This window comes from Anas acuta, chromosome 1, assembly GCF_963932015.1.
Source record: "Anas acuta chromosome 1, bAnaAcu1.1, whole genome shotgun sequence".
Lineage (NCBI taxonomy): Eukaryota > Metazoa > Chordata > Aves > Anseriformes > Anatidae > Anas > Anas acuta.
Window position 1 is genome coordinate 185276431 of NC_088979.1, and position 72089 is coordinate 185348519.

A 72089-nucleotide genomic window follows, 5' to 3' on the forward strand; every position below is an offset into this window, starting at 1 on the left:
CAGTTGGCATCACTTTCACTGACCACAACAACTGCTTCTGAGACTTTTCCAAGTGTGACAGATGAAAATTGTCTGTGTTAGGATCAGTCAAATGAAAGAGATGCTACATTGCTATTTAGAAGATTATACATAAGGACACATACCATCTGTCTAGGCTGAGCTACACGTAAACTGTTTCTATAAAGATGCCAGTTGTGTTAAACACCTTTCATTGTACCAGTACTAATTTTTAGGTGAAAAAAAAAAAAGTCTTTCACAGAGTAACTTGCAGTTTAATTGAAACTTTTAATGAGTTTAGATGTACTGCAGGCTAATGCAACAGTATGAATTTGATTTGGATCAGATCTGGACACTTTTGTCAAAGTGGTGAAAACACTGTAGTTTTTGAAGGATTTAAATTTTATGCTTGTAAAACCTAAGCCAATAATGAGTTGAAACACCATGGACAGATGATACCTGATCCAGCACAAAACTTGTCAATACAACAATAACCTGTCAACTCTTTAAAACAAATTTGAACAGCCAAGGCAAATTTATTCCAGATCAGCATTGTGTATCACTCAGCTAATGTAGTTTCAGTTTGTCCATTCAAGTTCTGAAGCTGTATTTTCAGTTTTCAAATCATGGATTCTCTATTTTACATTGATTTAGCTGTAACATTTATGTTCACATCTTAAGTTACTTTGACACGATTTTTGTGTACAGATAATACTAAAAAAGTGTCTTCTGACAGTATGTGTGTGTCCAAATTTTATAGAAGAACCTGCATCCTTGATGTGATTCAGAGTCCATTCCTGGTTCGGAGCCTTATATTAACCACAAATGTCAGCAGATGTGACACTGGAAAGTTATAAGAACCAGGCAAGAAATACTTCCCCTGAATGATGCCTAAGCATCAGCAATGCATCTCAGTCTCAAGCATCTTAAGCATCAATCTCAAGCACAACATCAATCTCAAAGACAACATGGCTGCATTTGGTTACCTCTCTGCTGGACTTTCATTGCTGCTCAGTTCAGGGATGGCTTTGAGCAAGTCAGGCATGCAGTTCTCTGTGATTACAGTTGATTTATTTCATTGGGCCAATCAGTTCTTCATGCTACAATATTGTAGCTTCTGCACCCAACTCAACAGAGTGGACATCACTGTTTTGTTTTTTTTTTTTTTTCCTCATGACATATTTTACTTCAGAAAAGTAAGTCTTCGATATGAGACCTTGTAATTAGTTACACTAGTGTAAACTTTTGTCTGACCCCATGCTGCTTAGTTTAAAACCATGCTTGGTACTCTCTTTCTACAGTCCAGCTCTCCTTTAACCGCTTGAAGTGTTGTTACCATAATTTCTGGGAAAAATTTTTATTCTAATAAATATTCTGAAAATAAATATCAAGTATTCAATTACTATATGACAAAATAGTATGAAGCAAATCAAAATATACTTAACTAACAGCAAGAAGTTACAAATACCCAGGGAGTAAATCAGGTATGTTCTCTAGGCAAAATAAACACACTCTTAAGAGGTGTGTAAAGAAAAAGTAAACAAACAAGCACAAACCAGTTTTATTTGAAAAGAATTCCCCTGAACTGTAGGAATAAATCTTATCTAAAATGGAATATTTATCAGTGAAAATTCCTCCAGTTTTACATTAGCTGAGTAGAATTTCTGCTTGTGGTGACAACCAGCACAACAGCAGAAGCAACAAAGAGTATTATACAGATGTTAAAATAAATGTTGAGGGCATTTATTTATTTATTTATTTTCCAAGGGGAAAAAATGAGGGGAAGGGTAGTATTTAAAAAATGCATATATTATAGAAAAAAAGGTTTGGATATTCAGTTTGTGTTGTCTCAGTGAAATTTTGGAGGGGCTAATGTGTGTTTTTTTGCCATTCACAAAGAGAAAGCAGTGCATTGAGGTAGAGCTGCACTTCCCACTATAATCCTTCTGCATCTGCCCTTGCTTAACATATATTACACATACCTCGGGCAAATTGTTTGGACTGTGAAAATTTACATGTTCTACCCTAGCTTTAAAGAGCTTCATTTTTACAGAAAGTTTGAACTGAGAGCTTTAATTTTGTGAATATGAAAAACAACCCAAACTTTACTCAGTAAATTTTTATATTCATATATTTTAAATGTAAAATATTCAGAATATGACTATGAAGTTTTATATTCTTTTTTGTATACAGTTAATGCAATCTCTGTCCTCAAGGAATATGTCTACACACCTGTATGGATGTGTGTGAAAGAGTGTTTGTGCTCTGATTCTAGAATGGAGAGACATCCATCTCCTTAAAACTGATTAAATTTAAAAACAAAACAAGGCTAAATTATATCCTGTTGAAAACACGAAGTCCTGAAGATGTGAAAGGCAACCTTTATTTGGTGGCCATTGTTACAGAGCTACAACAGACTGTTACACAGAGTATTTTAAACTCAAAAAACCATTCAATGTTTCAGTCTCTGCAGTATATTCTGCACAGGCATTTTACCTAATCTATTCAACAGACTGTTAAAATTTCCATCACTGGAAGCAATGGTCTCTTTGCTTGCGGTTCTGGAATTGACTGCTAAGGAAGGATTAGCCTCCAGAGCTAAGAGAGATGGCGGCATTGCCACCTCTGCCCTTGGACTTTGCTGGGAAGGAAGGGTGGACTGTGACCTTGAAAAACCCTTCCTTGGCTCCTGATGATCCCAAACACCTTTGCTCCATCCTGCTTCTGCATTGTCCTACCCATTTTGGTCCTACCCATTTTCAAGGTTATGCCAATTCCTTCTAGTTTGTACCCATCTTTTTTCAGTGGTAATATCTACCTTACACTTCAGTTTTCCCCTTCCCTACCCCCTGCCTCCCTTTCTTTGTAAGCAGGCTTTCTGCCACTTGGTGTGCACAGCTTGGGATCCTGCCAACACAACTGAGACAGCAAGTCTGGAAATAGCCTATAGAGCCCTGCTTTGCTAGACTGGAAACTTTTATATAAAATAGGCTGGAAAGATTTATACAATGGATTGGCAGCTGATTAACAGAAAAACACACCCAGGAGCCAAAATGAATTTTGAGTGCTGTGGAAGAATGCCAGCTTGACAGCTCTGCAAACCAAAGCTATCCACAGTACAGGTACAGGATAGGGACCAACTCCACCAGCTCCCTGAGAAAATCTGGCAACTCTGATGAGCAACAGTCAGTTTCTGTGGCCATGAAATTTTGCTTCAAAAAGACCTAGGAATAAAACAATAAGGAAATCATCTCATAAACATTGTAAAAGTCTGATTAGGGTAGACTTCTTTTCCTTCTCTGAAGTTCATGGTAATAGTTTGGATCATATAAACACTTACATGGGTCAGACTCATACCACCACTCAGATGTTTTTAATTGCTCTGCAGAATGTTTTTAAACCAAAGTATTTTCAGGTGGCTAAAACTTACAAATCTATCTGACTTCAGATAAATTATCTGTTAAAGAAGACCTTACCAAGATCAAAAGCACTGATATGAAACCCCAGGACAGTAGATTTATCTAGGAGAAGAAAAAAAAAAAAAAAAAGAAAGAAAAAAAAAAGATTAATGTCATGAAGATATTTTCCACTGAGTTACTTCAATACACAGAAAGAGTTATCTAAGTCCAATGGTATTCATAACATATCACAAACTTTGAGGTGGGGGCGGGGGGAGCAGGGAAATGTGCCTTGTGAATTTTTTCTTTATTTTCAACAAATGAAAACAAAAATTTAGAAACAATGTAATATCACTAGCGGTATTTTACCAACCGATATTGTATTTTGTGTTTCCATTCGCTTTGTATGTTTAACTTTGGTTTCCAATAGAATATTACAATGATGACTGATTAGAGTTCACTGAAGATCTCATACATATATACATACACACATTTACTAAATTACAGTAATTGTAAATCTGGCTTTTAGAATACTGGTACGAATACTATATTGCTTCAGTTCTACCATTTGCTCTTCAAGCCAAAATCTATTCAAAATACTGAATCAATAACTGAATACATTCAGAACAATGTTCTTTATTGAGAAAGATGTTAAAGCATTTTGAAGCTGTTGTTGCAAATACTACCTCCATGTAGGTTACCATGTTCTTGAAGCTTTTGAAGGACTCCAAACCTGATGAGAGTTTTTACAATCATTGCTAAACATTTTCAATCAGGTAGTTTTTCAGTATGAAACTGAAGTTTGAACAAACTCAGTTTCTTGTGAAACACTGACTAGTTTTAGTTAATTTTACTTTTAAGCAATGGACATCTGAAGAATAAAACATTATAGTTTTCAGACACAAGCATAAAAACTTCAACATGAAGTAATCTGGAGTGAGTAAGCCATGACACTACATCAAATAAATATTGCTTCTTATTCGTTGGTCTGATCTGGGATCCTTTTCCAAATGAAAATTAAACCATTTGCATATGAAGGTCATTATTTTCTCTTCTAGAGTCTATTGTGGCAAACATATTACCACCTTTGAAAAACAGTGCCTAAGATTGGTGGGAAAAGATGCCTACGTCTATGGGCCATATTCTGTGATTCCATGATTGTATATTTGTCTACCATAAAGCCAAGTAATCAATCAGACGCATATGAGAACTTCACTGGCACAGATAGTCTACCAAGTTATTGACAATATCTTTCCATGAAAATATAACTAAAACTTACTAGATTTTTTCCCCATTTTTCTCAGATTAAAAAAAATAAATAAATAAATAAAATCTCCAATTTTCTTCCATCTTTTCTTCTCTCCCTTTATCAGCTTTAAACGTTCCAAGATGCATGTTATTGTGCAAAAATATTATCTTAGATAATAGCTGACACTCCCTCTGGCTTTAGAATCAGTATACCAATGTGCTATAATCATGAGAGGCCAGGTTGTACTTCCCACATTTATAACTGAAAGAAAGTATAAACACTTTTAAGATTGATTTTCTTTTCGTATCTTCCTCTCCTCCATGTTAAAATCATAGGATAGGTGACCCTCTTGCTCAAAGCAGGGTCATCTTGAGGTCAAGCCTAGATGGCTCAGGGTGTTATGTTGTTGAGCATTGAAAACATCCAAGGGTGATGGAAAGATACTGCACAGATTCTGGGTAACTTCTTCCAATTCTATACTGTCCTCATGGGAGATGAAAAATGTGTGTCCCATCTGAAAAGTTCTTGCTCCATTATGTCCACTGTTTCTTGTCCTCCTGCTGTATACTGCTATGAAGAATTTAGTTCTGTAATCCTGATGACTTAGAGTTAGGAGGTGGGGGCTGATGTTTGGTCTCCAACAAGCCATCTCTTCTACAGGTTGGGCAAGCCCAACTCTCTCAGTTTCTCTTCACCTGGTATGTGTTCCAGCACCCCAAGATCTTTACAGTCCTCAGACAAACATGCTTTAATTTACTGATATCTGTCTTGTACTAGGGGATCCCCGAGTAGACATAGTACTCCAAATGTGGTCTGGAGAGTGATGAGTAGAACACAGTGACTAGAACAGGTACTAGCAGTCAAGACTTTCTCCCTGTAGAATATTTTTACCCTTCCAAAGTCATGCTCCATCTTGTAGCCTCCAGCAGGAAGGGCACTAATTCTTTTGCTCTCGAAGAATATTGGCACAGCTTCAGCTGGAGGGATAGAGGCAGACTGCAGCTTTCCCATAGCTCAGTTGAGCTATTTTGTATTGACAAAGCATCACCATATAACTTTGTAAACCCTGATAAGATTGAGCCTTGAAATGTGTTCAGTCATGTCAAGAAAGGTGCTTTTCCGTTTGTTTAAGTGGAATCTTCAACAGCTTAGCCTGCCTGCCTTCCTTCCTTCCTTCCTTCCTTCCTTCCTTCCTTCCTTCCTTCCTTCCTTCCTTCCAGACTGAATCTTTGCACAGCCAGAGACCTCAGAGTCACAGCTTTAAAGAGTACCCACTCAGGCTATGCTCAGCTTTCCTTTGGTATAAGGATATTCAGATGAGAGGAAAGCTATAGAAGGTTGTAACCTCTATGTTTATGACTGATCCTGACTTTTTTTTTTAACGCAAAATAAAGTTAATTTGCAGTTGAGATCATCCTGGAGACATGGTTGGGTAGTCCCTAGAAAATGAGAGTCAAGCTTTCTCAAACTGAGACAGAGTGGGAATTCGGGTCTTGCATATCTCAGAGCCTTTTTATTATTACACTATTAAAATAGAGTGGAGACAGAGGAACACTGTGTTCTATTAAAAAAAAAAAAAAAAAAGGCATCTTAACACATCATCACAGAAAATATCTGAATAATAAACATGCATCTTCAAATTTGAAGATACTTTCTCTATCCTTTTATGGTAGAGGGCACATCAATATTTGCTTTAGGAAGATAGATCATTCCATAAGAAATATGAATGCAAGATATATTACATCAAGAAATCTGTGCTTTCCATGGTAGGGGAATACAGAATAGTAGTATCTCAAAAATTAATTAGGAAAATATATATTTATTAAAAGTGTCTTGTATTTTTTCTCATTTTGAGGTTTTAAAGGACAGTGAAAGAAAGTTTTGTTGGTTTCTGGAAATAATAAAGTCTTTGGTTTTATTCCATTGTTTAATTACTTAATTTAACACGCATTAGCCTTACTATGAAGCTTTTTTTTATTTTATTTTTTTCCAAATAGCTTTCCTGTTCAGATATAAGAAAGTGCATCTAAACCAATAAAGCCTGATTCAGGAACTGATGGGCTCATTTGCATCCTGGCCAGAACATCAATCAATAGCTTTCATTTTGTTTAAAGGCCAGGGGCCAAATTAGAGTTTGAAAAGTCCTTGTAAAACCTTTGGGTAATTTTGAGATTGAGTCTAATGAAAGATTAATGAATACAGGCATCCATTTCTAGCCCATCTATTTACATATGACTTCTACCTTCAGTCCTGCTGAGTGGCAATCAAAGTGAATCAGTCTGTTTCTGTAGATAATGCTGACTAGCTAAGAATAGCTTCTGCTACCATAGCAGTCTTTTCATGACTTTTTTTTTTTGTTCCTATGTTTTTTTCATAAGCATAGAAATTCAGATCTGGGAAGAAACAGTGGATACAATCTGGATATTTATCACTCACACCAAAATTTACCATAATTTCCATTCTAAGTTTAGCATTAATAGTAGATACCTGTGGTAAATATCTCGTAAATAATAGCTCAGCCAAACTGAAGACACAGAGAAAAAATTCCACTGGTGAATAAGAGCAGAATGTTCTCTGGATCATAAATCATATTTCCAAAACAAACAGCTGAGTATATTTGGATACATGATCTTTTTACAGTGGTAATCACTTAACTGAGAAACCTGAAGGTTTTGATTACATTTAATAAATGCAGTTAATTAATTTCACTTTTCTAGTATGATCTGATCTATAGAGAAAAATATATATTTCCATTTCTGGTACATTAATTACTTCTGTGAAACACTTGGTTTGTTTTCTTGATTAAGGGAGAAGAAATGCTCCTGGTCCAAATTTTTGTTGCAAGGCTAACAGCTCAGTTTTTGTTTTCATATGAAGTGAGTTATTTTGTAGAATGATATTGTGTGGCCCACACAAAGAAGAAAATATCATTTCTGATGAAAGTTGCTAGACATTTCTCTTACTACTAAGCTAACTTAAGCTTCATGAGACCCTTTCCTAAATTTATTTTGAATGATCTTTTGACTGTAGAAACATTATTTGAGACTCAGAAATATGTGAGAAGTCTTTTTTTTTCTCAAGGCTGTTTCATTTTCTTCAGTAGTGTTGACATTTTTCATAATTTTTAAAAGTTTTTCTAACAGGTGCTTCTTTTACTTTCGTATTTCAAACTTCAGATAAAATATAAATATATAATATATATCATAATATATGTTATAATATATAATATATTACAATATAATATATTTATATATTAAATATAAAATCAACTAATGCCCAGAACACTGAATATTTCCCTCCCATTCTGCAGAAAAGTAGATAATATATATTTGCTTGGTCCTGACCACTGTGAAATTCCTGAGTGTATCTGAAGTGCTCTTCAGTCATTTCTTCTGTTTCAAACTAGCTGCACAACTTTCAGTCACTCTTGTTATCTCTGATCAGTCTCAAATGTTGAGAGATACCTGCTAGCTTTGTATTGGAAAATCCTTTCATTGTTACTAGATACTAATTAGAGAAATCACTGATTTTTCAGAAGCAATTTTACAGAGCTCTACTCCAAACTACTGGAAGCACATTCTATTCATATACTTAATGAATCAATGAAAAAGAGTAAATTATCCCAGATATATTATTGGTGTGATGAGACATTTTTAAGCAAGCAGTATAAATTTTTCCTCATGCCGTGTGTACCAAAAGCTGAAGATATGTTCTTATGCATCTGCGTAGGTATGCAATAATATTGAACTTGTTTTAGGCTTTCTTTTGATTAATAGGATGATGGGTAAAAAAAGTTGTTCTTCCTTTTCTGTGAATACTAGTAGCTTATTTTTCGATATGAGTTCTAAAAAATTCAAGATATTCTACAAGAAAAAAAAACACACAAAAAAAAACACATTAATTTAGGCATAAGATACTTATGGAGGAAAGGTACAACAGTCATGATATGTATGTCATGCATTTAAACTGATTTATTCCTAACCTGAATTACAGAGCTAAGTTGTGCAAACTTCTTATTTTGGTCTGTGTTAATAGAGTGACTGGCACAATAAGGACCCAATCAATGAATGAAGTTTTAAGCCACTGTCTCACTAAAAATGCTAAATAGCAATAATTGCTTTGGCAATTAGAAGAATATACTTTTAGACTCTGTACTGAATCTGACCTACAGTTGTCTATTATTATTCCAAGTTATTAAGAGACATGGTTAAGAGTTTAACTTAATGAATAACTCATCTTTGTTAAAATAGAGAGGGTGTTGATAAAGAATTTTTTTTTTTTTTGTTTTAAAAAAAAGGACCACAAAGCGTAGAATTATAGAATCATTAAGGTTGGAAAAGACCTCCAAGATCACCTGGTCCAGCAACCCCCCTACCACCAATATCACCCACTAAACCATGTCCCTAAGCACTATGTTCAACCTTTCCTTACACACCCCCAGGGACGGTGACTCCACTGCTTCCCTGGCTAACCCATTCCAATGCCTAACTGAAAAATACAATAGTGGATGTATTATAATAATTTATATAGGTGCTCACATTTGAAGCATTTCTGGATGAATTAGTAAGCCTTTGTGATTCCACAGAACTTGATAAATACGTGGATGGAATTCCAGGTGACCTCAGAAAATTAAAAAAAAATAATTTCTCATTGTCATCACAAATGTTACTCAAACCCCAGTGATCTTATTGCTCTGCTATAACAATCTCATCATGGGTTCTGCCAAATTAGTGACATATTTGTATGAAGAAATTATCTAATTTTGTGGCTACAGAGCTACAAATTCTACAGGACTTCTATCTACACATCAAAAATAACAAGAATCACATGGTACCTCATGTGACCAATAATATACTAGTCCTGAAGCTAATGAATATTAATGAAAATGGGAAAATCACTTTCAATATAATATTCAAATTCACTTAGAATTTCAAAATTATGAGCACAAAAGTAATTATTGCCAGAAAGGTGGTCTTCATTTAGAATTACCACTGGCTAAAGGAGCTGTCCTGTGACAGCTTTGGTCTCAATACTGTATGGTACAGTCAGGTCCCTAGGCAATGGAACAGCCAAACTGTCCAGAGAGGAATCTGAACATGGTAGGATATATGTTACATGTCAATACATACATGTATGTGGTGACTGAAGAGCTGAAGCAGTCATCAAGCAGATTTTTACTGAGATAATCAGGAGACCGGAATCCTAACAGGTCACTGGTAGCTGCAAGAGTGAGAGACAACATGTTGATTCCACCCACAAGGTGCCCAAAATCCATATACTGATTCTGGCACTACTAAACTGTGCAGCACAAATTTGTACAGAAAATGTGCAACCAAATCCCATTGGTTTCAGTGGAACACCACCTCCGGCATTTTCTTGTGTAAAGAGACTGAATTAAACATACATGAAAGCATACAAAATAAATCTTATTTAAATTCTTCCTTCTTACAACACATTGTAACTACTTGCTTCTTCTTGTCTGAGGGTAGATGTTACTTTCTCATTGTGGAACTGTAAAATTCCTAGAGCATTTTGTCATGGTGTATACATGTAGACATTTATATCAATAGGATACTTCAACTACCTGAGAAAGACATGTAACATCTTAGCAAGCATATTGTATGAGGATGTTTCTGTAACGTGTGTAAGGAATGTAACGTGTGTAAGGAATAAAAAGGTCTCCTATATCATGCTGGTTGTCCCCAGTTCCTACAAGAGAGCAGAAGTGACATGACATGAATAAAGAAGAAGGCAAGCACATGACAAGATGATGTCCTGGAAACTTGTTTGTTCTTTCCAACTATATTACATGATCTAATAAAAAATATCGCCCTGCAAACATGACTTCTTCTAACACTCATTTTATTTGAAGCTCTGAAGCTGCTCTTGTAGTGTTATCTCCCCCATAAACGAGCCTGTTCATCTTAGTCAAACAGTGACATGTGATGAATAAAGAAATATACCTTTACTGACAGAGAAATTTTGTAATTTATTTTAAATAGGAGTAGAAATGCTTTCAGTGTTTTTAGAAGGTTTTATTGAAAAGCAAAGAATAAACTCAAACAAAAATCTTTCCATGACATTATACCCATTTCATTCAGATAAACAGTTTCACCCAATGGATGATTCCAGTAACTGAAATAAATAAGTTTTATGAAAACTATGTTCTCTAGAACGTAAATGAACTTGCCTAAACTCAGAGCTCCACAAAGTAGACATATGACTGACCATTTTACCCATGGCTTTTTTTATAATCTGTGGAGAAAAACCATGTTCTTCTTGGGTGCTGTTCATCTCAAGTCAAAGTAGGCAACCAAAATAAATCAAATGAATTGAACTCTAAATTGGTGCTTTTTTTTTTTTTTTTAAACAGTGATATAAAGGGACATTAATGTGACTACCTCAGATGTAGATTACTATAAAGCAGATATATAAAGTTTGGTGAGATGAATCTCATCTCATCAGAAGATGAATCCCATGAAAAATGCCTGTTTAATAGCCAGTCTTTATAAGAGGTTGTGACACTCAATATTTTAGTATCTGATTTAATTAGACAAACCAATTATAACTTTACAGACTTCTGCTGTTCCTGTTTCAATTGTCAGTTCTAAAAAGCTTTTGTATTATAATTTATTTCCTAATCCAATAAAAATCATTGCACTTTAAACCCTGTTCACTTCTCACAAAGAATCTTATAACTGAAATGCTTCCTCTATTCATTCTTTGGTCCAACTGAGTCTATTATTCTTTATCTTACAGTAATTGTGCAGTTCTTGCACCAACCTATGTGAAAAATCATAAAAATAAGAGGTGTAAGGAAGGAAAAAAACAAACAAGCATATTTCTTAACAAGTTTTCAAACGTAACAGTCTACAGAATTTTTAGTTTAAAAATGAAAGCTAGTTTTCAGAATGTTTTTTATGTACAGGGACTATACACTCAGTAATTTGAATTTCATCTCACTTTAGCCAACTAAAAGAGGCAACCTATCAAGAAAGATAGTTAAAATTGTTTATCTTCTGCTATGGGTCTGATTTAAGATTATTCTCCTCTTTCTCTCTAGCATGGTCTCTATTTTGCTGGCATATTTGTTATTGGAGCTGTGATATCTCCACAGAAGAAGGTTAGAAATAGAAATGGTCATTCTGCAGGCAAAGGAAGGTCATCCCAGAGTGGTTCTCTTTTATGAGGCCTGGGTGATTTCACATGTACATAAGTGCATGGCTGGAGAGGCTAGTCATGGACAGAGACTTAAGCCAGTTTTCTCTTTGCAGACAACATGTGGTTTGATGGCATTATGCTATTGTTTATGGTCTACCTATAGTCATTAAAGAGGCAATTCAGAGGCATATGGTCTCTGAATATAGTTTCCAGAAGCAACTCATTTCAATTATTTCAGGCACTTAGCATAGGATGTGAGGACCAGGTCATCATCCAAAGTGCCTGTCTACCTGCATTACCAGAGAGATGTAGATGAGCAGGTTACATATCAAAGTTCTGAGAAGATTAATTTAAGTGAGATAATACCATTTTAAATCTTTAAGGATGTAATTTGTGTATGTCTGCTTGGAGATTTAAATACCCTTGTGGACATGCAAAAAGTGTATTTACAATAATGTTCATATGTGTGAAAAAGGACTTTTGCAGTGCCTTGTGAGTCATGCATGTACTGACACAAACAAATATAGTAATTATTTGTATGCTTAAGTGTTTATTTAACTGTACTACAGAAATAGTAGAGTGCTACTGAAGCACTTTGGAAGACAATGGGTATTTTTAGCTTGTAAACTGAGTAAGTTAAACTTGTGGGAACTTAATCTATACCAAGACTGGAGCTACATTTTTTCTGACTCTTCAGAAGAAAATAGAAAACCTTCCTAGTGAGAACAGCTGTAAGACCAAGGAATGCACTCATCTTTGTATGCTCCTGGCACTGGGTACCAGGGCATAGAAAGCCTATACACAGTTCCCAACATGTGTACTGATTGATATTTTGAACTTCACCTAGAGAATCTCCTATTCTCTATTCTCCTATTCAGGTGTAGTGGGTTTAGGTGGCAAGGTTTTGGTAGCAGGGGGCCATAGGGGTGGTTTCTGTGAGAAGGATCTAGAAGCTGCCCCATCTTTGGTAAGGACCCCACTGCTGACCAGCGTCGAGCCAATAAGCGATGTTGTTTTGCACCTCTGTGAGAGCATATTTAGGACAGGGAAAAAAAAAAAAAAAAGCACTGCGCATGCAGCAGCTGGGAGAGTGAGAGGAGTGAGGAACAGCCTTGCAGGCGCCAAGGTCAGTGAAGAAGGAGGGGGAGAGGTGCTCCAGGGGCCGGAGCAGAAGTCCCCTGTGGCCTGTGGTGAGGATCATGGTGAAGCAGGATGTCCCCCTGCAGCCCATGGCGTACCACGGTGGAGCAGGGTTCCACACTGCAGTCCATGGAGGAGACCATGGTGGAGCAGGTGGCCCTGCACCGACAGAGACTGCCACAGACTGCCACAGACTGCCTCCTGTGGAAGATCCCTGCCAGAGCAGATTCTTAGCCAGACCTGTAGCCCATGGAGAGGAGACCACACAGAAGCAGGTAACCTGGCAGGAACTGCTGCCCGTGGGGGACCCAGGTTGGTGTAGTTTGCTCCTGAGGGATGGACCCCGTGGCACGGACCCATATCTAGAGCAGTTCTGGAAGAGCTGCTGCCTGTGGGAAGCCCATGCCAGATCAGTTCATCAAGGACTGCATCCCGTGGGAGGGACCCCACAGCACAGGGGACAAGAGTGACTGAGAAGGAGCAGCAGAGAAGAAGCGCTGTAGACTGACCATAACTCCCATTCCCTCATTCCCCTGCACCACTCGGGGGGAGGAGGTGGAAGAGGGTGGATGGGGGGGGAAGGTGCTTTTGGTTTCTTTCCTTTGTTTCTCACTTCTCTAGCTTGTAAATAATAAGCAATAAATCTTACAGTCTCCATATGCCGAGTCTGTTTTGCCTGCTACAATAACTACTGTGTGATCTTCTTGTCCTTATCTTAACCTTTGAGCCCTTTTCATCATATATTCTCCCCATTCCTCTTTGAGGAGGGGTAGTGAGAGAGTGGTTGTGGTGGAGCTCGGCTGCCCACCACAGCAGGAAGGAACCACCGCAGCAGGAGATCCTAATTGTTGACCTACTATATCTCTACATATCAATGTCTTTTATGAAAATTTTGTCTCTTCTTTGACTGCTCCTCCAAATGTATTACAGTAGATTTCCAAATACTTTGTGGGTGCTTATTAAAACAAGCTAAAATTAACTAGACTGGACTTCACAGACGAGGTCCTAGGTATAATCATGTTGCTTTACCTGGCCATACAACTTTCACTGGGAAGGGTAGACACTGTACATTTCTAAGGGTTCTGGATTTGCTGTTACAGCACAAACTTCCTGGAATCTGCAGTCCTATTCCAGACAGACCAAATTTGTCTGGGAATGCTTTTATAATGTCAAGTCCACTGTTTTAGCTTTCTCAACCCATTACCTCACTGATTTTACAAACTGATAAGTTCCATTCAGAGTTACTTATATTTACTGAGTTCCAACTTTTCTCCCAAGTACTTTATATTCTGCTGGTGTTACTCTTAGAGAGAATATTGTTACTGTACCCTCAAACACAGAAAATTAGGCTGTTTTAGTCTTTTATTAGTGGCACAGCATCACCCCTAATAGAACTTAGAAAATATGCTTGGTCATTTTAGTGCACTCAGTCTCACCCAGCAGGCAGGTGAAACTAGTTTTTCCACCTGATGAAAACAGAAAAACATTTTTTGATTTTGCTGCCACAAAACTGTCAAACTTCATCCATTCACAAACAACATATATCCATAAACAGCATCTGACTACATGTAGAGTCCAGGAACACTAGAGATATCTCTATGTTTGTCACAGAGGTCATGGGATCAAAGCCACTTATTGTCTGCATGGATGCACATCACAATAACTCAAGATGACATCAGGAAGAGCTTGGATGAGAAACTTCAGTTCTGATGGGAGTTCAGAAGCAGCAAAAGCAATCTGGAAACCCCTTGCACATCAGCAAAATCAGACACAGGGACTTTGATTAAAATATATATATATATATAGTTCTAAGTGAAAAAGCTTTAGACAAATTAAATCTATGTCTGAAGGCAGGAAAAAAAAAAAATAACAACAATTTATCTGTAACGTTGGAAAAGCATACCTTTGCAGTTTAGTATAAGATATCCCAGGAAGTTTCCATAGTGAGTGGTGTGCTCTGTCCTAGGACCTGGATGTCAAGCAGCTCACTATTTCACTTATGAATTTCCGCAGTTTTTAGCAGTACACTGAAAATAAGTCATTGTGTATTTCAGAATTTCAGAAGCTTACTGAGCTCCCTTGGCTAAATGACTAAGCCAAGTCCTCATTACACATACAAAATCAGAGCATTATCTTCAGTCAAATTTCATAAATGACAGGGCAGTGACTATTTTGCTATTAGAGAGGATGAGGTTAATATTCTGTAAGTAATTGTTTAAGATTGAATTGTGCAAGCCCATTAGTGCCACATTAACAGAATTCTCCTTATTTTTCCTTTCATTACATTTAGTTGTTCCTCATCTTTAAAACACCCAGAACAACAAACAAACAAAACAAAACAAAACAAATAAACAAACAAACAAACAAACAAAAACCACCCCTCCCCATGAAATAGCTTTATTTTCCAGGGCCTGTGATAGCCATATCAGCATTACATTAAGGTAGGTTTTACATTTAATTGACTATGTTTCAGTCAGCACAGAGATTTATTGTCCCTTGAGGAAAATATTGACCTCAGCTTCTCCTTGGTCAATAGTTTATCTTACAGGTCAAGAGAATTTAAGGACCTCACAAAAGATAGATATCTGGTGATCATTTACATATGTGCAACATATAGAAGTGTATATTGAGAGTGGTAAGTGCTCTCATATATCTGACATAATAAATAATCTTAGTAAGATGCATTTTTATTCAAATATTAACCCATAATAGCTTTGTGAAATATTTCATGCTACACACTCTCATCAATTCTCTTGAATGCTCAAGGCTTGATCTCACAAAAATATATATATATATATATATATTAATAACAAAAAAAAAATATTACAAGAACACCCACAAATGTTCATACCTGTTATATGCAGATATAATTGGGTTCATTTGTTTTCAAACTGCTTATAAGGCCAGATACACTTTATACAGTTTAACTCCAAAAGCTATTCTCAAACCTTGACAATTAAATTTTAATATTATAAGAATTTGTGTTCTAGTATAACAACTGCTAAAGCTGATGGGTAAACAAATAAGATTATTGCCTGCATGTGAAGGGCTGTGCAACCTTCTGTCAGTGGATCTTGAATGAATCAAAACTGTAGATGTATATTTTTTTCTGCTTTATCGTCCCAGGATAAGTTGAATGGGTTCAGGGCAGTGTTTCACAGCAACAAAAAAATGTTAGTTACACATTTCTATGGGTAATCCATTAGCTTATTACCTTAAATTGGAAACTCTTGTATTAGAACTTGAAATGCAATTAAGAAAACAATGTTATTAAAAATATTGAAATTATCTATTTAATACTTTCAGAAGATTTAGGTGTTTGTTTTTGTTTGTTTCCTTTTTTTTTTTCATTGAGAAACATGACAATTTCCCTAGTGTGTCAACTTGACAACTTCCCTAGAGTGTCAACTGACTACAAAGACTGAAAGAAAGTTACAGAATGTAAAATACATGACAATAACTTCTGAGCGGTGATTCTAACTGCTATAAATCTGTATATAGATACTTGTAATTATATTCTACATCAAAGAATTACGTACTACAGCTGTTGTGAAGGCACAAAGCCTGTGCTGTTGTGTGCACAAGATCACAAAAATAATCCACTGGTCTCAGGGAGAATAAAATATAGAAAGATTTGTTGATGTGTAACATAAATGATGTAAAATATAAATAGTAGTGTTGTATTTAATTGTTTTCTGCAACAAGGCAACTTTTCTCATTCTTTCTTGTAAAATTGACTTTTCAGATTGCTGATATGGAAATCTAGTATTTGCACATTCTTCTCATGAAACTGGAAAATCCACCCAAATGATGCACAATTTCTTGTTTTACCTTTAAAATATACTCCAATATTTTGATATCAGACACTACCTGAACAAATGGATAATGTAGATTTATTTCACAGACAACAGTTGACTTTTATTCATGGACTTGATCCTGAATGTTTTTATTTAGACAGTTTGTCCCATTTGTCTCATATTAAGCAGGACTGATTGTTTTAAATACAAGTGATGGAGAATAAATGGATTTAAAAGCTTCTGAGAAAGACATTGCCCTCAGAGAATTATTAGGTTAGTTCTCCTGAGAAACAAGGCTAAAGAAAAAAGTAAATTTGGCAGTTCCTCACAGAAATACTATTAAGATCACAATCATAAACTATTCTTATGCAAGAAATCAGATTGGCTAAATCTTCTTCTCTTCATTAACCTCAAATACAAAAAGGAAGCATGAAGAAAGTGGAAACTAGGTCAGTGTATCAGGGACAAGGATAAAAGAACAGAATAACTATGTATGGACAAAATTAAAAAAGATAAGCCATGAAATATGGTAAAATCAGAAGAGACCACAAAGAGGAAAGAGAAAACATCTGTACATACATTATTAGCATGTGGAAAATCCAGCAGGGAGTTGATTCACTACTAAGCAAACTCTAGTCACAGATGTAGCCACAAGGGTAGAATTTCCTTTTTTTTTTTAAGGCTCCAGCTGCAGTAAGATGGCCAATGCACAGCACTGGTTTCATGACACTTAGGGCTCATGACAATAAACTCAGATGAGCATAGCTGGAATGGCATAAAACACCCCTTTACCTGATCCACTCCCTATGTTGACATCAGTTATCTTTGGGAACTCAGGGAAAGGGATGAGTTCTCAGTATATTAGAAGGGGTAAATGCAGTGCCTAGTTTAATAAACAGGAGAAAAGAAAGAAAGAGAGGGAAAGACAGAAGAGAGAGAACAAGAGAAATATAGAAATTGAGAATTACAGACCAACCTATTCAACTTAAGTTCCCAGAAAAACATTGGAACAAATAACCAATTCGTAAGCACCTTGAAGATAACAAGGGAGATGAACAGTCAACAGGGATTTGTCAAGAAAAATTGTGTCAAATCAATCTAATTTTCTTCTATGATAAGGTAACAGTTCTTGTGGACAGAAGGAAAGCAGGAGATATAATGTAGCTTGACTCTAATACAGATTTTGATTCTCTCTTATGTGGCATTCTCATTGACACGTTAGGGAAATCAGGTCTGGAGGAAACTTCTGTAGACTACATACAAAAATAACAAGAAAACCACAACTGTGGCTGCCATTAATCTACAGTTTAACTGGAAGGATATTTTTACTGAATTAAGATCTTTGGGAGGCTGTACCCAGAAATATTTATTATATTCAGCTACTTCAATTCAATACACACTAATACAGTTCTGAACTTAACTAGAATTATTAACTGACATCCCACTGCACTCCCAAACAAACAAACAAACAATAACCATATGCAGAACAGCCAGTGTAGTAGGGTCTTTAAGGAAAGATCTAGGTTATTTGATCATAAACTGAACAACTATGTTCAATTATGTGCTATTGGTAAAAAGTCAGATTTCATACTGGGATTTGCAAACAGGAGTGCAGACTGTAAAGCATGAGTTAATCCTTCCATCCTACTCAGTGTTGGCTAGCACTAGTTAATTAGTATATCTGGTCTGGTCTGAGGCACTAGATATGGATTGGCAGGGACCACTGCAAGAAACAACCTGTCAGGAAACACTGAAGGAAACAGTCTTGCTCAGAATAAAGAGAAGACTGAGGGGAGATACGATAATAATCTTTAAATATGAAAAGCTGTTGAAAAGAGAAAGGAAATAATTTGTTCTCTTTCTCCAGTGTAGAGACAACTTTGAGTAATGGGGTTGCAGCAGTACAGATCTAATACAGCCCATGGGAAGACACTTCCCAGCAGGAAGGAAAATTAAGTACTGTAGTGTATTGTGCAGGGAGGACGTGGAATTGCCTTTGTTTTCTATGAATGCCAGCAGTGACGTAAATTTACTATATCCTACCTTGGACCAGATAACCTCTGAAAGTCCTTTCCACATGTATCTCTTCATGAGAGTGGGGCTGAAAGCCAAAATAAATCAGGGGGAAACTGAACATTGCTCCTCCTGACAAGAGACGCAGAGAGACTTCTTTACTTTAAGTTACAAGTTTCTATAAAAGACCAGAATGGAAAGAGTAGATCTTAGAAAGATATTTTCTGAGATAAATGCGAGCAGGTTACATTGACACTGATAGAGAATTACAGATGAGAAATTGTAGTAAATATTTTTCTCTATATATTGTATATATCTATATAGGCATATAGAATCATTTTAAGGGTTTAGTCTTGCAGTGCTATATAGTGATAAATTATAATTAAATTTATTTTTTCACACAATACTATGGTTTACGTAATAGTTGCTATAAATTTATTTCAGTAATTTCTTTTTGATAACAATGGTGTACCAGTGGACGATATGAAGACACGTAGGAAAAATGTTTTTCTGACTTTTATGAGTGTGGTTCTGAGCTTAATAGTACTAGGTGTAAAATTTAATCTGAATGTTGTATAAAATATAGTTAGTGCAATTTGTTTAGTAGTGATTTCCATTTTCAGTCTTCTCGATATCTTTATTCTGAAAGAAATAGGATATTTTTGGTATCAGAAGTTGCTTTCTCTTTATGTATACCTCAGCCAGAACAAACCAATTGATACTTTTTGGCTGAAATGCCTTTCTGTATGTGATTTCACTGTTCAGTCATTAGTTTACACACCTTAGTAGAACCTACTCCTGAATGGTATTAATTCCTTGAATTTTTAATGATCAGAGCCAAGTTGCTCTGTCATGCCTACACCTTATGTACTGACATTAACTTCATATGTGAAACTTCATTAAAAATGTCTGAAGCCAACATTATCGTGATAAATGTTACTACTGGTTTGAGAAACATATCTCAGTCTCCAAGGTTATAGTACTTTCCATCTGCAACCCTTTGATTTCTAGACAGAGAATAATTTCCTCTTGCTGACAGTCTTATCAGCACTAGTTTTTAACAACCAGTTCATTTATGATAGCAGAAATTTCACTGGAATTTTGCCGATAATTAGTATGTCTTGTGATCTACTATATCATTTCCTGCATTAAAAAAAAAAAAAAAAAAAAAAAAAAAAAGTTCCTACCCATACAAATATCACATTATTTTCTGCAAGTCCTTTTTTTTTTTTTTTTTTTTTTTTTTTTATGTGAACTTTTAAGAACTTTTCAAGTCCTGGTATGGACATGCTAAAACAGCATATCTACAGTGGGTGAGAAGCAATCTAATTTTCTTCAAAGGCACTTGCAATAACTTCTGTAAAAAGAAAAAAACAGAGACCTAGAGGACAAACTCAAAACAAATATTTCTCTCAGGGTACAATTTACAAGTTTTTTTTTGTTCTGTAACACAGCTGGATTCAAAAGTTCATGCTCCTGATTGTCCTTAATCATGGATACCACCTTCATCACAGAGCTTGCTGTTAGTGTGCTCTAACTATTTGAAGGGCGGGGTTTATAAATCTGAACTCTGAAGTAACTTGGATTACAAATAAAAGAATGAAAACAACTTGGAGGTCACACAAATTCTTGTGTTATATTGGAAAGACTGGAATTTGGTCTGGTCCAGAAATGTGATATTTTTCCTTGAGTGCTCTTTCTCGTGGTTTCTGTCTAGTGTCCTGGCTTCTAAATAATATAAAGTTTAGAGATTTGCCTTGCTAGGAAGAAAATAATATTTTAAGTAATTTTCAATATATGACATGTAAGAGAGGCAAGAAAGAGCTTCCTTCCTTCCTTCCTTCCTTCCTTCCTTCCTTCCTTCCTTCCTTCCTTCCTTCCTTCCTTCCTTCCTTCCTTCCTCCCTCCCTCCCTCCCTCCCTCCCTCTTTCTCTTTCTTTATGTATGTTTGTTTGCATGTATGTATTTATGCCCTGTAGTCATTTTCTTGTGGAGCTAACCACAGGTGATTCCATCACAAAGCAAACAGCATGTTTTCTCATTTTGTACCTGGATTTTGAACAAGGTGCCAGAATGGCTCTTTGCTAAGAAAAATCTAAATTGTCATTAGCAAACATAAGAAACACAATAACACAGTAGTTTTCTGCTATTTTTAGGAAACAGGTGTTGCATTTAAACTTCGTAATCTCCCCAAGTGTAAGTAAATTTGTAAATTATACTTCTTTCAGTTTACCCATTCCCAGAAGCCAGTCCTAAAATTTGATATTCAGCTACAATCTGTATATTGAAAAACTGGTAATATACACATTACTTTAAAATCAGTGAGTACCAGTTTGGAGATATTTCTTTATATTGAATATTTGGTTTGTCAGCTGTGTGAAAATAGTTCATTTCTGTACTTTACAAGCCTCCTGAAGACATAACTGAAGGTTCTTAGCAACGTGACTAAGGTGTAGTGTATTGTAAAGGATAGCAGAGAACAAGCAGAGACCAAGCAAGGCATTGTAAAATGTTATACAATATTGCCCAGAGTACTAATATTTTCTAGTAGACTATATACTACCATGGAAACTTGAAAGATCTTATTTTCCTTCTTGGCAGTAATGTAGACTCACTGCATTGGTCTAAACAAGTCATTTAAGCTTCTTTGACTCCATTCCGCTATCTGTAAAACAGAGGTTATGGTATTTTGTAACAGAAATTGAGAGATACAGACTAATGAAAGCACTCCATCAGCAGAAACCATTTTAGTGTAAATTATCTAACTGAAATTATATACAAATATTGAGTATGTACCATCATCCATTTTCTAGGACAACTGTAATGCTTCTTTTCTCTCAAGATTACATCATTATAATCTAAGAAAGTAAACATTTAAAGATACTGGTATCAAGCCAGGAACACCTGACTGAGCTTTAAAATGTATTGCTGTGAAAGATAACAGAGCTACAAGTTGATGCTGAAAGATTTCATACAAATGAACTATAAAATACGTTATTGACTTTCTTGCAATGCTTCCTACCATTGCATTTTTTTGCTCCCCTTACAGAATAAAATTCTTCATTTCTACATTAATTTCTCTCAAGGGAAGAAAAGGAGGCTCAGTGCCAACACAGTAAATCCAGTGTAAGGGAACGTGGTACTAGTTTAAGACCACTATGGCCACACTATAATGCTGATTTAGTGCATCAGGCTGGCAATTCAGACTTCATCCTGAATTTCTGACAAGTTAATTTTGTCCTGGATCAGGTGTTCTCCATTTTTTAGTATAAATGACATGTTACATATTTTTGTGTAATCTAACTGGTGTCGTGTGCCAGTCTTCTTTCAGACTATAGTTATATTCAGAAATGAAGTAGTAATAAATAAACTTAGTAACCATGGAACCACAATTTGATAAACGTTTAATCATACCACATTAGAGAAAGGTGGTCAGGTGCTGCAGAGGTATATTAAGAATAAATAGAAAAAGGTCAGTTTCTTGCCATATGCATTTTACTACTGTTTATAATTAATTGCAGACAAAGGTCACTTCCAAGATTCATGTTATTTTGTTACTTATTTGGTAATTTTATCTCTGTTGAAATCAATGGAAGCATTCCCATGAATTTTAAATTGTTGACCAAGTATTTTGCCTCTGAAAACTTTTTTGTTTATACTTACTCTATATAATCTATTAGGTTTATTTCAGCTTCTCTAATAAGTTGAAAATTATGACCAGAGCAGAAGTCATGTGTCTGTTCAACACTGTAGTTCAGTAAGGCCTTGTTCAGTCACTTAGTCTACAAAGGAGCATACCATTTTGACCTGAAAGTTCTCCAGATGCTTTCATACATGCTTGGAATGACCCTGCAGTAAAAAGCTGTGTTTCTGTTTCTTGCATCTGTCTGATCAGGGTCCAGAAATGAATCAGAATGGCATGGAGGTTCCCAGTTGGAGGCTCTTAAGTGTTCAAAACAGTCTGATACACTGACCAGAAGAAGGTGTGGCTGCCCATCAGAGCACACCAGAGAGACATCAACAAGGTTGTCTGTTATCTTGACACAAACTCACAAAACATTAAAGCATCAGCTATAAGAAGTACTCCCCTATCAAGTAGCAAAGGAGAGTCTCAAAAGGAGAGCAACGTCAAATAGTATTGATGATAAAGCTTATAGCCTTTGCAACTCTCCCAGTAAATTTGTTTGTCAGTCTCAGTGCAGGTGCCCTGACATACCATTCTGATATCTGATTAATCTACCTATGACATGTTCAGGTAATTCTTTATGATTTTAGGACCTTTAAAGGGAAACAATACAATTCTGGTTGATTGCCCAGAATTAACCTAGGGAACTCATTTTGAGCATGTGGAAAGAGATAAAAAGTGCGCTCTTAGCTGCATCACTATTAGCTTACTCTAGCATTTCAGTTATATGGACTACAAGAGAGGGTGGGATATACACACTATGTTTCTGATTACTTGAATGTTTGTCTCCATATATCCTAAGACTGAGCCTCAGGGTAAAAAGTTACTAGGTTCTGCATATAAAATAGAAAAAGAAACAACAGAAAAAATGTTTTCTATGTGAGTATAGATAAAGTTTGCTTTGTGAGTATAGATGAAAATATGAGACCTAGGGAATAAAATCTTTACTATTGACTGTTTAGGACACAACAAAAATTAAACTGGGAATTATTTAATAGCTGTGAGACATGCAATAAAATATTTGTCAAACAAAAGTGTATGTCATTTTTATGAAGATTTCCACCTGTGAGTATCAGTTGTTTCATGATATATATTATACCTTACTAGGTTATTAGTTTGTTTTTATGAACACATCTTCCCAAAAGAAGCAGATTTATTTTTTTATTTGTTTATTTGTTTTTTACAATTTATCATGAAATACCTGGAGAGGAAACTTTGAAGATGAAAAGCATGTTTACTTTAAATTATGTTATATTGAGGTCTCTTTGTATAAAATTATTAAATAATTTTCCTGTTTTATGCATCTTTTTAATATAGTGAAAATGTGTACAACATGGTAAAAATCAAATAATTCAAAAGTGGAATATATTTTTTCTTTGTTGACCAAAAAAACAGCTTAAGACATTGTGCATGCCTATATTGCACTACAATCCAGACATAGATGAAGCAGTTTAACCATCTGCCACGGCTCCTGGGAACAACAGACATTACAATACAAAATTTGTTGGGGTGGCTCATTGTACATGTCAAGCTGTGTTACTTCTTTAGAGATGGTACTTCTTCATATAGTTTAAGAAATTTCCTTTTCTTCCTGGCCACAGGACATACTGGATGTAGTTGGCTGAGCTGAAATTGTCCTGGAAAAGAAAGTAGGTAGAAAAGTATATATATATAGTAGTATATATAGTATATATATATATATATATTTATTTATTTATTTATTTATTTATTTATTTATTATTATTCAGCTGGAAAACCTTTCATATATCATCCATTGTTTGTATATTCAAAATGTATATGGTACCAAAAGGACAGGAGTGAGCAGCTGCATAAGGCAGCCCCACTGCTGAGAAAGACTCATGTAACCACTCTCTCACTGTGAGTGAAAATGAATATTATTTTTAATGGCATAGCTGAGTCTGTGTTGATAGCTGAAATGACCACTGAAAAGGACTTTCCAAGCACTCATCCTCTAGTGAGGTTATTCTGAAATTGTTTTGTTTAAATTATTTGTCTTATAATTCATGCACCACAGAGCAGAGCCTAACAATACAAGAAAGGCAGAACTCAGCAAGTAGAATCAGTTCTGAGCTTTGCTATTACAAATAAGTAAATAAATAAATAAATAAATAAATAAATAAATAAATAATCATCTGCTTCACAGATGATAACAGATAGATATGTTCTAACTTCTGTGCAGACAGAGAATCATTCCTATTTTTACAATAGGGTAAATGTTGCCCTAATTATGTAGGTTTCCCTAGAGAAGTTAGTAAAAAAAGGATGATCTCATAAAGTGATCTGATGCTGAGCTTCATGAAATACAAATGCATCCTGACTCAATTTCTTTTTCACAGTAATGTAAGAAACACAGACATGTACAAACATACAAGCACAGGAAACTGAAGACCATGAAGACAGGAAGGGACAGCAGAACCCTCTAAGAAAGGAGTGGGAGGAAAAACAAAACAAACAAACAAACAAACAAAAAGAACAGTTTACATATAGTTCTCAGAGAACTTCAGGTCACTTTGACTGTGTAGAAACCTGATCATCAGGTTCCTCCAGGTGAGCTCTGCTATTCCCAGCTGCTGTCCTGCTTTACATCTAGATGGGCCTCTTCCCATAGCACAGCTGGCAGAAATTAACATATGTCCACAACTCAGCATCATCATTTGAAAGTGGGTTTACATGGCAAGCCTTTGGTAGCGGAGGGCAGTAAGGGTGGCTTTTGTGAGAAGAATCCAGAAGCTGTTCTATGTTAGATAAGGGGCCTGCTGCTGGCCAGAGCTGAGACAATACATGATGTTGTTTGCCTTTGTGAGAGCATATTTAAGAAAGGAAAAATAAATAATAATGAAAAACCTGCTGCATAACAGCAGCTGGGAGAGAGAGGAGTGAGAACCAGCCGTGCAGACGCCAAGGTCAGTGCAGAACGAGGGCGGGTGGTGCTCCAGGCACTGGAGCAGAAGTTCCCCTGCGGCCTATGGAGAGGCCCCTGGTGGAACAGGCTGTCCCCCTGCAGCCCACGGGTCCCACATGGAGCAGATCTCCATGCTGCAGCCTGTGGAGGAGCCCCCGGTGGAGCAGGTGGATGTGGCCTGGAGGAGGCTGCACCCTATGGAGAGCTCCCGCTGGCCCTGGGCCAGAGCTTCAGCCTGTGGAGAGGAGCCCACACAGGAGCAGAGGGTCTGGGGGGAGCTGCTGCCTATGGGAGACCCAGGTTGGGGCAGTTTGCTCCTGATAGATGGACCCCATGGTATGGACCCACATTTGGAGCAGCTCTTGAAGAGCTACAGCCTATGGGAAACCCACGAAGTATCAGTTTGGGAAGGATGACATCCCGTGGGAGAGTCCCAACATGGAGCAGGGGCAGAGAATGACTGTGAAGGAGTGGCGAAGTGCTATAGACTGACCACAACCCCCATTTTCCCATTCCCCTGCACCAGTCAGGTCAAAGGGGAGAAGGTAGAAGAGCGTGGTTGGGGGGAAGGTGTTTTTGTTTTTGTTTTTGTTTTTTTTGTTTCTCACTTCTCTGGCTTGTTAGTAATAAGCAATAAATTTTATTATCTCCCTACACTGTCTGTTTTGCCCATCACAGTAATTGTTGAGTAATCTCCCCTTCCTTATCTCAAACCTTGAGCCCTTTGCATCGTATTTTCTCTCCCTATCCCTTGGAGGAGGGGGAGTGAGAGAGTGGTTGTGGTGGAGCTTGGCTTTACCTGAGTAAAACCACCACACCAGCACTGACTGTAATTTAGCTTTGTGCCTGTACTCCGGGCTGAGTTCTGCAGCAGCGACTGCAGCGGACTTGATGTGTTTTGGTTTCTGTCCAGGACAAAACCAGGACAAAGCCAGGGCTGTTAGTCTAGCAGAGAGGCAAGTGGATAGCACCAGAAATATTCAGGTGATCTCACCTGGATGTGAAATAATGTTAGGCCTATTTAACCCTATTAAATATGGCTATGCTAATATTATTAAAACAGAAGACAACTCTACATGGCTTTTTTTTTTTTTTTTTTTTTTTTCTGTCAGTTTCAGGCCTCACCTCATATTCTTCCATTTGCTTTCTTCAGTCTTTTGAGTTCCCTATTACTGCTTTTCTTCCTGCTCACTCTTCCTTTCTTCTTATCTTTTTGGAAACTACCAAACTGAGACAGATTTAACAGGCAATCCTCATCTTCATAGTTTCATATGTGAAGGCTCTATGAATGTAATGGGGACAAATACCACCCTAGGAATGTAAACATGACAAGAAAAAAAGCCTACAGAAACTGTATGTGCTTGCCATTCAAAGGTGCATAGCTTCTTTAAGATGACAGGTTCAGTCAGCATATTTCAGCAGACTTGGGCTATTTCAGTTCACCACTTGCATATTTTATATCAAGTGACCTGCCAAATGTCATGAAGAGGTGAACAGGGAATAGAGAAATCAGTCAAGGTGATGGATGAGCTGCAGACTTGATTATTTATTCAAATTATTCCCACAACGATTGAGTCTTGCTGATTGCAGACAGCATTTTGTCACAATCATTAGGAAAGGGCAAAGGTGACAGAAATTTAATGGCCAAATTAGAGTTATTGAACAGTGCCAAGTATGACAATATTTTTAAAATCTGAAGTAGAAAACTGTTTTCATCAGTGACCAGTAACATTTAGAGCTCTTTTCTCTAACCTATCTGTCTTTTTGTTCTTGAAAGTGTACGTGCAACTCCAAAGGCATTCCAGAGGATAAATTCAATACCTCCCAGTTTCACTTCAGGCTTTAAAGTCTTAAAGTAAGTATGGCATCTCACCATTCTCTCCCACTACTCTTGAAGTGTTTGGGGGGGGCGGGGTGGGGGGGGGGGGGGGGGAAGTGCTTCAAATATGTCTTTGCACACTCCTCTCTTTCCTTGTTATGTTAGTTCATTTCAGTGTCACAGAAGCCGCAAGAAGGCAGCACACCAGGATGATGCTGAAAAGTGATCTGACACAACCAAGGTCAGTGTTTCCCTTGACAGCAAGGGGGGAGGAAGATTTCCTGTGATGCCTCCAAAACATTTATATAAATTCACACACATCTATTTCATCTCTAACAACCCCCTGAAGCTTTGCTGACTTGATTATTGAAAATGTATTTAAACATTAAGAATTGCTGTAAGTTCACACCTCTGTGAAACCTTTTGTGGTGATAATTATAAAATGCAAAATCCATTATTTTTTATATCAGAAGAGTTTACATTTAAGCCTAGATTCATCCCACTTTACTTCAGGCACTTTACTGAAGTGCTTAAGTTAGGAAAAGTTGTTCTTATAAGATCTTGCAGGCAGGTATTTATGGAGGGCCATTTATAACTATGGTTGATATCAGTTTGGACTATCACCACTATTACCTGGAATTTCTGCTATGATCCAAGAGTTTATAGAAATGAAAGCTGAAAAAATACATTTGGGTATATCAACTGATCAGAGCTGGTTGCACTGTGCAGCCATGAAAAACAAATGATGTCAGGGTCACTAAGCTGAGGCATTTGCAACACAGTTCAGAGGAACTGTTGACATTATCTGGCCTCCTGTCCAGCTTTAGATGGAGTGCTGCATACAAATCTCACTAGACAGAAAAGGTAAATTCCAAATGTATGTTGTATCGAGAAGGGTCCCTTCCAATATCATATGAGTAGAAACCTTTTCTTGTGAGAGCATTCCAAGGAGTTTGTGTTTTTAAAAAAACATCTTAAAAAACAAAGATGAACTGTCACAATCTCTTTCTATAAGTTTACCAGATTTATTACGTGATTCAAAAACACTAAAACATGCTTGTTTAAGAGCTAGCAATAATTCATCAAATTCTATACTTGCAATTGAAATGAGAAGATCTCTTAATTTTCAGAGAAGTGAGATTCTTTAACCATTTTCCAAAGACATTCTGAAGACAACAGACTTGTTGCATTCATAATGCAGTTTATAAAAGACACTGAATAATGTGTTTGCTTGAGTTGATGAGGTGTGTGATCTGGGAACCTACTCTTTAGGCTCCTTGTTTCTCAGAAAATCCATTGTGGTGATGAGCACTATAATATTACAATTAACCAGATTAGGCCTTCAAACCAGACTGGTTTAAAGCAGTGTAAATCCGTATCATCTCCAAAATTAACAATAGGACATGTTTTCCATGGAAGGAAACTCATCTAGAATTTTCTAATACTACTAATCTTCAGGCCTAGGGAGATACACCTTCATCTTCAGCTTGCTGCTCTGTGCCCTCAATCCCCAGTTCTTTATTTTGAACTGACTTGCAGAAGGAAATTATAATTCAAACCAGTCCTTATACAGAATGTAAAATGTTAACCAGGTTCTTTATTTGCTTCTCCTCTGTGCAGTTTCAAAGGCCTCCAGCTCCTTGCTTGGCTGGTCTTTAAATAGTATACGGTCATGACTTTGATAAATTGCCATTTACGTAGACAGGAGCAGGATCTGTCAAAGAATTAGTTACTATCCTTTATCTCTGTGAAATATAAATTAAACTCCTCTTTCCACTCAAAATCAGCATTAACATTTTACAGAAAACTGGTCGGGTTATTTTCAGGTTTGTCTCTGCACTCCTTCCTGATTCCGATGTTAAAAGGCAGTACAGAGATTGAAAAGGCTCCTGCAGAGCTCTGAGTGATTATGCTCTTTGCAAGGGATAGAAGAGGTAAAATGAATACTGAGGGTGGGAAGACTTCAGTTTCCAGACCTTTTATTACGACATGTTTTATGAGCTTTTCATTCTTACAGACAATCTTAGCAACATGATAAAGAGAGCTCAGAGATTATCGATTTGCATTCTGTTTAGTAGGGCTGCTGACTGGAAGTCAAGTCAATGCGGAATGAGCTTTGGCAGGCTAAATCTTAATAAGGTCTGAAGTAAAACATGAGCTGTTCATTCATCGCCTTTTATTTGGCTAATCAAAAGCAGAGAAATATAGTTATTGTGAAGCCTTATTTTGAACGCGATAGAGGATCATCTAAACATGACAGCATGTAGCAATAATTGTCTAAATTACACACCAGCTTGTAAATATAGTTCCTTGTGTTGCACTTACGGAATTCAGCATACTTGTACTATTGACTGTATTACCTATTACATTGACTTAAGAACAAAGCAAAATTTGCATAGGCTTCTGAACTGTTACTCTGTCAGATTCCACTATGAGAGCCTGAACTCAATTTCATGTACAACTTCAGGAAAATTCACAGCCAAATAATTAGAATGCCAATAGGAAAGAAAACAAAGGATTAACAGTGAAAACAAAATATTGCAGTGAAAATGGCAGCTATTATTTTGTAAAGGCAATTATTTAAGTATCTCTATATCTCTATATCTCAGTATCACATGAATAGGTTCCCAGTGCTCAAGCACAACATGAAAGATATACAATACAGACATTTGTTAGTTCCTGTTACAAACATCAATAAAATAGAAATATAAGACTAAATAGAGAAGTTTCTCATGAACTACTGGTAAAAGCCTTTGCCTCTCCTTACTGTTACCTGAAGACTGTATATTTGAGAGCTTACTTGAATCACACCTATTCAATTGTATTTCAGCATTAATATAATTATTAATAGAATTAATATAATATAATATATAACATAACATAATATAGAAAATTAAAGCCTGCTGGTTGTTTGTGCTAATGATGTTTTTATTGGGAGTGAAGAACCACTTCCCTTTCCCATCCCACCTTTTCTTATCTCATGTAAAATGTATTGCATTATTGATAGGACAGCTTCCACAAGAAAATCAATTCTATTTAGCAGGAAAAAATATTTATTAACCCATTTTTATGCATTCTGTTAAGTGTGAGTTCAAAATATCTGGTCCAAATTCTTATGTATTATGCAAGAACAGATCAAAGAGGACTCAGTCAAGATTCATGAAGAATCTTGGGATTTATCTTGGTAAAAATAAGTCTTTTTTTTTTCCAAATGATTTGGAAAATCACAGTTGTCCAAGTCTACAAATCACTTCATCTTTTCATTATTATTTAACCATTCAGGCTCAGTGACCACATCCATTGGAGCTTCTCATTCTGATCTAAAAACTGCCAGGATAAAGATAAATGTTAATCTGAAAGGTTCATTAATAAGAAGATAATGCCTGCCACACTTTTATAAAGCCACTAACAATTGCACCAGAAATCACAGGAACAGAACTTGCAGTGAACAGTATTTAATTTATTTATTTTTAATGTGTCTGTTCAAAAATCAGTTGTGAAATCCTTTGTCCTGGTTTCAGTTAGAACAGAATTAATTTTCTTCCTAGTAGCTGGTGGAATGCTGTGTTTTGGCTTAGGATGAGAAGAGTGCTGATAACACCCCGATGTTTTAATTGTTGCAGAGCAGTGCTTATACCAAGCCAAGGACATCTCAGTCTTTTGCTCTGTCCTGCCAACAGGCAGGCTGGAGGTGCAGTAAGAGCTGGGAGGGGACAGACCCAGGACAGGTGACCCAAACTAGCCAAAGGGGTATTCCATACCATCTGACGTCATGCTAAACAATATATAGGGGTGGCTAGCCGGGGGGAGGGGGCCGGACTGCTCGGGGTTAGGCTGGGCATCGGTCAGTGGGTGGTGAGCAATTGCATTGTGCATCACTTGTTTGTACATATTATTATTAGTAGTACTATTATCACGATTGTATTATTATTATTATTATTATTTTATTATTATTGTTATTATTATTTTCCTGTCTTATTAAACTGTATTTATCTCAACTCATGGGCTTCACTTTCCATTTCTCTCCCCCGTCCCAGAGAGGGAGGGGGGAGGGTGAGCGAACGGCTGCGTGGTGTTTAGCTGTCGGCCGGGTTAAACCACGACATCCTTCTAAGTTGACAACAATTAATAAGTAAAAGTTAGATGTCACACATTTGATTACAAAGGAATTATTTGTTTAAATCATCTCTCATTTGTGATATGATTGGTATTTGTCAGTTTAGTCTTAAAATATTTACTTATTATGAGCTTCTTAGAAAAAAAAAATAAGTAGCAAATATTCTATAGGTATGGTTTTGCATTTATGTTAAAATTTGTTATAATTTCTGGATGCACAAACAAGTATCTGAAGAGTATATTGGCTCTTCTATTGTAAAACTTTTAAAACTCTCTGTTAACCAAACCTATTTCTACCAGCGACACTATTTGTAAATTATTACATTTATCAACCTATATAACACTAAATTTTATATGGGAAAAAATGTGAATTTACACTGCAACTTTTTACAAATATGTGGCCAGATAATACAAAGAAGATGGACCCAGACTCTTCTTGGAGGAACACAGCTATAGGACAAGAGACAAAGTACACAATTTGGAAGACTGGAAATTTCAATTGCACATGAAGACTTTTTTCTAACTATTAGGGTTGTCAAATACAGGATCAGAACATCCAGAAGGGTTATGGTGCCTCCAGTTTTGAATGTGTGTTCAAGGCTCAAAATGACTAGTTGATTTGGTTAGATCTGTGTTTAGACCACTTGACTTCAGGAGGTCCTATCCAGCCTGAAACACTCTGTGATCACTCCAAACACTTTGAGGACCTATTTCCTTTACTCAAATGAGTATTTGAACAAAACTTATGAAAAGCCAATTATTTCTAAATGTTTTTCCTGTGTTAAACTGGGTTGGGAACAGACTTTCAGAGACAGTGACAACTTTAGTCATTTTCCACAGAAAACCAAGCAGCAAATGCTGACGTAGTTCTTTAGAACAGCCACATCCAGGTTATATTTAACTTCCTACGATCTGAAAAAGTAAAAGATTCAGGCAACAAAGCATCATTGTTGGGAACATTAATTTTGGATTCTGTTATCCAGGCCCCAGTCAAGGCTGTCTTTGTTAGGTAGCTCAAACCTTCTCATTCTCATACAAAGCCAAAACACTGCAGAAACAAAGACAACACATCAGGAGACCAAAACCCAGATGACTTTCTCAAGGCAGCTCCAAACCAAACTACAGATCATCAGATCTGATCAGATCAGATCAGATCGTCTAACCTGAAGAAGTAACAATGTCTTACTGAAGATGAGCATCTGGTCCCATACACAATGTTAAGCAATAAAAATCTGCTTTTATAAAAGAAATGATATGACAGTTTGAAAACATGGTGATTGACACATTTTGGAAAAACTTATTTGTAGGGTATATAAGAATTCGTGACAACTTTAACAATGGAAGGAAGACATTGTACATTAAAGCCTAGTCTTTTGGACATGTTAAGTGACACAACCCTTTCACAGAAGTATTCTCAGCCTTTGACTTACCATGCTTTAAAGACATCACACACAGTTGAACTGAATGTTACCATAAATCTATTTCAGTCCAGTTCCTGTTGCAGGGCCCACAGAGTGGAGGGACACCTGCCCTGTCACCAGCATGCAGGCACTCCAAATCACACAACAGATGCTCTTTAGTGGTTTAGTGATAGTACCTACATGCATTTCATTATTCTGGCATACCCAGATCTCCTGTATGTCAACGTGTTGACAACCTTTGGCTTCACATACTGAACAGGACTACTGCAACTGTTAGGTTTCTGGTAAGGAAATACATAAACAAGAGGAGGAAAAGGACAAATTTCTCTTTCTGTTTGTTTGTTTGTTTTCCTTCTGGTCAGACTTCTTAGTCTGAAGAGTAATTTTATATTAGTAAAAATAGCAAAGTGACAAAACAAAGGAAAACAGTAATTCCATAGGTAAGGTCTCCTTAAATGTTAAGATAGACATAAACCATAGGGGACAATTCCATTTAAGTTTCAAAAATAAATTTCAGTCTTAGAAAAAGGTGCATAATTAAAACAACCAACAACAATAACCAAAAAACACCTAAATGTTATTTTTACTTTAATCTTCAAATCTAATTTTGCAAAAATAACCATTTTAATGAAACATTGATGAGTTAATCTGGACTGTAAAGCACCCAGGCTCATAAGCCTAGCCTACTTAATACATGGTTCATCATTTGACATGAATTAAGAAAAGCAGTACATGAATATACATATCACTATTAGCTGTCAAGTTTTGAGCTTACAGACGTGGAGACCATACTGTGTCCTAAGAAGATAAATCAGAAAACTTTATAACCTCTGCCTGTTCTCTCTTTCATGCCCTTTGTGCTATACCCCATTAGGCAATACTTTCCCAGTCTTTCTGTCTCCCAGAAACTTCACTGAACTTAGAACTTTGCTTTATAAATCTTCAAGAAACTCTATGCCTAAGCAGTAGTGATAGAAATTAAATTTTAAAATAAAAAGGAAGTAGGGATCTTTGTGCAGTAAAATGTCTCAAGAAGGTATGTTATGCCTCAGCTAAACAAGGATGAGATTCAAAATGACACTGAAAGACTTAGTAACAGTGTCGTTACATCCCTCTTACCAAAACCACTTTGCATTAATCATAGCGTAAGTAGCATTCGCTATTCCTTCAACCTGAAATTTCAGCATAAGAAATCTGCAAGAGCGTTATAATTTAAAGGTTGATGAAGAATCTTGATGATAAAATAATCAGCAGACATACATATATAAACAAAATAGTACATTCAAAATCAGAGATCTATTTCTGTGTATTTTGACTCATATAACAGTAAAATAAAACTTCCAGATAGTACTTCCAAAGTACTTAAAGACTGCTTTTGCTGCCTCAGACTGGCATCAGGTACTTATACTAAGTATCTACACAAAAACAATACTTTTGCTACTTCTGTCAGGATAGTTTTACATGCACTTTATTCACTGCTTTATGTATGAGGTACTTGCAGGTTTTAATTTTAGATTTTCTGATCAACTCAGGATTATTTCAGAGGAGACACCACTTGCATTAAAAATGTTTTTACTTGAATAAAAGCAAAGGAGATAGAGATATTTTTCTCTGATTATGCAGTCATTACTGTATAAGAGTGTCCATTCACTTCCAGGGAGATGCTGTGAGCAGGGGGCAGAAGGAAACAGGCACATTTGCTGAGGTTGATTGTTCCCAGAAGCTGATTTAGGAAAGGGAGTGCCTGAGCCTGATTGCATACAAAGACTATCTCCTGACTCAGGATCTTATGTGGAACAAGAGAAAGCAAGCTTCAAGTTCCAACTCAGCTGAAAATTGCTGAGTTCAAGAGTCTTTTAAATAATTTGGCTTCCCTTGGTCACTTGTTATTATAGTTAACTTTTGAGTCAAGAGTGCAAACATATATGTCTTCTAGTGTCTTGATGATAGGAGAAAAACAACTGTATTTTTAGAGGTGAAATGTGCACTTTTTTACTGCATGGCAAATAATTGTGTGGAACACAGAATAAAAATGGGAGAGGCCTTTATGTTTACGAAGTAGGCAACGTGCGCAATTCTGCAGCACCCATACTTCCTCTCTCCCAATATAATTCACTTTAATGCAAAAGAGCAGAACTTGTCAAATGATCATGGGCACCCATTTCCACTAGCACAATGGCAGGCAGCACGGATGAACAGCTGCCTCCTTTTAGAGGCCTCCAAGTCTCAAACTCTGCAGTGAACACCTAAGAAGTTGTCATGGCATTTATGGAGTGTAAGGTGGGAATTGAGCCATGCCAAGTCTGCTATTACTCCAGAGTGGCTGTTTCCTGTCCTCACTAATCTCAGCCAAGAATCACTGCTGGACTTCATGCCAAGAACTCCATTTATACATTAGATTTTGTGTGGCTGTCAAAATAACATTCAGGGTTTGGAAAAGCCCCATGAGAATTGCTTGATGTTCATGTGGAAGGGAAGTGAAGAAGGAAGTAAAGAGCTTCAACCCCCCTGGCCTTTATGGGTGGAGGTACTGGGATGTTAGGCTTTCCACTGAGACATTATGATTTCTACAGAAGTGGGGAGGTGGTGATTGTCAATAGACAGCAGAAAAAAAAAAATTGGAAAAAAAAAAGGTTTATACTTGTCTTCTATAATAAATGACCAATAATATTTCAGGGGAGACAGAAAGAGAGGATTTGACTTAAATCTCTAGGTGACTCAGGAAAAGATGGAAAATACAAGCTAACATTCAAGTACAAAAGACCCTAATAAGTGATCTAGTAATTGGAGCATCCACAACTCATCTGCTGGTCACACAGAAAGAAAGAGATCAATAAGGATCATTTTATTTCTGTCATACTGAAAGGTTTTCTAAACCTTTGTAACTGCTGTATAAGGTTTCACAGACAAATATTGCTTGTTCTTGCCCTAACATGCGTTGAATTAAAGGTGATTTCAGGGTAAGGGACAATTTAAGGGCTAACAGCTAACATCAAAGCATCATTCCTGTGCAGTGCAAATTCTTGTAACTGCAGATCTAGACTGCTCCTGTGACACCTGTCACTTTAGCTTCCAGAGCACAGAATGGCATAAGGGAAAGGAGGAAACTTGAGGACTGACATATTAAATAACCTACCTGGAGAACAAAATCAGCTCACCTGAAGCAAACACTGTTGACTTGTGAGCTGAATATTTCTCTATACTCCACTGACAAGATCTCCTTTGACTGCTGTGAGAGCTTAGATGCTCAATGGACATAGAGACAAAATCCTATCCAGATGTGCATTGTACAGATGATCCCAAGAGCCAACAGAACAGGCAAGTTTTGAAAGGAAGAACTCTCAGCAGCCAGCATTTGCTAAAAAAGCTTTCTGGCACTGGCAAAGTGCCTTGTGAAGAATATCAGCAAAGTCCAGGATCCCTTAGTGACTATAAAACTGCTTATAAGCATGTGTCTATGTAAATCAAATATGGCACAAAAAGTCCTAAGCTGGTGGCGACTGCGTCTTTTAAAAAAGCTGAAGCAGCTTACTTGCTTTAACTTTGCTGGGTTGGAGCCAGTCAAGTCAGCCTTTCCTTCTAGAATCGTTCACTAGAACGAATGCAGTGCCACCGTAATGCTACTCTGTTGGTCTGAGATTCAGTTTCATATTTCTGCCTGGCACTGCGCTGCACTAGGCAGACATGTCAGTTTGGAAACCTTTAACCCCACTGTGATTTATAAGCATGCCCTGTGTTTCTGCCAGAAAGTGGGCACCAAAAAGTCTGAAGTCTGAAAGCTCTGAGCAGCTAATTCAATCATAGCCAAGCTAGGGGATGCTTTTCATATGTGAAGGGGAGGACATCTAATGCACTGAAGAATGCAAGGCAGGAGAAGGCAATATTCTTCTAACCATCCTATTATAGCCAACAGTCAGAAACCAGGACAGAATGGGAGACTTAAATTCACCTACTAATTTGTCTATCTGAGTAAGAAAACTGCCTTTTGAGAGAACAGACTTAATTTTCTTCCAGGTGAAATTTGTCAGACACTTAAAAAAGACAAAGATGTTTAAATAAAGGTGAAACTTTTCCCTTCTTGAAACCATCTTGTCTACTGAATAAAAGACGAACATTTCCTGATTCTGCTCCTGGGACTGATATCTAGGCCAAATCTCTCTTGGCTCTTTAGCAACTGCTCAGCATGAACATCAATTCCCCTCAGTCTCCACTGTGCAACCTTTTTGACTGGATGAGTCACTGCAAATGTACATGCATCCAGGCTGCAAGCAGCCCTTTTGTTCAGTCTCAGGAGAGGGTTGTATGTAGCAAACTCTTTTTTTCTGACCCTCTGCAATATGCCCCTCAACCCTTAGGTATACCATTTTTTTTGGTATACTGATTTGCTGTTCAGTGGAAAACCGAATGACTACTGTTGCAAGAGAGCCAGAAGTTAGTAGTTTTTCATATGTGCAATGAGTTTAGTAGTTGCAAAAAGTTGTTTTTAAAGCACATATGCAATGACTCCTACAGTTTCCCAGAAAATGCAAGCATGACTGCATATTTGCAGCATGACTGCATGATGCACAGCACATTCCTTCCCCTCTCATGGCAGATAATGGAGTATGGGTAGAGTGGAAAAACTCTGAGGAAAATAGTTTCTGGAAACAAGCTAGTCTTGCCACTGGGACAATACTTCTGTCCCACTATTAGTTAGTCCTAGAACAGAAAAAGGCATGAACATGTCTTATGTGAGAGGTTAAGCCTGCCTCCTGCTCCTCTGGTTCTAGCCTGAAGTAACTAGTTCACATTGCACAGATAATGGATAAAATGAATACATTTTATGTATTTCTAGGTATAAGTCTTTCCAACCTAAATTCCTAAAGTAAAAACCGTCACTCAGTCACAATCTGTATCTTCCAAAAACTTTTGTACACATTGCCTAATTTCACTTTAGCTTGATTTCTGAGGAGTGAGGACCATGACCTAAAGTTCCTAAAAATTTTAAGAAATGTTGCAGGTAGTGAGATTTAGGAGCAAGCTTCATCATAAGAAAATTACTAATGGGCACAAGCAAATTTCAAAGAGAAAAAGAGTGTCTTTAAGCACAGAAAACTAAAGAGTATGCAGTCAAGCAGAAGGCAAATCCCAAGAATACAAAATTTTGTTTGTTCTAATGGTAATGACATTACATTTTGGGTTGAACAAAGCATTAGGTTGGCTAGCTACTAACATGGCACTGTTCAGGATAGGTATAGCAGGAGTGTAAAAATGTCATCCAGCGAGTAACAAGATCCTGTTATGGGAGTGGTTGGTTGTCTGATGTACTTGAATGCAGCAGTTCATATCAATTCACCACAGTACGTAAAATGTTTTTTAACACAAAAAGTACAGTCAAATGCTGCATTCCAGCTCCAGCCAAATTGCTATTTACTTTGACAACTAGAACAGAGAAGACTTAGTTCTTGTGTGGTCTAATGCTATTTAAGTAGGATGTTGTGCCACTTTCTCATAAGCTAGAATGATCATTTGAACACAAAGGTAAACAGAATAAGCAGCTTATCTAAGGAAAGATTTTTATTTTTTTTAAGAAAAAAAAAAATAAAAGAAAATTGAGGAAGCAATTGTAAACACTAATGAAAGAAATAATGTTTTGACAAATATAATGCTGGTACATTTTTATAGTAAGGATAACCAAAACTTAGCTCACCTCACCTCTATGCTTTTTCCTTCTCAAATTAACTTCAATAACTACCAGACTAGGACACAAATGCAATATATGGGAAAATCTGGAGTTATGATGATTTTTTATGTTACTTGGTTCATGTAAATGTGGCAGCCAGATGTAGGTAGCTACTTTCATGCAGATTTCAGCAACAGGTTTTCTGTTTAGCCTAGGATCCCAGAGCATCAGAGCCATTGAGGGACAGCAGATCCCAGTGCTGCCTGCTAATTAGGATCCTTACAAATGTAGGTCACAAAAACAAAAGCAAAGCTTTTCCGGGGGAAGACAAACATGTGATTTGTGAATGAAAAGCCAGGAAGTTTTAAAAGTGAAACAGAAGTATTTTCAATCAGGCTCTTCTTACAAATGAAAGCAATGAAAACTCTTGTCTCTTAGCATTTTAAGGGGAGACAAGATTTTCTTAACCCTTTGTTCTAGATAAACTGAAATTCCAGCCAGTTAGTGTTAGAAACATCTTTTCCAATGCTTATCAGAACGATGAATTTGTTTGAAAAATATAAAATGACAGAGCTAACCTTTATACAGAAGTAACAGGAAAAAAGAGGTATAATAATCTGTTGTTCCTCTAGCTATTGTTAGACCAGACTTTGTTAAACACTGCTGTAGTCTCACTCCCTTATTCAGTACCAAACACACTTAAAATTTGTTGTTGCTTGAATATTTATGTTCCTCAAATTTGCTTTAATTGTGAAATACGTTTTAAAGTTAGTTGAAAATTTTCACATTTGAAGATCCTTCACTGGGAAGAAAAAAAAAAAAGTGAGAGTTTGCTCTTAATAAAAGTGTAATGTCTCCACTATGTGACTTCTGAAGATGCAATTATTCTCTCCTTTCAAAAGACTGACAAGCTGCCTGATTATACAGCCTCAAAGATAATAAAATGTATTCTAGAAAAGAATTTACAGTAGTATGGCCCCAATCCACACATGTATAACTGCCTTGCTGAAGAACTGCCTGTTATTAAAAATCTAACAATCTATCTTTTGCCTTCCTGAAGTCAACAGAAGGGTCTTTTTTTCTTACTGACATTAATTTAAATGTAGACTGATTTACTAAGAAAAGGAATCTGAGCCTGAAGTCAAAAGAAAGGCAGTCACTGCAGCCCCCCAACAGCACATTTGCATTTGCATGTATTTTTAAGGCTTGTGTTCCTTTCCCAACAAATATTTTTGAAGTAATGTCTGAAATACTCATTTTAACCACAATGAATGTCATGGCTAAATAGCAAGGCACAGTAGGTTTTGTGTTTGTTCTGCAGTAACAATGCACTTGAATGAGGGCTTCAGGTATCTAAGTCAGTGAGACCACCTGCTATAGTTCTTTCTTTTTGCTGAGGAAATTTTTTTTTGCAAACATCCCTTCAGTGTATTTTTTGATGTTACCAAACTTAATGAATCCTTACTTTTTGTGATCTTAGTAAAGTGGTGGAGAATAGAATTCTAAAAACACAGTTACTCTCATCACTCTTTGCCGCATCTGGCTTTAACAAATTGTTCTTCTGAACTAATTTCCCTCATCCGTTTCACTGCAAAATGTAATTTTAAATTATAAGCATGATAGTGCATTTATAGGCCTGTAGTAACCTTCCCCTTCACAGTAGTTTCCTCAATCATTTAAAATATTTAGAGTCAAAATATCATCTACCTTATCAGTATAAAACAAAAAAAAAAAAACAAAGCAAAAAAAAAAAAAAACCACGAACAAACAAACAAATGAACACTTTTTGACTAATTATTTAAATACCTAAGAAAACCTTTTTTGTTACACTGCGACAGTGATTTATCATCCAAATTATTTCTTATTCTTTTCCAGAGCTCAGTGTTTATGAGTTGCGACACATGACAACTGGATTTCATTCTCTTTTATACCACAGCTTCTGATTTTGGGAAAGCTTTCAAATCCCACAAATTAGTACTTAAATTCTGCCTAAGTCCAAAACTGTGACCTTCAAAACCCATTGCTCAACTGTTGCCAACCCTGGGGCTTGGACTGAGTGATTATCTCCCAAGACCAAAGTCATAATCATGGAATTGGTGTCTGCATGAAATGCAATAGAAGATAATTATTTTTATATAACCAGAGCCAAAGGAGGAACTTTTCTTTATTCATTGGCTCAATGATTAGAGCTCTCATCCTAAAATTAAGTACCTCATTCCCTAAAAATGCCTAAATCCATATTCCCATCAAAAAAATGGTGGGCATCTTATCCACCACCAAATGTCCTCTGAGATTCCTCTGGACCACAGGGAGGAACATGTTGTGTTTTTTTTTCTGACTAATTGTGCATCTACAGCATAATCCCTCTTCCACCCACAGAGTTTCCCTTAATAAGGAGACTGTATCCTGCTGACATACAATACTTCAATTCACATTTTGGGAGTCACACATGTAGTTTGCCCTTAAGCCTTATTTTGATCTGTGATATAGGTAAAGAGTTGGAGACACTTAGTACTTTCCACCCATACTATTGCAAACCGTATTATTGGCAGACCCAGCAGAGATAAAAAAATTTCTTCTAAAGAAAGTTGCCATGATTTCCATGTGCAGGTCAGGAGCACCATCAACATAAAGAATGGAGGGCTGTAAATAAAAGTCCACTAGCAGAATCAGAAAGATGGAATTAGACTAATATTTCCAGAGGTGTTTACTGTTTATCTATAGGTGTTTACTGTTTATCTATACTTAATCCCCAAATCAAAGATGTTTTGCAGACTTGGGATACATATAGTAATTATTTGTTTATTGAAATTAAACTTCACTCTTTTCAGAAATTTAGTTTGACTTTTCTTTTAGTGATAAATGACATGACTTTAGATTCATTAAGATGTTAAACTAAAGGAACATTTTGTGTGCTGACTTCCTTTACTGAGGAAAGAAGTTTAAAATGTTGAAAGTAAGATTAAAAATATTTTTAATTGTTAAGGAAAAAGGGGAAGTATATATCCATAAGGCATAAGAATGTTATAAGGTTAATACAGAAGAAGCTTTCATTTCCAGAGGAAAATAAATCAGAAGGAAGAAAAATAAATAAATAAATAAAAATAGAAGAACAAAAAATCCCTTTGTAATATAGTGTAACACAGCAGAACTCTAAGGAGCAAGAATAAAACTGACTTACAATTTCAGAGCATTTTAATTGTGCAATGTATTTGAAACAAAGTAACAGATTTCAAATTAGGAATTAGTTACAGGAAGTTTTTTGAAGGATTAATGTATGGCAGTAACATCTTTCAAGTATTCGTCTGGAAATTTTCACTGTTCATTCTGAACAAAAGTATTTCTCATTAGAAGTCTGATCTTATTTTTCCTCCCCTTTCTCTCCCTCACATTCTCATTTTTTTCTCAGACCAGACCAAGGAAAATGTTATCCATTTTCCCTCCCAGATGTTCACCCATCTTTCTCTTATCCTTTGCTTTGATCTATTACTAACCTCTTCAATCACCGCTTAACCACAGAACTGCTATTTCTTTTGAATCTTAAGTTGAAAATAAACCAATGTACAGACTAGACTTTGGTGAACTACTTTCTTTGTTCAAGATTAATTTTGGATCTTCTAATAACTGGGCTTTCTCTTTCCTTTCTTAGATTTCAACCAGGATGTGATCTCTTATGACAGAACTCCATAAAAATGCAAACTTGTAACTGATCTAAACCTAAGTAAATGATGAAATGACATTTTTGCTGTATCACAATACTTCTAAGACTCACTTCTATATGAAGAAAATATTTGAACTTCTATAATAAAATTCCATAGGTTTGCATCTTTTGCATGAGGTAGAAGATGAGGTTTGCGTAGGTTTGCATGAGGTAAAAGATCTATTAACCTAAGATAATTAACCCAATATATTAATAATACCTAATAAATAATACTAATAAAAATATTAAAAAATAATAAAAAACTAATAATACCTAATAAACCTAATATTACCTAAGATAAACTCAAAGCTTTTAAACTTTGTGCACTCTTCCCCAAACTGTTCTAATTCTTCTGTTCATAGTCCATTGAGAGGCTGAAACAGGTGCATAGATTTAAGAAGTGGGGTGCTTGCATGGGTCTTTTCACCCACAACACGAGACAGATTAGAATTACATCTGTGGTGGGTTTTGAATTGTCAGCAGAATATGTGGGAGAAAAAAAAAACATTTTTCATCTTGCTTCTTCCTCACTGATTAATGCAGTATTTTGGCAGTTTATTTCCGCCAAGAAAGAGAGAGATTGTTTCTTAATAACTGTTTATTTATTTGATGTCAGTTGTCCCTTGGTTCCCAATTCAGGAAGTATCTCTTTCAAGGAAGTTATGTAAACAAATAAATTACACATGGACTAATTAAAGTCCATTAGAACTATGTCCTAAATACTTCCCAGGACACTGGTATTCAAACATGAGGTGCTGTGCTAAACTTCAGCACTTCTTTCTCCATCACAGGGATTTGCCCTTTTCAATATTTTATTTGAAGTCCGTATTTGTGTCATCCAGGTAGTGACCGTAGGACTTCCAGAAAAGAGAAAATTAAACCTGATGAAAGCTTAATTAAACAAGTATTGCAGGTTTGTTTAAACAAACAAGTATAAAATATAAACTGAAAAAATAAATATATATATATATGTATATATATATATATAAGTGCAACTTTAAAAAATCAAAATTAGAATAGTGGTTTGTGGTTTCAGTGCTAAAACAGAAAATAATTACCTCATTTAGATATACAGAATAATCCCAACCTTACCTTGTAGTTTTCTCAAGTATTTTCTATTACAGTTGAAATTTTGAAAAAATGCTGTTCAAGTAACTCATCCTTAACCTTGTGAAGTGTTGATCCCATTAAACATGAAAAGGATATCTTACCTAGTTTCAGCTGAAGATTATATTGGCAAAATGTATTTACTGTGATGCTCATATTGACAACTTCTCAAGACAAAGGGATTAGGAAGCTTAGAGGATCATTCTTTGAGTTCCTACCATTGACCTAACCTTGTTGGTTGTAATATGTTACAATACTAACCAGTATTGTAACCAATATTTATTATATTTTTTTTTCACCCAATTAGCTAAATATATTTCAATTAAAGGTGCTGTTCATATAGAAGTAGTTACTGTGAAAGAGCCCCCTGGCACAAGCTCCTTAAAGACATCCTTTTCATTTCAGCTAGAAACCCAAAGAAAAGCTCTTTGATAGAGCTATCTCACTTGATTTGTTTATCATTTTCCTTGTTTCCCAAAGGTTATAGGAGCATTTCTAATAATGCTTTTCTACATTCTAGCCTGAGGAAGAATGGTTCTTTTATCTCTTAACATGTACAGGAACCTCCTTACATGATTATAAGGTCCATTTCTCAAGGTACTGGTTTTGCAAAATTAGAATAAACTTTTACAAAACCAGCCCTAAATGAAGCATCTGGCAAAAGGTTGGTAAGCTGTTTATCTGTTTATAGGTATGCCTGGCATATGTTTTTGTCCCCACTGCTCTTTTGTACATGCATTATTGGGCTCTAAATCCAACACAGTACCAATGGGACATCTTTATATGTTAATCATATGGATTTCTCCCTACCTTTCAGTTAGAATAATTTAATGTAATTTTCTTAAATTTTAATACTTGGATTCTTGTATCCTACATTGGTAAGTCCTGTATCAAACAGCAATGGTTCTGCTGACAACTCAGGGCTTTCCATTCCAGTGCTGTGTGGGGCCTTCTACAGCATAACACAAAGTTCTCCTGAACATGCTCCCATCAAGAATGTCCTGTTAAGTTAGAGTAACTTTTTCTTACCTTCTGAAATGATTGTACTAAATGTCAATAAACAGGTTAGTTTTCTATCACTGTGACCTTTTATGCCAGATATTTAGTTCATCCTACTCTTAACAAATATGTAAAATTTATTAATCCTTTAATTCTTATGAACTGTTAACTATGACTAGTGTCTACTTCCAATGTATACCAATTTCTCCAGATACAAATTTCTCATCACTGGACTTTTCCTCTCCAAAGGGGGTCAGGGTATGTAGATTAATAAATCATTAAAAAAAATAAAAAAAATAAATCAGCCTCTATTAATTTAGCTTATTTTTCTGGATATGTGACTTGATACCATGGCAGAATTAGACTATTTTATTATCTGTATATATATAAGCCTTCAACCCTCTGTGGAGGAAAAAAAAATAAAAAATAAAAAATGGGGGAGATAGACATTAGGGTGCTATGTTTGTTAAAGGCTGAGAAATGACTAGACCCTTCTTGAGAAAACATGTCACTTACTACACAGTTATAAGTTACCACGTATATGGTACACTTTTAGATGAGCATAGAAAAGAGAATTCCTTTGTTGACAAACGCTAGCTATTAAATCTCCAAGCAGGGAAGCTTAGGTGTTAAACTGTCTTATGAACAGTCAACCAAGCTTCTCAGCTCAACAAATGAGACAAACTCAAGTATAGTTAGCAAGGTAATTTATAAATCACCTCTGTCAACTCAACTCCCTTCTCTTTGGCCCATTTGGATACTTTCTCTCACAAAGATTTCAGACTAAATAAAAGTATACAGGGAACTTACAGCCATTCAGGCCCAAATTTACTCTGTTCCTACTATAGAGAGCCTGGATTAGGCAGTTATGGAAAACCTACCTGCATCTTTGTGTTCCTCTAAACTTAAATTCCCTTATTGACTATACAACTTTTGTCTCCCTATGAAGCTTTTCTCACTTTACTATTCAGTTTACTTTTCCAGAAGCGGTTTGTCTCAGCTTCAGTCTTTTAAACCAATGTTTGGTAACTGACTCCTTAATTACATCTACTATTTAGTACTTTTCTAATCACATCTAAGTTGTTACAGCATTGGATCTCATAAGATTCAATGCAAGTAAAAGCTCTCCTTGACTCAGTACCAAGTAGGAAATGAGTACATAGATTTATAATGAAATATGATGAAACATACACATAACTCTGTGATCTTGGTATATGAAATCTGTGTTGTAAATCCATATTAAAGCAGATGGGGACGGTCAATGCATTAGTTACTATTCTCAGAGTAGTATTCTCCATAGAGCCAAGGCACCTCATGTAAGATGAAGGTATTATGATCCTCATTCAGGAATGACTCAAGTACTGAAAAATGACTGATACTTAGTATCTATGTGTTTTGGGACAGACTTTCCACTGCTTTGGGCCAACATTATGCCAATATGATGACAGGAGACTTTAGTGATATAACACTAATATAAGACAGTAAAAAAATCAGAAGCATAAAAACAGAGGCTGTGCGTACATCAACACTATCATGAAGAGAGAAGTGAGAGCATATTTTGAGTCAGATCCCCCATAGGGACATAGGAAAAAGGTGACAGGCACTGAGACTAGCTAACCTGACTATTAAAATTGTACCTGAATATTAGCAAAGAATATAGACAACTCAGCTTTCCAAAGTTAGTCATGCAGTAAATCTGTCTAGACTGTACCACTATTTGGACCTCGTGCTGTGTTTTTCTACGCAAGAAAATAGATACAGTACTACCGTATGGGGTGATGAGGTAACTGTCATAAGAATGAATCAGGAATATATCCAGACATCCTGTAGATGAAAGATAACAAGCTACTCTCCCTAATTTTGCTGTAGATCAGAGGGTTGCAGGTTGATTACCTCCCCTTCATTAACTCAGAGGTGTTCACAATGTCCTGGCATAATCCCAAAGGCATGTAAATCAAAACCATTTCTACTATACTTCCTGAGCACATTTTGTTAGGTCAGCTATTAAGAAAATACCCTATAACTTGTGGCTATTTATGACTAACAACATTCCATAATTTAAAAAAAAAAAAAAAAGTGAAAAGAATGGAAACATTTTTCAAACATCTCAGTAGTGAAAACAGTAGTGAAAATTTGAATCAAAATCCTTTTCATTTTTCAGAGGTTTTTCTGACCATCTTTATTCACCTCTTCATAGACAGGGTTTGATGGGCTTACTCAGCCTGAATATGTAGTATGATTCGATGTATAACCTGAGATGTCATGGTTAACTTGACAGTTTCTTCATATAAGCTGTCGTATTGGTAAGTTCTATCCTGTAATGTGGTTATTATCAAATGGTACACCAAATGCTTTAAACTGCCATTGAAATTAGTGAACTAAAGGTGATCAGTATATATCATTAGGCATGCTAATGGTATAACAGTCTGTAATATGCAGTTGTTATTATCAGCAAATATATTATTATTTATGTTTGAAGCTCATGTGACCTCAGTGCAGTATCAGTTCTCTTCTGTATCTTTTCTCTGATTTGATTTCATATAATAAAAATATATGCATAAGAGAATTACAGACCTCTCACATTTACTCTTAAAAAATAGCTTAGTTGGAGCCATATTTTAAATTCAGCATTAGTTCTAGACCTGACTTCAGAGTTACTGCAAGAACCTTGCTTACAGGGATGACAGCAAATGATTCACTCAGTGTTATTTTGTTCATCCAGCTGTAAGGCTGAATTAAACAACAAACTTCTAGAAAGAGAGAAAAGTGTAATTTTACAGCAGATAAAGACTGACATGCCTTGGATCCACCAAGATGACTCACATTCTTACAAGTGAGAAGTAACCCTTGTCTTAGCCAGTTCACAAATTAGCAATGGTTAATCAAGCATAAAAAAAGTCAAGCATAAAAAAGTCATCCCAATACAAAACTAAATCCTTCCCAAAACATTTGTGAGTTTTTGTTTTGTTTTCTTTTCTTTTTAAAATATATTCATATTTGTTATGGTTCCTTCCACTTGTATCCTGCCACTTCTGCCTGTCACTGAATACTATAACAAAAAAGAACAGCAGAAAAATTTGATTTCAGAATAATATTTGCAGTATTTTGAACACACTTGACTTCAAATTTCCATGTCAGCCTTAGGTCCAGAAATGACTCAGAAACCTGCTTGTTCTATTAACAAGCAGGTTTCTATTTCTCAGTTTTATTTTATTCTGCACCTGTTTTTGTATCTTCCCCCAGCTCTTATTATATTAAAGAGACTTGAAACATCTAAGCTTTCTCGTCATAGATCTTAAAAGTATACATCAAAACAGACAAATTATAAAAAAAGAAAAAAAAAAAAATTAATAACACCAGATAACAACATGTGAGCTTTCTGTACCTGTGACTGAAATATAAAACCCTGTTAATTTCTGTGACCAGAAAATACAGTTCAGAGATCAGGTCATGATCAGTCTATAGGTAATAACACTGGCAAGAAAAATAAATAAATAAATAAATAAATAAATAAATAAATAAATTGCATTTTGCAGACAGATAAACATGAGGAAACTGCAATCTATTCATAGCTACAGGCAGATGGTTTCATAGATTCATGTCCAAGAGCAGTAAAAGCAGCTCAGTTTGTCAGGGAAGATATATATTGTGAATTATTCACTCAGCTCAAGTAATAAGTGGGGTCAAGATAGAACAAAATAATACATTGATTTTTCCTTAAATATCTCTCTATATATATGAACAGGCATTTATCCAAACTGCTACACCAAGCCCAAGAAGCAGCTACCTGTCCCTCAAATTAGGTTTGATTTTCACTCCCTAAATCCTTGACACCACGTCAGATTGCTGACACTCTAGTCTCATCCAAGCTTAAAATCAAAATCAAATCAAATTGTTCCTTTGTTTCAGTGCACCAAGTTCCTCGGGACTGGCATTTCACTTAGAGATGTGTTGGCTGAGTGCATAAGCATCTGTGTAAGCTGATAAAAGGAGCAAGGTAGCTAAATCTACCTTAACTCCCTACAGAAACCTGATCCATTAGACATGCTCAGGTCATGCACTGACTTCCACACAACAACCTAATGGAATATACTAACATTTATAATACAGGAGTATTTATAATATGCTCTTAGCCCTTTTTTGGCCCACGGTATTTTTGAATCCACAAAGTGCACTCTTTAAGAAGGTTTGAGACTGAGCAAAAGAGACAAGAACTAGACTTGAGTCTGATGGGGATATAGTCCAGAAAAGTTGACATGTCATCCTTTGTAGTAGCATTGGTTTGGGTTCACAATGTAGGTTATGCAAAAAGGGCTATAGGTTCCAGAAGATGGGTAGTTAGCATTCTCTAAAAATTTTAATCATTCAAATTTCCCATACACCTGTAAATATCCCTTATTTCTGCTACTCTTCCAGGTCTTCATTTTCACTCAGTGAAGCTTTGAACATTTTTGATACTTTACTCTTTGTCTACTGACTCAATGTTCTGTTATCTACCAGGTGCCATTATCATATTTTAACATTCATAATCTGGTTTCTGAGTAAACCATCTATTTCTTACAAGCACACAGTAAATGTTTTGTTTGTTTATTTGTTTTTCCACAGAAGCTCAGAAGAAACAACAGGCATGAAGAGAAACGGGACAGCCCAGCTCAGCAACTTGCTGTGGGCTTGGAAGTAACGACCATGAGAGAACCCCAGGACTGTGACTCATTATCTGGTATTTCAGTGTCTAGGTTCATTACTTCCTTTCCCTGCTTTCTTCATTATGAAGCATGCACAAAGATGTGTATTTGGAAACTTATAAAGTAATAAGTTTCTAGTTTATCTACATCTGTGGTAGTGACAGTTCTGTCAAAAACTTCAAAAATGGGTAAATGCAAACTGGTTTATTATTATTATTATTATTATCATTATTTTCATTATTTTCATTAGCTTTGCTAAAGAGAGTAGCATGGCATATTATCTATTGCCTCATAAGCTGGACAAAGTACTTGCAACACTGAATGAATTAGTAGAGGGGGGTATATAAAGATTTTATGCTACTTTGCATTATATTCCCACAGAGACTGAAATTCTGGCCTTCAAAGGATTTTTGAGATGCAGGTTAGAGACGATGCAGTGACAGCTGCCAGGATTTAAACTATACAAATTGAATTTTGGACACTGAAATTGCATTTCTGACCACATTCTATAGACTTGAGGAGGGAGATGTTGGACTTGGGATATAATTAATTTTCAGTATATTTTAGAAGAAAAAATCTATTCATGGTTAATATACGTCTATCCTTTCTGCTCTGTAAAGTACATCAAAATACCATCTATTGTCATTTTAGATACAGCAAACTCTAGTGAACCAGACATTTGGAGCTTATACAAGCAGGCTACTGTTTGACCTACTTTCATTACAAGCCTGAAACTGCCCATTACCCACTTAATGATGAGTAAGATGAAAAATTGAATCCAATCTACCTTGCAGGACTTGAAAAACCATCCAGACAAGTCCTAGCCAAGGAAAGCAGCTTAAATTAATATGCCAGACTATGAACTCCAGTGGCTGAGGGAGGAGCTGGCATACTCACTTCTTCTGCCCCTACCCCAGGTGCCAAATCTCACTAAGTACAAGCTGTGGGGCAGGTATCTGGGTGAGGCTGCTTCTGAGCTCACCACAGTTAAAATCGCCAAAGCCTTTCTGACAGAGTTCATAGATTTTCAGTCACCTTTCAAAAGCAAAATATCTGCAGCAGTGGGACTGCCATGCCCAGGTTGACAAGTTCTTCTTTTGCAACAGTACCTACTGACTTGAACTCAATATTTTGTTCACTGTCACCATTGCTTTTGGGAAAAAATCGGTCTCTGTTTGGTCTCTCTGCATTGCACTGCATTACAGCCTGTGCTATACATAGCTATATTCATATATATGAAATGGTAGAAGGAACTACATGAGCTGAAACTCTCTTCCTTTCACCACCATAAGGAAAAAAAAAAAAAAGCAAATAAAAAAAAAAAAAACTGTCTCCTTAACTATCAACATTTGATGAAAATGTGTTTAAGGTTAAATGCTTGTTTAAATCATTGGACAAATCAAGGTCTAACACTGATGACAACAGATGGCTTATCATAGATTTACACTAGTATAATTGAGGGCAGAAATTGTTCTGGAGTGTCAAATAAGTATAACAATGAATTAAACAGTGCAACCAATCTAAAAGAAAAAATGCTCATTAGTGTTTAGAATAGAAAACCATCACAGCAGAAAAATGCCAACACTTACTGCAATGCATCAGCTATTCCCATTAACATAGTAACTAACCATTTCTGCATAGTATGATGCATAGCTAAACAAAATAGTGCAAAATGATAGCTCCCATCCACATGACTAAATTACAGCTCTCCCCTGTCTTTATCATACTATCTCTGCTGATGTTCTATTAAATAATTTTCACACAGACAGTGAAAGAATTGAGGAAGAAATGTAAAGAGTTTTGCATACAATAATACATTCATACATGAGTTGTGCTAATCCTATATATAAATAAATAAAATAAAAATGAACAAAACAAAACAAAAACTTTGGTTTGAGAGAGATTCTCCAAAAAAAGTAATCTCTAACATGGTCCATTTTTGAGTGGCGTGATTCCAGACTGTCTTTGAAAATCCCAGTCAAAGCACATAGTTTTGCAGTAGACTCATCTGGATAGTTTCTTAGCCAAAACAATTTCAACAAAAAAGCTGGTTCCAGACATACCATATTAAATAACCTCTGAATTGGCAAAGAGTGATGCATACATTCCATCTCAGAGTCTGCAATGGGTCCGGTCAGTTGAGGTAATGTAAGTTCAGTTTCACAGCTAGAAATATAGCAGACTTTTAAACAGATAATTGTAAAACAGTCCTTTTGTACTTTCAGTGTTGAAGTAGATATGAAAATCTGTCTAGATAAGGAAAAAGAAGACCAATATACTACTTCAGACTTTTAAAACTTTTAGAAACAAAACAGTGGAAAAGTGGGATGAATGGTTACAGTGAAAGCAGAAATAAATACAAATGTTTAATTTTATTGGCAGACAGGAGTATACGGTCATCGTTGTACAAGATCCTGTTTTTTCCTCAATTATGTCATAGTTCACATGACTGTAATTTCACTTGCTCTGTGGGAGTTATGGTCCAAATTTAAAATCAGTCTGCAAAGTATAAAAATTGGATAAGCCCTCATCTTCTCAGTCTAAATTATTTTTTATTTCTATTTTCTCCTGGCCGTTCTTCTCCCCTCACAAGTGTGACACATTTCTGCATTCCTCACATCTGAGAGCCATTTGTATGGGTGGCAAGGAGGTGGATGGAGCCACACAGAGAGATTCTTCCCTGCAGCAGGGTGTGGAGGCTGGGGCAAAGCAGGAGCAGGAGTGAGTGCAGTGATCTGGCCCAGCACCCTCTTCCCCTTCCATCAGCATCATTGTCTTCATATAATTTGTAGATCCTCTGCAACTCTGTCTTTCCCACCTTTGTATATATATATATATATATATATATATATATATCTTAGCCTGTCTTGTGTTCTGCTACTGGTCAGTTACTGGTCTGGATGATACCGTTATATAAAACTTCTGAAACAAAGGAAATTTCCAATGTTCACATGTGAAAGATTACTGTAATATCTCCCATCAAATATTCATTTTCCCCACATGATTCAAGGACAATCTAGTCTTTACTCAACAGTCTTCTGTATTGCAGTTTTCTTGTATACCCGAAAAGGTAGAAGGCTTGAGTGCAAATATAATGCAATATTCCAGTAGTTCTCATCTACTTTGAATGTTTTAACTATAGAATCAACAGTAGAACATTATCTAGAGAGCAGTATTGCAACAATATGCAATCTCACATGTGAATGCAGTTATACTGACTGTATCTAAACATTTAAATATAGATATACAGATATGTATATCTAGTGGTCTTTTTGAGGATTAATTGTATATCTTGCCACTTACAGAGAAGCATCCATCACAGAGAAGACTTGACGTCTTTCCCCTGGTTCACCCAGAAAGTTGTATTTGAACCAGTGTGTTTCTTTATGCATTTTTAAAAATATATAATTTTATATATACAATCACACACACACATATATATAGCATTTCAGACATCCTAATAAAACGAAGAATCTTTACATCAATAAGAGCAGAATTTAACCCAGTTCTATTGACACTTACAAGTGGTTGTAGAGAAGGACAACAAAAGGGAGAGATTGCTTACTTGTCATAAGATTTTTCCATAGAGCTTGAAATGTGCATGAAGAGTGAAGGAAGAGAAAGAAAAAGAGCTCTGGTGCATAGACTGACACAGATCTTTTACTCCAAATAAATCTCAGAGGCGTTGAATGCAGCACACTAGTTTGGATTCATGTAGTCTGAGTCAATTCAAACTAACATAGCTTGCGTGGCATAGATAGCATGTCTACTCATGTGAAAGCATACCCTTGTGCCTCTAAAAGCAGAGCAGAGGCAAATTCAGTTCACATCTTTCCTACTGTAAACCCCACTTGCAAGGTCACTGGGTCATTGCTTCAACACTGATTTCATTTTGATGAACTATCAAAATCAACTCCTCTTACGAGGCCTCATACAAAAATGTTACTGGATCTAATCCTGACAATACTTGGAGGAGTATTAAAAATGCAGAATAGAAAAAGCCAGAGCTATAAATTACAACTGATGACTGCTGGTTCTTCAGCAGCTCATGCTTTGTTTAAGGTCAAAATCTGAGTATCAAATGTCTATAGCAATAGATATCATTACTCAAAATTAAGCTCCCACAAGTGTTAGTGCTTTCAGTTTGGTGGCAGATATTTTACTGCTTTTTGCACATTTAGGATAGTTTGTGTGTTTAGTAGCATGTAAATCTTTCACAGGAAATATGTAGCATGGCTTGCTTTATGTTTTTCATTTTGAGTCTGTTTTTATTGATATAAAGAATAGCTTCATTATGTCATAATTGTCATGCTAGTGCCTTTCAAAAAAAAAAAAACACGCTGATTGATAGTAGATATTAGAAATATTTTGGATGCTTCAGTGCATACAGGGCCTTTCAATTCACCATAAAAATGGGGTAGGCAAAAACATAGAATTTTAAGTGAAGTTCACACAAGGGAGAAATGACCCACAAAGGCCTAAACTTGTAAATCATAAAAACTAAGTCCATTCCTGACTCTACTGTGTTTTCTTCTTTAGACTGTAAACTGTTAAGGATTGTCCCTCAACAAATGAACTTCCTTATTAGAATATTAAAGCTCAGTTTTGCCAGGGTCTGTAGATAATAATGAAATAAAAATTATGTAAGTAATAATTTGCTTTGCAGCCCAGGAATCTTGCTTATAAAAGTTAATTACTTTTATATATATATAAACAGTAGTGGAAACAAAGAAGAATGCAAGACTTTTTCTGTGGGTGTCTGACAGACTCTATGTGCTGGCTGACAGAGGTGCACCTTTCTCATTTGTTCTTTCTGTGGAAATACAAATCCTTCACTCTTCAATGAGAAGTAGGCTGGCTGCTGTGGAAATCAGACTTATGGCTGGTGGCCATCATAGTGATAACAGCAGTAGGAGTGATTTCCTTGGCAGTCCCATCAAGTTTCCTTTCCCATCCCTCAAGATGGAGATTTTCTAGGCTGGTGTTCAGACTGTTTGACTCCCATAAGAATGGTGATAAGAGACACTTTTCTTCTTGAGTGAAAACAATAACAAATTTTAGGTCTTGGTAGTTCAGTGTCTCAGACATGTTCAGAACAAGCCTGATGGATGATGGAGAAGTTTAGGCAGTTCCCTGGTCAGATATAAACTGCTTAGCCACAAGGTAAGTACCTAGATATACAAACTAGGCTGTGTCCACACAGCCAGATACTACTTAGAACTCCACTGTGGACAGATTTCAGATATTTCTGGAGAAGAAATCTCTCTGAGAAGTCTGTCTGAGACTTCTGCTCCAGAAAACCATCTGATTTCCAGCCTTGAAAGAAAGTTGGGATAGCCTGAACCCTCAGGTTTTTTGTTTGTTTGTTTGTTTGTTTGTTTGTTTTGGTCAACTCATGGTAAAACATTCTCAGATTCAGTTGAGCAGGAATAATTTAAAAGATCCACATGATAGGACAAGTTAATGCTCAGAGATATTTCAGTAGTGGAGACGTTGGATACATGCTTGAAGAGCATTTTGAAGAGCATAAAAAGAACTTTATCACTTCTCAGTTCATATAAGACATATAAGTAATGAGTGTATAGAATACATTTTTCTAAATAGAACTATAGATTCATGTTGTCCTTGAAATTTGTTGCATTTAAGATGGCTTTCTTCAACTATCCTTGTGCTGAGCTAGATGTCAAAGCTTCTGCCACTCCATCAAATCAGATAATCTATTTCAAAAGTAACAGCTCATTTAGCATTAAAATTGGCACTTAAGGGTTGATATAAAATGCAAATTAAATGTAGGGTATGAGTAAATGAGGCTACTCTTATAATTCAATTTTTGTATTGGTCCCAAGGTTGATATTTTTATCCGAATCATGCGTGCTCTTTCTCCTTTTAAAAGCATGGTTTTCAATTTCATTTGTGGCATTGCTTTCAAAGCAGAGAAACATCACCTTCCCTACAAATTCACATGAGAGTAATATGACTATCAATCACAATGTCTTGGAAAGAGCTAGTAAGAGTTCAAAGCTACAGATAAAGATAAAAGAAATTAAATTAAGTAATGCTAGAATGAAGCAATCAAGATTAAATGTGTTCTCAGCTGCTGAGTTAACCAGTTCTGAGTTTTTATCTAACAAAAGGTTAAAGAAACAAACTCTCAACAGCAATTTATTTCAGTTTAATGTTTTTTAAGCTCAAACTCAGTGCAGCCATTTTTTTCTGTCAAAAAAAAAAAAAAAAAAAAAAAAAACAGTAAAAGGAAGGACATTATCATTACTCTTTAATGGATCTCAAGAAGTTAATTTAACATTCATGATGATCACACCCCAACAGGCAGTGTGATTTTGCTAGAACCCTATCAGTTTGGAAAATCCATTGCAGTTTGCAAATTCATTGCCTGGTCATTATCTGCTCAAAATTTTTGAGTCTGAATAGAATTGGATTGATTATTTCATTGAAACAAATTAGTTTTAACTGTATTAAATTGAAAATAATGAAAATATTTCTTAAAGTGTGAAGAAATCTTAACTGCTAAATGCTGTCCTGGAGGAAAAAAAAAAAAAAAGTGGATGATGAGAAAATATCCTTAATGAAACTATTGTAAATTCAAACTATGATTGTCATATCTTGAAAGAATTTCAAATATTAATGGAGAGCTCATGGCTCAATTCTCTTCAAAAAAGAACATATTCTCCTGGATAGTTTTACTTTGAATTCTGTCACCCACAAGCACCCCACACAGGACAAAAGCTGTTAACAGTGTGTTTCTGCCTTACATTGTGAAACATGAGATGGAAGGCCAGGGAAGGGTACATCTGGGTGATGGGCGTCATGATAAGCGTACCTTGGTCACACCTTGGAAAACAGGCTGTCACCTCCATGTCTTAGGGTTGCAGTGAGGCATCATGCCTTCTACTGGCTCTGCTCTGGATAGCCTTCCCCAGCAGGCAACATACAGCCCAGGGTGGCCTGCACACCATAGTTTCTCTCCTGCTCCTCAACCCATTTGTGTGTGCAGTTAGTCAGCAGATCACAAAGCTGGGCTGCAAGCAGCCTGCCAAGAGGGCGAACAATGATGCATAAGTTACGGTTGCTAGCACAAGCCTTGTAATGCAGTCATGTGGAGTGCACAAGGCTCAAGCATACAGTTTCTCCTGAGGTTTTCTTTAATGGTATTTCCCAAGAAAAAGTATCCCAAGTAGCCTAAAGGGCATGAAATTTGAATAGGGGAGCTAAACTACAGTAAGCTGCTGTGTCGACTTTTCATCCAGAATTACATGTCTTAAATCTAATTTCAGGATTTATACAAAGAAAGGAAATCTCAAAAAAGATGGACAGAATAGTTTGATGTGTATTTCTTTTGTCAGTTCATCCAGGCTCTGATATCCTCATCCATCTCCACTCCTTTCCCTCCTCACCAAGAGTCCTGCCCAATTTACAAGATATGAAAGCTCTCCAGGTGTTTCCTCACCTAAAGCACCACCTGCTCATGCCATAATGCCTGGACAGGTCTCTGTGCTTTCCATCTCAGTCTCTATAGCTGCAACATCATGAGAAGGACTGAAGAATTGACCTGATTAAAGAAACAGCTCTTCTGAAGGGAAAGCATCCTTGTTTGACAACCAAGGGGAGAAGGCAGAGGTTGCAGATGGGTTGGTGCAATTTCACAGTTCGTTTAAACTAGTAACAGCATCAACTGCACTGGCAGGCACCAGAACTATTTCCCTTACCACCTCCCAGCCATGTCAGACTTGGTAGGTCTTGTGTGGTCATCTGGATCAGGATTTGATCTGGCTAAAACTAACTCTGCAAATGAATAAGTGAGAAAGATTTATGTTTAACTCAGGTCACTTATCTAATCAACTCTGCAAAGCTCTGCAAATGGTTTTACTAGCAAAATAAGGGAGTGATAGAAGAATGGAAATGAGTAACCTGAGGTAAGTAGTAGGGATTAGTTGTGATGCCTTATTGTTGAAATAAGTATGAGTTAAATGCCTTAGGAGTTTTGTTTTGTTTTTCTTATTTTTATGTTCACAAAGGGACATCTCACACTGTGCAAGAACATTAGGGAACTCAAACAAATTGGAAAGCTTACCTTCTTCACAAGAAATCACACATCTATTTCAAAGAGAATATAGTTTCTCCAGTGTTCTTGTTTTACCTTCAAAGCTGTCAGTCTCACCTTTTCAAACTACTAAATTACAGACTTTTTCACTGAGCACCAAAAAAAAAATCTCCAGTTGGTGCCTAAGTTTGCTAAGTATGGTTGAGGAGTAACACCTCTGAGGACAGCAAATCCCTAGCTGTTAATATGCTTCTCCAGTTTTCATAATATACCAACTCAAGAAAGGAAGGAATGAGCCAAGAACCCTGATAGTATTTCCCCTTACAACACATTCTGCTGTAAGGATGGTACTGAACTTGCCTTTGCATTTCAAATATATTGCAATTTTCTTTTTACAGCTGATTTTATTGCTTTCCAGGCTTATTTTCAATACAAATCAATGACAGAGCCAATTTGCTTAGTAGCTATAAAATCAGCATCAGAATCAACCATTGTAACAAGCAGCTCTCACAGAAAAATCCTTGGTGACAAGAAAAAGGGGATGAAAGGTGAATACACATAAATAGTATTTAACGAAAGAGAGGAAATAATTTTAGGCAACTTTTATTATTTTTTTTTTTCTTTTTTTTTTTATGATTGATCAGCCAAACACTTGTCTAATAAAGACAAGTGCTTCCAATTGTAGCAGTAGCATGAGGGTGTCAGATTCCTTAAATCAACAGAAACTAAGTTTGTAAGTGTAGTAATCAGAGTCTCCCTTTAACAGCCAAAACAACATCCGAGTAATTTGAAGAACAACAATAGATGTGGAAAATGTTACCCAACAAGTCAAAGCAAACAACGCCTGGAGAGCAGTCCACCACATTCCATTCACATCAGGCACCTCTCGGAGGTATTGTGCAAGGCTCCAGCTGAGGAGCATTGGTGGTAGTATCCTGCCCAGTCCCCCAGTCTCCCCTCACCACTCATCTCCTTCCCATAGTTTGGTCATACCACCACAGCTCTTTGAGGCCAGTCCTGTAAATGAGACTGATGAAAATGAAATGTTCTAGGTTATTGTTGAGCTTAACTCTGAGCTTAACAGGATCAATTAGTTCAGATGAGCTTTTGTACTAATATTCTCCTCTCACATCTGAGCTGGCTCTCTCACTGCCTTAGGCCCTAATTTTGGAAAGGATCCCATTCAATATGCTTAAGTCCCAGTGAAGCTGGGCATATGGTTAAGTACTTTCCTTCTCAGGCGTGTGCATATGTGCTTTCTGAGACTGATATCTTAGATCATAACTTATTTGCAAAATATATCATTAATTCTTTGGCACATTTTGCACATGATTACATGAATAAATAAATAAATAAATAAATAAAGCCAAATATGTTACTTTTGCTGGGTAAATGATTTTTTATTTTATTTATTTATTTATTTGGCTAATTTTTGTCTGCTGTGTTCTGAATATAGCTTAAGAGTATCTTTTTATCTATATTTGGGTAGTTAAAAAAAAATGGAATAAAGTTAAAATGACCTTAAATATTCTTAAAGGTTTCTAGCAGTTGTTTGTTAACCAATGGTAAAATGTTGTCTCTGGCAACATGTTTGTCAGGAATACTTGGCTGTTTTAGTCTAACTGAAGGCCCTAGAGTGATAAAGTCTGAATAAATTCAGCAGACTTGACACATTTCTCTTTCTTACATTATTCAAATATTATAGATCCCATTTTCATTCTGGCAGAGGCTTAACAGAAGGCTGTCAATTGTGACAAATTTAACAAAGCAATTCTTGATGTGTGTTTATGTCTTTTGATGCTTTTAGCAGTCATTGAGTGACTAACTCACTACAAAGGCTTTATTTGATAAGTTTAGCATCTTTATTGTTTGTAGAATATCTATGTGGAGAATCCAGTTTCAAAAAACTAATCTTTATCCAACTTTGTCAGTAATCACTTTTTTGGTTCATCTAATTTCATAACCATTCATGGACACTTGAAAATCAAGCTGTGTTCTGTAGTTATGGTTACTCAAATCATTCAAGTGGGATCATTTCTCTTCAGTGTTTGACTGGTCACGTGAACATGTCTGGCAAGATATGCTCCCATGATCTGTGAGCAGGAAGTTTTGAAATTTGCTTTTCATAAACACCTATTTCAACAACTAAAGTCTACTGAAACTTCTGTAGGAAATGAATTTGAAAAAGGTAAATATCACTCACCAAAAAAAAGCTTTATAAAATTCTTCCTCAAATATTTGTTAAAATGTTTTGTCTTATTTATCTTTCCACTGTACAGCTTTTAGTTATGTCACCTAGCTTCAGCCACCTGAACAAGATGTATACCCAATAGGAACAGCCAATAGAGTGAGCTTTGCCCCTTGAAAATGAATCCAGTCACCTAAGGTCTGAGCTGCTGTCATAGGCTGCCTCTCCCCACAAACTAAGCCTATAAGGAGTCTAGGACAATTAGGCCTCAAGATGAGATGGTTCAGATAGATGTCTAAAGTGAGGTAGCCGGATGTTAAACCGAACAGCTCTGAAGAAGAAGGTTTTTTTTACTTTGTTCCTTGGCTAACTATTGGAGATTTTTGATACCTAGAAAAATGAATAAATAAATAAATGAAGCAACAGAAAATGTTAGCATTTGGAGACTCTCCTACAAGGAGGAGCTATCCTCTGAGCTTATCTGATACTCTGGAAGAAATGTTCTTGGAGAGGAATCTAAATCCAAAATATCTTAGAAAGGTCACCAGGCCAAAGGTGACTGGCTTATGTTCCTATTTCATGTGATCAAGTGATACTGCCATGGATCCATAAAACAACAAAAGCGTGTACATTTGTTCTGAAGTCCAGGAAAAGGGAAAATGTAAAATTATTGAAAATTGAGGGGGAAAAAAAATGTAGACAGCTATATTTAAAGAAAGAAATTGGAAGGGAAGAAAATTTTTGAATGGCTAGGAGAAGAAGGGTGTTTCAAGTGTCTCATGCCCTTTTAATATCCATTGATATATACGGATATAACCATTACTATCTATATCACAGAACAGAAAAAGTGTAATAACTTCTTGGAGTAGGCAGCATGCATGCCTACCCCCTTTTACTCTTCTCTAGGCATCTTCCTTTAGCCATGGTCACAGAGACATTGTTGGGCCCTTTTTTTCTGACCTGGTACAGCCTCTTTTATGTTCCTTTTAAGGACACACAGCTCAGAGAGAGACAGGTAGCAAGCAAGCGATCTAAGACTAAGGAGTCTTTCAATCACCTGAAAATCAAAAATCACATTTACAAGACACAGGTTAATTCATAAATATAATATATGCATGGGAAATCAAAGTAGAGAGGTACAAAATACATTACAATTAGCAATGGACAGGCAAGCCAATAAAGAAGAAAAGATAGCCTACCTACTTTAAAAATAAAAGAAATCCAGAGGAACTATGGATCCCTGTAGGTTAAAAGGAAAAATAAGGAATGTAACGGATGACATAGTGAAAGCCATAGTCTTTGGCATGATTTTGCTAAAAAAGTTAAATTGTCACCATTTCCTTAGTACAATTAGCTTGGACAAAGACATAGAAACCCAGGTTAAACCCTGATTAAGCTAAGGAATATTCAGGTATGTTTTAAGTATGTTTTCACCAAGATAATACTGCTTGGTGAAATCTTGGTGGAGTGCTTAAGGAATTAATTGAATCTCTGAACTCTTGTTCATTATTTCTGAAAACTCAAGTGAGGTGCTAGAATAGTGGATATGGGCAACTTTAGCACCACTCTAAAATGGAAGAAAGATAAGATACTAGTTCTAATATTTTTAGAGATACTGGAACAAATGATGAAACAACTTACTTTTAAGCATTCAGAAAATAGAAAGATGCTGAGAGATAACCAACTAGTTTCTCAAAACCAAATCTCACTAATCTTGGACTGAGTAACTGGGCTGGTGAATATGGAAGAAGAACATAGGATAAATTTCAAGGAGTTTTTTGGTACCAGTCTATACAATAACTGGGAAAATTGTCTAGTGTAAACTGTGTATATAACAATGAAAAAAAAATACTTATATAAAAGTGATAATTGTTTACTAAATAGTAATACCAACTAATATCTGCTTGATGTTATCATTATTCTTTGTAGTTATTCATGATTTAGATAGTTTAATAAAATATTTAAAATTAGAGATAATTCCGAACTGGAAGAGCTTGAGCTAAAGATATACAAAAAGATCTTCACTGTGGAAAGAACAAATATAAGAGATACAAAAATACTGATGAAAAAGATCTAGGGTGGTGAGAGGATCAGGCAATGCTTACACTTTACTTAGAATAAATCATACTGTATCACAGAATCAAAGAATATACTGAGTTATCATCAAGTCCAACTCCTGGCTCCACAAAGGGCAACATAATACTTAAACCATTTGTCTGCAAGCATTTTCCAAATGTTTCTTGAACTCCCGCAGGCTCAGTGCAGTGATCACTGCCCTAGGGAGCCTGTTCCAGTGCCTGACCACCCTCTGGGTGGAGAACCTTTTCCTAATACCCAGCCCGACCTCCCCCCCATCCCAGCTCCATGCCATTCCCTCGGGTCCTGTCACTGTCCCCAGAGAGCAGAGCTCAGCGCCTGCCCCTCCGCTCCCTTCATGAGGGAGCTGCAGGCCACCATGAGGCCTCTCCTCAGCCTGCTCTGCTCTGGGCTGAACAATCCAAGGGACTTCAGATTCTCCTCATACATGTTTCCCTCTAGACCCTTCACCATCTTTGTAGCCCTCCTTTGGGCACTCTCTAACAGTTTTCTATCTTTCCTATACTGTGGCACACAAAACTGCACACAGTACTTGAGGTGGGGCCACACCAGCATTGGGGACACACCAGAGTGGGACAATCCCTTCCTTTGATCAGCTAGTAATGCTGTGCCTGATGCACCCCAGGATGCAGTTGATCCTTTTGGCTGCCAGGGCATACTGTTGACTCATATTCAACTCACCATCAACAAGAATTATCAGGTCCCTTTCTGTGAGGCTGCTCTGCAGCCTCTCATCCCCTAGTCTGTATGTGTAACCAGGATTACCCTGTCCCAGGTGTCCCAGTTCTTAAAATTCACATGATTACCCGACCCTCTAATTTGTCTCGATCTCTCTGCAAGGCCTCTCTACGATCAATGGAGGCAACAGGTCCACCTAATCTAGTGTCCTCTGCAAATTTGTCTAAGATACCTTCAAGTCCTGCATCCAGGTCATCTATAAAAACATTAAAGAGAACTGGACCTAAAATCAAGCCCTGTGGAACCAAACTAGTGACTGGCTTCTACCCTGCGGTAACCCCATTTACTGTAACCCTGTGAGCCTGACTTCTCAGCCAGTTGTTTACCCGTTGTATTATGTATTTATCTAGCTGTATGCTGGACATTTTGTCCAGAAGGAAACCATAAGAAACAGTATTGAAAATTTTGCTGAAATCCAGAAAATTACATCACCTGTTTTCCCTTGGTCATTTAAGTGCGTAGTATGTTCGTTATAATACAAAATAGGCATAAGTTCATTCTTTTTCCACTAATAAATAAATACAAATAAAAATCATTCTAAGATGTTTTAACAATGGCACTGAAATTAAGTTATGGGAAGTAATTGATTCAGCTTTCTCAATGTCCTTGAAGAAAGTCTACAGAGGACATAGCATGAAGACTGGGAAGCAGGAGGAATATCTTCCTACAAAGAGAGAATTCCAGCTTCATAGAGTTTATGCTACATTGGGAAAAGTAATAAAACAATAATAATGTCTTCTTCCTCCCCCCCCCCCCCCAAAATGCCTAATTACCACAACATTCTATGTTGATGAAATTCTGTCATATAAGAGCTAAACTGATGTGTTTTTTTATTTTTTTTTTCTAAAAACAAACAAAAGAACCTTTAAAAACAATCTGAATGAGTTTAAACTGAAAAAAAAAAATATTATGTGATTACACTAATGAAAAGCTTCTTCTTACTAAAAGGATCTTCATTTATTTAATGCAACTTTAGATGTATTGTGCTGATTAATGTAGTTGTTCTATGCTGGCTAAATGATCTTCTTCATTGAACTGTAAAGTTCCTAAAGGAAGATGATTAATTCATATCTGTATTGTTTATGCTGCCTTTTATAAAGAAAAGATTCCAATTATCATTTAAATAATTGTTTCTGATTCTAAAATGAACCAAATATGCAAATATCATACTACTTCTGTTTTGAGCTGAGCCATGATGTTCCAAAGAACATAATGGAACATGTTCCGTCAAAAAAAGACAGGCCCATTGTGCACTAATTTATAGCTGTGTGATGACAGAGTAATCTGGCATAAAGAAAATTACTTTGGATTTACACCAGATAATCAGTTGTGACCCATTGTAATAAATAGCTTTGGGAAACTTTAACATGTTATCTTTGAAAATATGATATTCACTTACTGCTAGGAAGGAATGAATGATTTAAATCACAAACTTAGGGCATTAGTTTCCTTGGGCTATTGCACTTTCAGGATTTAAATCTAGCTTTGAAAGAACTGCCAGCTATCTCAATTTTCATTAATGATAGTGGAGCTTCAGCAATCTAGAAGTACATGCAACACACTGCAGATAAGCCAGTAAGTACAAAAAATGTGTCTTTGTGTTACACACATAAAAAACAAAACTACACTCCTCACAAGAAAAAACAAAACACCCCAAACCAATGCAACCCCCACCCACAGGAAAAGTTGCAAGGTCAGCAATTCACAACTGTTTTCCTTCAGCTGTATGGCCACATATTAATGGGGATAGGGGCATGTTAACTATGAAGGAATTTGGGATGTTTTCATTATTGCTGGGCAAATCACTCTTGAAAAGTAAGCATCTCTTTTATGCATAGATCAAGTGAACTTGGCAGCAGCAATGTCATTGATGCTAACAGTGTGTGACAGGAAACAAACCCATGTGACTGCTGTGTTTTGTAAGTCGAGCTCTTGTGTAAGATTCCGGTACATTCTTTTCCAGCTATTCTTTCAGAAATTTGAACTTTTAATTAAAAGGCAACATTGAAGTATGTCCAATGCTGACAGTCTTAATGCTGTTTCTTCTCCGCATTAACATGCAAACCAGCTTCAGTCAGCATGCAAGGAGATACTGCATAATTAGCCTCATAGTCCATTATGAACAAATATGTGTTTTGGTAAGGAAAAGAATGTACTAGAGTTTTCTAATCAAATGACCAGGAGATAGAATTTTCAACTTTTAGTAGTCATGTCATTTTTTCATAGACATCCTAATGACAATTTTGTTTTACCAGTTAGAATGAAATATACATATCTAATTCAGGTTGTTTTTAAGGATATATAAGCCATTAAAAATGATTCAACTCAACAAAATCATTTGAAATGTAATATTTATTACAATAAATATTTAGAGCAAATATCAAAATGTAAACAAATAGTCAGATACTGGTCTCAGGAAAGATGAGTTATAATACATATTGTAGAATATGCATGGTCCTTTAACACACTTGAATTCATTTCAATAATGAGCAAAGAGCTTAATAATGCATGTTTATCAAGGATCTTAAATAATATGTAATGTTGACTTTTAGTAGGACAAACATAGATACTGATATGACATGACATGATATGCTTAATGCACCAGCTGGTGAATTGAGTGTTGGGGTTGAATTCTGAAATGAATTTTGAAGTGTTAAATTAGAAACACATGAATTATCATGAAGCAGTGAATAGAAAACTAGAAGGTATGTTTTTTTAGGATGCTTAATTTTTCCTTTGCCTGATTTGTGGACTTGTACTATGTATATTATGCAAATGGTGAAACTTCTACCTGACAACAAGTTTACTATCATTCTAATTACCAAATCGAGCATCTTGAAATGGTAACATAAAACTATAGGATTAGTTCCATGCTCACTATATACATATTATTAATTTACATGGAACTAGGAAGGAAAGTATTACCGAAATAAAATCCATTCTTTCTCGGATTATTAAATATTCTTAAAGAATCAAATTTTATAGTACTTTCAAAAAAGCAACAATGCTTGAAAATATATCCAAAATCTGTATGCACAAATCCTCAAAAAATAATCAGTCATTTAAATCTTATGTCTTCTCCAAAGACTACTACCAATCATGGGACAGTCAGTCTGGACATACACACAGACTAATGTATAAACGAAGTAGTAACTCAAAGTTATCCTCATAACCATTTGAGGCTTCTGGATTATTCACAACTCTTGAGGTAACACTGCTTTACAGGTAGGTTAATAAAGAGAGCAGAACAATATTCAAAAAAAAAAAAAATCTAAAAGGGACTATTTGTCAGGAAGATCATTGCCAAATACATAACAATCTACCTGCTGTGTATGTCTGCATCACTAAATTATCATGAAAATACATTTTGTTAAATGTTCTTTCATAGGCACAATATTCATGCTCATTCAATACCACTCCACCATCCAGACTTGCCCAAATAATTATGTTTCCTGCAAAAAAAGAAACCTGTTACACGGTTTAGTTCAGATCTCTCTTGGTCCAAGGCGATGAATCCACTCTCTTTTTCTCTTTCTGGGTTTCACTCTATACTAACCCTTATTCTCTTTTTCAACTGTCTAAAGACTTTTGAAAATTCAGCCCTGGCACTGCAGATGAGGGTAAAGACTTCATCAGAAATGAAATTCTACTACACAAAAGGGTTACCTCAAAAAGAAAACTTTGGATAAGTGGCAGTCTTTCCAATGATTTCAGCTGACATATAATCAAGCTTTACCAACTAACAACATAAAATGGAAGATTGCTTCAGATGTACCTACAGCTGCATTTCTTCATTATTTTAATGAAGAAAGAGATGGAAAAAACATCTGTAAACATCTGTTCTGTTGTCTTGCCAGTCCTTTAGTAGATTCTGAGTTTGTTCATAAGCTATGTAGTCTTCATTATAACGTAATTAATTCATCAGCATACAGAAATCTGACAGTATTTTTAAAAGGAAGAACTTTAAATAATTCCTATTTCTATGGTTTCAATTGGCTTAATGTTACAAAAAATTAGTGCCTGGAACTTCCATGAATCTGGCTCAACTTAGACAAAAATCAAGGAGGAAATTGTTTTGTCACAGCCCACAAATTTAGATCAACATAAAAAGTAGTCTTGATTTCCTTCTTTTCATAATTTTTTTTCAGTCTTTTTATTAGTGTTGAGAAACAGAGGCTTTCCATGGCCTTTATTATTACTCACTCAAGTTTAAGAAATATATGACATTTTTTCCCCCCAAACAAGGTAAGTACAGCTGTAATAAAGTGCTGAGCTTGAAGTCAGCAGGTGAAATATTTCAAGTTCTTTATAATTTGCCAATCAGAGTCAATATCATGGCTCCTGCTTCCTCCAAAATTTTAAAGAACCTTCACTTCTATTATGAACAAAGCTAATATTACGTACTTGATCTTCAACTAACATAAAACACTGAAAGTTGCATTATATGGATAAATTCATTTGAGGAAGCTTTGACTATCTATTGACTGACTGGTTGTGAAAGATTGTCATGGAGCAGTTTTTAAGCATAATTTTGTTATCTCTGAAAAGCTGAGCAGCTTGGTAACTGCTGTTAAATGTTCTTTCAAATGCTTAATGCATGAAGCAAACCATGTCCTACTCTCTGGGATCTTGATCAGCAGGGTGAAACAGCTGGTGTTCATTACTGATGGGTTAGCCCCAGAGGATTTAGGGGTCCACTGAGTCTTTTGGTTTTAGGTCTGTTCTCTCTGTACTTAATAAAAATAGTATATTTTCTGATAATTGCACATGTAAGTTACTAGTAACTCAATATTAATCTGATCAATGTTTAACTGAAATGGATCTTTATATCCTCTCTTGAGAACCATTCCAAAATCAATAAAATAAAATAAAATAAAATATCAGCTTTAGAAGACTTGCTTTACTGAATGTAGTTACAGAAGCCTCTTATTGATATGTATAAGCAGTGACTGTCCAATTGACCAAAGGGTATTTTATTTTAGACTTCACAAAGATTCAGGTGTCTCTGAAAACAGAACATTGTAAAGGAGACATTTTTCTTGTCATAAAATATTGAGATGTTTCAGCTTAACCCTGATTTACTCTCAGAAGTACCACCTGCAATCAGGATTTTTGCCAGTGAAATTATATGAACCAATTCATGAGTTCTCTTAACTATGTTCAAGGGTTTTGCACACACAGAGGGTCCTGAGATGTTTGTGCACAGCTCAGGATCAAGATCACAGAGCCAAGATGACTCTACAATCCTGAAGCTTGTGAAGGGAATGAAATTTGATAGACCTATTCCTGTTGTATATCTAAAGATTTCTTTTTGTTTTACTGTTGTAGTTGCCTCTTTAATTTACCTATGGGACACAAATTTTATTGCTGTTAGAACTGAAGATCATGCAATCTGTAAAATTTTATCTTCCCGGTATCACTGAGAGGTGAGAAAGAACTGTTACCCTCCTGTTCTGGAGAAGAAACTAAGGCACATGTGTCTACGCTGCAGTTCCCAAAACATGAGTCACAAGTGAGCACCTCTGCCAGAAGAAGCCATCTCACATGGGCCTTACTCTCTTCCTGTCAGATCCACACTTACACTGTATAGCCACTCTGACAGCTCTGTCAAGGAGTTAATTCATGTTAAAATTAACCACTTTTCTGACAAGTTAGTCTTAATCTGATGATTTTCCTGCCTTTTTTCAGTATACTGCTTAACAATCTCTTATGTAAGCAAAAGGGAAGAGACAGGAGAGTCAGGGACAGAAGGTGGAAGGAACAGATCTGGGGGAGTACAGGCTGTTTTGTTCACCAGAGAAGCTTTCTGTCAGCTTAGTGTTTGTGAAACTACTATATAGCGTTATTCTTAAAAGTAATTCTGTATATGACTCCCCCTGAAATTAGTGCTCTGAGCCTTTCTGACTTTTCAAAGGTCGTGTCAAATGTTTCTAATAGCACACATAATTAACATAAGTATGCCATCCAGAATATGTACAAGAAGCTATTTAAATCCTGAGAGTCCAGGAAGCCTTTCATATACTTTTGGAGATACCTATCATTGCTCAACATCTGGAATCTTTGCAGGCATAACTAGGTTTATCAGGAATAGAGAGATCTCATGGATTTAACCAACATAACTAGGCTTAAAAACAATACAAATAATAATAATAATAAAAACCTAGCAGATTCTATTAAACAAGTAAACAGTTCTTTTGTCTGTGCAGCTTACCCTGAGAATGATACTGGCAAAGGAGCTCCTACTCTTGTTGTATAAGCTGTTTTCACACTGGAGGGAGGAGGGAGTATACATCTCCAGCAGTACAGCTGTCCCTTTTAAGCACAGACAAGCCTTAAGGGTATAAGATGCTGGCAACAGGAACAATCCAAAAGAGACTGTTGGGCTAATGTCTGTGAAAAGCAGTCCCAGCTGTTCCCTGGCACAATGTCCAACCAGGAAAAGATAAAACTGCCCCAAGCTGCCCGATGTTACACCTTCCAAATACGTATTCACAATGTGATTCTCCTGAAGAAGTATACAGAAGTCAATTCAGCTTCTGCAACTTTATACTCTCTTCTGGGTAACTCTGAGTATTTAGGCTCTCTGTAGTACAGCACACACTGCTGATGTTGAGGGTCCTGCATGGCAGTAGCAGAATGAATTTCACTAAGAAATGCAGAAGAGCTTTCTGCTTTTAAGTGTTGCATGTCAAGTCAGTGATGAGGCATGCACTCTGAATGTATTTGTTCCTGATTCATTGCAATTAGGTCCTTCAGCTCCCTGTTTTCATGGTAACATTTTCCATTTTTCTAAGAAAAGAAAAAAGAAAAAAAAAAAAAGGAAAGAAAGAAAGAAAAGGAATAACATATTGAATTAACAACTTATGTGTCACATGTAAATGAGATAGCATTTTCATCCACTCAGAGACAATGTCTCTGTCTTGTACCTGACTAACAGAAGCTATTATGACTGAACCAAATCTGAGATATTTCTCAAAATACTAATAGATACTGCTATGATCCTCACACCTTCTTCCCATTAGATCCAGTCAAGTTAATTAGCAACCAATGTTCTTGTTTTGTGACCATCTATGTTTTGTATTATTCCTTATTTCCCCTTGTTGCTGGGAAAATATTAACATTTTAAAATGAGAATGAATTATGTTGCTCAATAGTGATTTTTGAAGTGTAAAGTAAAATGTAGCAGATCTTCTTTTCTAAGGACTTGTCAGACACATTTCTTTTCCATCCAGAATGCGTAATCTCAAATGCATCAAACACTCTCAGCCAGGACTGTGGTTAGCTTGGTACACAGACATAGATGAAGACTGAATAGGGCCAAAATTTTTGGCCTACCATGGAAAACACTCATGACAGAAGGTCTGGTTTGAGTTTTAAAAATTACAGAGTCACATCTTGTATCCATTGAAGTCAACTGTATTTTTCCCACTGGTTTCAGGTGGGATGAGTTTGGAGCAAAGACTCTGATAATAACGGATATCTTAGTATGATGATACTTTTCATATGAATGACACTATTGTCCGGAACCAAAACCTCTCTTGAAGTATATGCTTACCTATATGGCCCAAATCCTTCCATCTGTAATAGAGACTGTATCACTTAGAAGACAAGAACATTGTTTTAATTACTACTGGCTCTGCACAAAGATACTAGGCCATGAGGAATATATTTGAGCTTGCTCAAAATGATTCAAAGATATTTTACTTCACTCTATAGGCAAATATATTTGTCAGATCATTGATTTTATTGGTTGAAACTACATTTTTCTATATTTCCCATGTTTTATTATGTCTCCTTTAAAGGAGCTCAAAATCAATTCTGTTTTGTCTGCCTGTGAAAAATAAGTTGCAAACAGCTTAAATGATATGCTTTATTCACATTTCTGGAATGATTAAATGGGACACAAACATCCATAAGAAGTAAAAAGGAAAAAAAGAAAACCCAGAAAAGCAGGCCTTTTCATTTACTTTTTTCTTATACCATCTAATTAGATATATATACCCAACTGCCAACTTTAGCTTTTAAAATAAAAGGTAAATATTGGGGAAAAAATATAAACTATTGGGATTATTTTTTTTTTTTAGGTTCAGCTTCTAAAAAGTTTAAAAACATTTTACTGTGTATAATAATCATCCCACAGAAGCACATCAACAAATGCCAGTTACTTCACTGTGTATCCTGTCATCCTTGACACTGCTGCCTGTACCTTGTACAAGACAGCCTGAAGTTTATATCTCTATAGAGAAACAGAAAGGCATTTAGGTAGAAGTGGGGTTCAGCAGAACTGTGGCAGTGTTATTGTACGGCAGATGCAACAACGAGGACAGAAGTCAGGAAGCTGTGAACAGTGGCAGAGGCCTGGCAGCAACTGCTGACTGCACAGCTCAGGCCCCTGATCTGTAATGGGGAGGAGATTTCAGGGTATTTTTATTTTGATTCTGTGTTCATTTCGACTCTTTTGGACGAACACTGTATAGGCTGGTGTTTGGTTGGGTGGCTTTTGGTAACAGAGTGAACATATATATGTTAGAACATATATATACAAAACCCTGTGGAAGGGGCCTGAACAGCCTGCAAGGGTCAGCCTTCAGCCCAGAAAGAAGCAGCTGAAGTGCTGTCGTGGTTTAACCCGGCCGGCAGCTAAACACCACGCAGCCGTTCGCTCACCCTCCCCCCTCCCTCTCTGGGACGGGGGAGAGAAATGGAAAGTGAAGCCCGTGAGTTGAGATAAAGACAGTTTAATAAGACAGGAAAATAATAATAACAAAATAATAATAACAATAATAACAATAATAATAATATGGTGATAATAGGGAAATAATAATAATATGTACAAACAAGTGATGCACAATGCAATTGCTCACCACTCGCTGACCGATGCCCAGCCTAACCCCGAGCAGTCCGGCCCCCTTCCCCCGGCTAGCCACCCCTATATATTGTTTAGCATGACGTCAGATGGTATGGAATACCCCTTTGGCTAGTTTGGGTCACCTGTCCTGGGTCTGCCCCCTCCCAGCTCTTACTGCACCCCCAGCCTGTCCGTTGGCAGGACAGAGCAAAAGACTGAGATGTCCTTGGCTTAGTATAAGCACTGCTCTGCAACAATTAAAGCATCGGGGTGTTATCAGCACTCTTCTCATCCTAAGCCAAAACACAGCATTCCACCAGCTACTAGGAAGAAAATTAATTCTGTGCTAACTGAAACCAGGACATCTATCCACCCCTTATTCCATACCATTTATGTCATGCTCAGGTTACACTCTTTTCCATACATTCTAATTAGTCACCTATAGTAATCATGGTAGTGATAACATACAGTGTAATATACTAATTAACATGGTACAATTCAGTTTATGGGCTGTTCTCACCCAGTATTAAATCTCCTTGAGGTACACACCGGACCTCTCCGTTCTTTTGCATCACCCACCAAGTGTATCCAGGTCCCTGAGCGAAAACAATTCCACGAATAGGTTTGCCTTTTCCTGAGGCAGGAGTAGCCCAGACTGTTTTACCCAGCATATTTTTTACATGCACTACAGGAACTTTATCCCCATCTACAGTACGTAACAGGTTTGATTGGGCAGGTCCAGCTCGGTTGGTAGATCCCCTAGTATTGACTAACCAGGTGGCCTTTGCCAAATGCGTATCCCAGTTTTTGAACGTCCCAGCACCCATTGCTTTCAAGGTAGTCTTTAACAGGCCATTGTATCGTTCAACTTTCCCGGAGGCTGGTGCATGATAGGGGATGTGATACACCCATTCAATACCATGTTCTTTGGCCCAAGTGTCTATAAGGTTGTTTCGGAAGTGAGTCCCATTGTCTGATTCTATTCTTTCTGGGGTGCCATGTCGCCATAGGACTTGCTTTTCAAGGCCCAGGATGGTGTTCCGGGCGGTGGCATGAGGCACAGGATATGTTTCCAGCCATCCAGTGGTTGCTTCCACCATTGTAAGTACGTGGCGCTTGCCATTGCGAGTTTGAGGGAGTGTGATGTAATCAATTTGCCAGGCCTCTCCATATTTATATTTCAGCCATCGTCCTCCATACCAAAGAGGCTTTGACCGTTTGGCTTGCTTGATTGCAGCACATGTTTCACAGTCATGAATAACCTGTGCTATAGCGTCCATGGTCAAG

At 36.4% G+C, this 72089-nt stretch overlaps 1 long non-coding RNA gene across 1 annotated transcript; it reads right to left on the bottom strand.

Moving 5' to 3' along the window:
* Positions 1-23726: 23726 nt before the first annotated feature.
* On the bottom strand, positions 23727-52895 carry LOC137849747 (uncharacterized). Its single transcript, XR_011092048.1, has 2 exons — positions 52438-52895; positions 23727-24077 (listed from the first exon to the last, which is right to left on the bottom strand). It is a non-coding gene; the product is annotated as an uncharacterized lncRNA (long non-coding RNA).
* Between the last annotated feature and the right edge of the window lie 19194 nt (positions 52896-72089).